General features: G+C 40.1%; 4 protein-coding genes across 11 annotated transcripts in view; 1 reads left to right on the top strand and 3 right to left on the bottom strand.

The window, feature by feature from the left end:
* ss18 (SS18 subunit of BAF chromatin remodeling complex) overlaps positions 1-9,879 on the bottom strand; it is an 11,475-nt gene extending 1,596 nt beyond the window's left edge. Inside the window, exons 1-10 of one of the 4 annotated variants that reach the window (XM_044218927.1) lie at positions 9,690-9,879; positions 9,131-9,207; positions 8,952-9,036; positions 7,735-7,891; positions 6,216-6,446; positions 5,414-5,584; positions 5,032-5,109; positions 3,292-3,414; positions 1,246-1,376; positions 738-800 (exon numbers count right to left, since the gene is read on the bottom strand). In XM_044218927.1, coding sequence (XP_044074862.1) covers positions 783-800; positions 1,246-1,376; positions 3,292-3,414; positions 5,032-5,109; positions 5,414-5,584; positions 6,216-6,446; positions 7,735-7,891; positions 8,952-9,036; positions 9,131-9,207; positions 9,690-9,758 — 1,140 coding nt within the window. In that variant the 5' untranslated portion in view covers positions 9,759-9,879 and the 3' untranslated portion in view covers positions 738-782. Of the gene's footprint in view, positions 1-737; positions 801-1,245; positions 1,377-3,291; positions 3,415-5,031; positions 5,110-5,413; positions 5,585-6,215; positions 6,447-7,734; positions 7,892-8,951; positions 9,037-9,130; positions 9,208-9,513; positions 9,536-9,689 lie in introns of those variants that run through there. The other 3 variants (XM_044218926.1, XM_044218928.1, XM_044218929.1) reach the window with 3 other exon arrangements.
* A 596-nt stretch (positions 9,880-10,475) lies between these two features.
* Positions 10,476-13,870, top strand: psma8 (proteasome 20S subunit alpha 8). Its single transcript, XM_044218930.1, has 7 exons — positions 10,476-10,688; positions 11,798-11,924; positions 12,104-12,228; positions 12,450-12,572; positions 12,687-12,806; positions 13,225-13,287; positions 13,396-13,870. Exons 1-7 carry the CDS (start codon positions 10,587-10,589, stop codon positions 13,489-13,491), a joined length of 756 nt encoding a protein of 251 aa, XP_044074865.1. The 5' UTR covers positions 10,476-10,586; the 3' UTR covers positions 13,492-13,870.
* Positions 13,871-36,047: 22,177 nt separating this feature from the next.
* LOC122887082 (BTB/POZ domain-containing protein KCTD1) lies at positions 36,048-49,287 on the bottom strand. 4 transcript variants are annotated; one of them, XM_044219944.1, is made up of 6 exons: positions 49,269-49,287; positions 48,598-48,673; positions 42,542-42,720; positions 41,424-41,568; positions 39,663-39,968; positions 36,048-37,271 (listed from the first exon to the last, which is right to left on the bottom strand). In XM_044219944.1, exons 2-6 carry the CDS (start codon positions 48,604-48,606, stop codon positions 37,110-37,112), a joined length of 801 nt encoding a protein of 266 aa, XP_044075879.1. In that variant the 5' UTR covers positions 48,607-48,673; positions 49,269-49,287; the 3' UTR covers positions 36,048-37,109. The 4 variants fall into 4 exon arrangements, with proteins under 4 accessions (XP_044075879.1, XP_044075880.1, XP_044075877.1 ...); XM_044219945.1 differs by lacking the exon at positions 49,269-49,287 and adding an exon at positions 44,924-45,063 and having other exon boundaries at positions 48,598-48,948; XM_044219942.1 differs by lacking the exon at positions 49,269-49,287 and having other exon boundaries at positions 48,598-48,947.
* A 6,203-nt stretch (positions 49,288-55,490) lies between these two features.
* On the bottom strand, positions 55,491-66,928 carry aqp4 (aquaporin 4). 2 transcript variants are annotated; one of them, XM_044220647.1, is made up of 8 exons: positions 66,637-66,928; positions 65,794-65,871; positions 63,924-64,034; positions 59,732-62,909; positions 58,704-59,121; positions 58,441-58,605; positions 57,641-57,721; positions 55,491-56,677 (listed from the first exon to the last, which is right to left on the bottom strand). In XM_044220647.1, the coding sequence occupies exons 4-8, from the start codon at positions 59,821-59,823 to the stop codon at positions 56,426-56,428; spliced, it is 1,008 nt and encodes a 335-aa protein (XP_044076582.1). In that variant the 5' UTR covers positions 59,824-62,909; positions 63,924-64,034; positions 65,794-65,871; positions 66,637-66,928; the 3' UTR covers positions 55,491-56,425. The 2 variants fall into 2 exon arrangements, with proteins under 2 accessions (XP_044076582.1, XP_044076583.1); XM_044220648.1 differs by lacking the exons at positions 65,794-65,871; positions 66,637-66,928 and having other exon boundaries at positions 59,582-62,909; positions 63,924-64,080.
* Between the last annotated feature and the right edge of the window lie 4,508 nt (positions 66,929-71,436).

Raw genomic sequence — 71,436 nt, 5'->3', positions numbered from 1 at the left:
GTGACAGACTCATGTTACTGACCTTCTCAAAAAACAGAGTAAAAGCTTATTTTCACAAATCTCAATAGGGTGCAAACAAACATCTGTGGGTTCAACCATAGCATACTGCAAACCATGATTTATGGCTGCATTTGCTGGTATTGACCAGCGGGTGGCAGCATGGCCTCACAACTTGTGAGCTCTAAATTCTAACTTGATACCTCAGGTTTCAGCAGCAGCATGGCTGAGGACGATATTCCTTATTGAATAGTGGACACTAGTTTCAAGTGAGACAAATTCAGTGTAAGAACAGTAGTAGTTGATGCATTTCTAAACAGGGGTCGAAGTATGTGTTTGGCATTAATGGAAAAAACAATGGAAACAAATTTGGAAACAAACTATGATTTGACAGTCTGATATACATAACATTTCAATTCAAATATACTGTATGAGTTTTATCATATGCACAATAGTCATCAAAACCAGTGTTGTAAATTGCAGCGATAAAGGACACAGCCAAAGAACTAAGCTTTTGGCTGTCTCAATGCAGACTAAGCATGCTGTGTTTCTGGACCTCATGACTTACAATTCGACCCCTGGTTAATAACAAAATAAAAGAGAAAAAAAAAGTTTAAGAAAGAGAAAGATGGAAGGAAAATAAAGACAAAAGATAGACAGAAGAAACATAACAAATGCAAATTAAGGCTAGGTGGTCAAACGTCTAGATTGGACGTTGAGGTCTTCACAGCAACCATTACCTTTGCTTCTTACAGAGCTAGTCAGGGGTTCAAATCCCCGGGTCTTTATTTCCTCATGTGCCCCTGAATATTCAAAGATAAAGATATCAAAGTGTAGCTGTGGTCCCCACATAAGACCACAGGAAATACAGGGCAACAAATAGATCTCCCTTTAAACACTAGAGCATTCTGCATCAAGTTTAAGGAAGAATCCTCTTAAAGCCCTCATATTTCACTGAATTGGCATACCATATTAGCCAGGATATATAACTAAGACTCAAATTAACAAGTGAAAGACAATAGTAGCACATACACTCTTTTGGGGAAGAACAGATTTAACTCCCAATATGATGACAGCATGCATAAAACACTACCTTTTAATGTTTACCTTCTAACTTCACTCACATTGGTCTCTGGTTTCACTACACAAACTATACAACTAAGTCTGGCAATAAACATAATAGGAGACAAACTAAGACAAATGTATAAATAAGTCTCTGTGACTGTCGAGTGTTGTGGGTATACTCACCTGGTCATAGCCGTAGGGGCGTTGCTGCTGGGTAGGTTGGGGTCCAGGTTGAGGAGGGCGATAGCCCCCATACTGCTGCCCCTGGCCCTGAGGATAGTTAGGATACTGTCCTGGGGCACTTTGGGAGGGACCTACGACAAACATTGAGAACTCAATTTAAAATTATATATGCTTGACAGAGTAAACTTGAAACAACTTGAAAATGCTGTTGGGCACGGTCAACACAAACTCTCTAAAATCAGCTACTTCTAACCTGTCATCATCAGCATGTTTTGTTTCTGGCACCACATGAGCACTGTTCACACTGGGCAGTTTAGTTTGAATCTAGAAGTGGTTTGTCTACAAACTTGGTAAGGCAGACAAAAAAAAAAAAGAAAAGAAAGAAAAAAAATTACCTTAGCCCACCCAAATAACACAAGGCAATTTGTACTCTAGCAGGAAGTGTATTCTTGTGTGCATGTTATACCAACATTAATGGCTTTCAAAAAAATGGGAGATATAGAGTACCTCACTGATGTATGAGCAGTGAATAACATTCACGCCTAGCTTGATGACACACAATTTAAAGATTAGCCTTTTGCACATTTTTTTTCTTTTAACACAGTGCAATTTTTGGTCTTATCACCTGCTCAGAAAGAGATGCAACTTTGGATTCAAACAAAGGAACTCAGAGTGAAAACAGCCCAAGTTTAGCTCATTAACCGTTTCCGCTTCCTACTTGTTACTCTGAGAACTCTAGGGAATCCCTGTTAGTTTACTATCACTAATGGGCTGCAATAAAAAAAGCTGATGGATGACAAAGAGAAGATGGTGGATAGACCCATTTGTTTAGGCTGCCTCCACAATGCCTGACTCAGTAATGAATGAGAATGAGGGAGTCAGGTTGGAGCCAGGCGGTTGGCTCCCTAATGCAAGGAGACATCAAGGAGATTGTGTTGGTCTTCATTAGAGGAGCAGGCTTCATTAAAAAAAATAAAAAAATAAAATCACTTCATCAGCCCCCGTATACTGTAGATATCTATGCAGGTGCTGTGAAGGCCCGAGCAAAGCTTGACTGGGGCTGAAGTCAAATGAGGCCCACGCAGCATCGTTAGGCGCTCATAATGCCTTATGCTGTTGAGCATAACCTTGTGGGGGCCTGCAAGAAGAAGCATGTGTGTGCCAGATGGATCTCACCTCACAGCCACTGCCTCTCCACTAGCTCATTACTAACATGAGCTCTGGCTCAGACAGAGGGTGAGTGATGGAAAGTTCCAGTGAAAAATGGGATGAGGAAGAAAAAGACCAAAGAGCTGCGGGACCCTAAATACTTACATTGCATGTGGAATTTTTTTTACTTTATTAATTTTGGTTAAATCACAAAGCCACACACTCATTGTGAATACCCTTATGTTAGAAAATATCAGTACGCAATAGGTATAAGTCAATTAAGTATTTAACTTAAGTCTCCCAGACTTTTTTCAATGTGTTTATTTGTATATTAGCTTTCCTTTTCTGTCATGAGCTGAGTGTCTTGAAATGTTTTGAACAAGATTTTCAGCAAAAAAGTTACTATCTTCTATCACTTTACTTACACCCATGCTTTAATATGTATGTTTGCTAAGTTTAGGATATTTACAATTAACACTTTGCTTAACTATTTATCCAAAATGCAAGGAGTTTGAAATGTTTGGCTGGCAGTCAACACACACTTTGCCCAGTGTCTGTACCCATCAGCCAAAGCTCCTCTCCCACTCCCTCAGAACAGTGTGTTAAATCAAACTGAAGCACCAGGAGAAATGCTAATGTGGTGCCAGCCACCACTACTGATTAAATTTCTCTTCCACCAAGCTCCAATTCCCTAACCATTCATTAAGGCGGTCCTTTAATTCCTTGCTCTTGATGATGTCTTGACATGTATTTGGCACAGTTACATTTCCAAGGGGCAGTAACCACCAACTCACTCAGGGGGAATTATAATTCAACAGTTAAAAAGGTAGCCAAAGAGAGCTGATAGTGCCTCCTACAGGACAAATATGTGCCCCTATTCGAGAGAAGGTAACTCACCGTAACCCTGCTGCTGTGGTGGGTAGGCCTGTTGACCCGGGTACTGCTGTTGAGGAGGGTAGCCCTGCTGCTGGGGAGGGCCTTGCTGGTATGCTTCCTGCTGTTGGCCATACTGGGCATTACCTTCAGGGGGGTAACAGCAGGCAATGTGAGCAAAATGTTGACAACTACACAATAGCAAAGCAGACAGGGAGACATTGAATAAGGATTTTTTTTCCCTCTATGGTATTACTGAAGAAATCAATTTTCCATCAATTTTGGATTGTGCTGTTAAGATGCACATGTAATTCCAACACAACATTAGCTGGCATATACGGCGATTAAAAACAAATACAACAGCATTATGTAATAAGATACTTTTAGCAAAAGTAAAGTTTACTATTAGATAGATACTATCGAAAAGTAAATAATATACACAGTAGCAGTGAAGACATTCAAGTAAAAGTAAAGAAAGGATCAAGTAATGTATAAAGTCTAAGATGGATAAGATATTGAGCATTTTGATATAAAATTTTTAGGCACTAATCTTTTTTTTTGTAACAAATGGTATTTTAAAAGGCCTAATATATATATATAAAAAAAAAAAAAACTAAACAAACCCATGTCAACATTGTCATGAGCACACACATATTAGAGGAAGGTATAAAGATCCCTTCCATGATAGCAATGTTGTAGTGGAGGCAAACATCAGCTCAACACGGAGACATGAAGCTTACTGAAGCTAAATACCTTCAATTTATTCAGGTAATACCTGGCATTTAAAAACATTAAGATAATCTCAGTGGCATAAGATGAAAAGGATCACGTTATTGAGGGGTTCAGGGATGCACAACATTGCACCAGCCATGCTTTAGAAACTCAGTTTTTTGCGTATTTTTGTTTTTTTCCCCCCTTCTTCAAACTGGCTTCAAAACATCAGAACTTCTGTTTGAAAGGTAAAAAGGAAAATAGTGTATTCAGTACAGAAATCAAAACAAAAACAAACAACAAATAAGTAAATGTTAATTGGACAAAGAAAGAGAAGGAGTTGTTTATTATGAATCTGTAATATTTCAGTGTGGCTGCTAATATAATAATATCGCCCCTTAAAACACCAACATGGAGAAAATCTGCTATATGTCAAGTGTTATATTTAGAGAATAATGCAATGGTTGCATATTTATCAAAACGAGTGGTTTATAAGTCACTAGTGCTGCTCTTCTGCAAATCACAAGGATTATTTACTATGTGTGCACAAAATCTGTTTATTTACAAAGAATGTCAGTCCGCTTCACGTCAGTGGAATTGTCACCTTGAGAAGCACTTACAGAATATGAATACTCTGGCTACTACTCCAAACATGCAAACGAGTAGCATGCCATATAGTTATAAAAGTATCACGTGTGGTATGAGAATCTGAAGGATTAACATTTTACTTTAATACAGCTTTGACCATTGATACTCACACAAGACTCTGTCCCTGACTTTTGGGGATGTCATTAAAAAACTGGGTAGGTGCTAACTTATCCATGGATTGCACCACCTTTTGAAATAAGGTGCACTCTAGCATGTGGATGTTTCCTCAAAATTAGATGCCATATTTTTTCTGATAGAGCCCGAAGTCACTTTGATTTCCCAGAAAATAATGAAGAAACTGAAATATTGGTTTTGTCACAGTCTCTTTGCATCATTTGTGTTTTAACACAACTCCTGGGCTCATTTTTTGTTGGTTTTCTCCAAGTGACTGGAGGGTTCGCCTACCTTCTGAAGCTCCCTGTCCTGCGTGACTGTACTGGTCCCCATAGTAGTCTTCCTGCCCTGGGTACTGCTGAGGGGGTCCTACATACACATACACACAACATACACACAAGTAGATTCAAGGTGTTGTTGGATCGGTTGTGTGAGGGGAAGAGTAGAGAGGATGGATTCCTTGCCGCTAGCTCTTGTTAGAAAGCTTTCTTTTGGTCACTTGACTAATTTTATGATTGGAGGCTTTAGGTTACATATTTAGTCATCAGGATGTCTGTGAGCTACAGAAGTGGAAATAGAAGAAATTGAAAGGAACAAGAGTAGGAAGGTTAGGGAGAAGAAAGACCAACACTCACAACTTGCACACTTAACAGACACACTCTGAGGGGTATACCTTGCTGTGGAGGTCTGTAAGGCGGCATTGGCCTCTGCCCCATGACATGGTTCCCTTGGCTGACCTGGCCCATCATGCCCATTGGGTTCTGTTGTCCTTGGTAGTGCTGTCCGCCACCACCAGGAGGCATGTTATACTGCTGGGAGGGAGGCTGCTGGTGCATCATGGGGCCTGTGGTACACCGACAATGAGTTAACTCTCAAACTGTACTAGGTAGAAAACCGATACAAGCAGTGGCTTATCAAATGCAGGTGAATGATATGCAGCAAACACCAGTGGGGTATAAATTCATAGTAGATACATTATGTTGCCAAGTTCATAATATCGCAATAATATAACATTTGTTGATGTGAAATGATATTCTAAATCATGCCTCTCAATAACCTGTGTGATACAGCATATTGATGACCGGACACCTCGACCCCAGAACAGGGATGTCCAGAGTCTTGTTTGAAGACATAAATAGCCAGCGCTTGTGCTCTCAATTTGGACATAAATAGAGAATGCAGGCCACGCCATGATAACCAATAAATGAGGAGGATCATAAGGTGTACGCTCAGAGTCTGCTGTAATTGGTGCGTGGGGTTTCAGTCCCTATGACATTGTGTTTAAATCTACTGTATGCCTGTATGAATTCAGTTACTTTGCAAACCAACTCAAGTCTTTTTGATTTCAATAAAGATCTTTATTACTGTGATGACTTTGCCTCCGAACGTTTGATTTCTACCACACCAGTAAGACAGGTGATAAGGCAATGGAAACCAATACAATCAAGTGGAAACTAACAAATATTTTTTTTTACCTTGATTGGGCTGCATGTTCATGTTTGGCCGAGGCCCATAGTTTCCCATGGGCTGGCCCTGGGTCATGTTCATTTGGCTCTGAGCTGGTATGCCCTGGGAAGAAGGGACGGTGTGATTGTAACCACCCATCGAGCCATGGCTGCTGGGGGGCATATTCATAGAGCCACTGGGCATGTTTGGGGGCTGGTTGGGGCCTGGACCGGGACCTTGCATGGGCATGTGATTAGGCCCTGGAAAACAACAGCAGAGATGATTCATGACTCTCTTTGAAAAACAACATAAATATTTAGCACACATATTTATGTGTAACGTTGCGATATGTGCACTGTGCTGCTCCTGTGAACAACTGGAATCTGAGGCTGTGTTTCCATACAACAGGAATGGTTTAAATCAATTACCTTGATGACATGTTGGGAGGTTCGGGGTTCACCCAAAGTGTAACTGTAATTAATCACCTGCACCTCTGACTCACCAATTCATTTGAGTTTGCATCTTCTTTTCATTCATTTATTCATTTCTTGTAATATTTAAAGCTGATCTATCCACAAAAAGCAACTGAATCTTTCAAATTTAAATGTAGATGTCTATCAAGTAAAGAATTACCAGTTATCTTTCGTCACCTAGCACTAGTGACCAAGTCAATACTATGTGTGTAACACATTATATTAACACTGCAACTGACTACAGTTCCAATAACATGGCAAAAAAGAGCAGATCAGAGAACACAGAGATTCCCATCTGTTAAATTAAGAATAAGAAGTTACAAGGGAAAAGGAACTCAAATGGACGGCAACTCTTCCATTGTGCAGGAGCTACAAAAGTAAGCCAAACTGGCCACAAACTTATAGATGGTGCCTACTCTCTAGTCACCTAAATGACCAGACAGAGTCTTTCAGATCTGAGCATCATGGTGAGGCCTAGCTTACAAGTAATACCATAGGTCAGAATGTATATTCCCTGTTGTGAGGTTTCAATGGAAATCCAGAGGACAGAATTGCACGGCATCGTACAACTTAAGAGAACACTACCATGCCAGTGGAAAAGTGACCCTACAGTTGCAACATTTTCTGGTTTTTAATATGGTGCCCTCGACTTTTACCCTTTAGAATTTACAATCATTGTGTGGTACAGCAATCAGTGCCTTTAAAAAAAAACAACAAACAAACAAAAAAACACTATCTCAAGCTATCTCTATGGTTGTTTTTTTTTTTTTTTTTTAGAACATAATGAAATACAGTGTATACATTTGCAAACAAAAACCAAAACAAACCAAGCACTCAGAGAAACCATCATACTTAAGGAGGAGAGGATAAACATAATCAAACTGAGTACAAGTCCAAGACCACCATAGCTGGCAAATGGGTGACATCATCCTTCAGCAGAGCGACCTCCCTCACAGTTCTGTGGTGTTGCTAGGCAACCCAAGTGAGACAGGGACTGAGGGAAAAGAAGGGGAAAGAAAAGAGAAAAAGAGAGAGAAAGACAAGGCAGGGAAGTTGGGAGGGGGGGTCCACTTACCAGGCATCTGTCCATTCATCTGGTTCTGCATGTGTGGGGCTGGAGGGCCACCGCTGACCATACCCTCAGAGGCCATGTTGTGACCGTGAGGAGGCTGAGGGGGGGGTCCACTTTGGTTCATCCCACCAGGGCCCATGGGCATGTTTTGAGTGGGCGGCTGCAGGCGCACAACACGGACACAAAAACACACATCAGCTGGCTAGAAATATATCTGAGCCTGAGCCACTCAAAAGAAAAAACTCAAGAAAAAAGCAGATAAAAGCCCAGATCTCTGTACAAAATATTATAATCAAGTACAACTGTGATGTACCTTAATCAATCAAGGATTACACGTTTTAAAAGATTCTGTATACTTAAAAAAAGGGAAAATAAATAGTCATACAGTACAATACATAGTCACATAACCACTGAATAAACTGTTCTCAAAGTCACAGCCAGTCACTAAAAAAATGTGTTGAAGAGAATGCATTGGGAGCCCTTAAGCACAAAGATGATAACAAATCGAACACATATCACTATTACTTAGTTAATTAGTAACTTTAATCTGATCTATTTCAGCTTTACATATGATATGATGTGGTGATACTTCTAAAAACAATCGACTTTTAAGCAAACCCAAATATGTACAAGCTTAAGTGCACAGAACAAGTTCGTACCGGTGGAAGTCCCCTTTAATACAAGAGTGGGTTTTGACTGAATTTGACATATAAAAATAAAAAATCAGGACATTATACATTTGCAATTAAACTGTTTAGACTTTATATATTATTTTGTGTGGGAAATTATACATTTGAAATAACACGTCAGACAGTCTATTGGTGTAACATGACAGTTTCATGGTGGGATTTGTTGGGTCTCTGTAATTAATATTATAAAGAGTACAGTCTAGACCTGCTCATTAGGAAAAGCGCAATGAGATAACTTCTGTTATGAATTGGCACTATATAAATAAAATTTAATTGAATTTCTTAGTTAATGTAATGTTGCATTGATCTCTTTGTTCAGAATCCTTACTTTAAAAAAAAACCCAACAAGTTTCTTTAGTATTGTTTCAGATGACTTACCTGAACCAATACTCAAGTGACTTGTACTGGACATGAGCTAATACAAGAGCTCAACAGTAACAGGTGAGCTCAACATTACCTTATGACGAAGAGCAGTCATACTGTTATATGCAGTTCACTCACTGAAAACAATCAGCAAGGACCAATACTCACAGCAGGGAGAAGAGACTGCATGTTCTGATTGGAGTCTGCTATCGTGGCCAGGTAGACTAAATTTCTGTGCAGCATCTGTTGATACCTGGGCAGGTGGAGAGTTATCAACACATGTTTTGAGTTCATGTGAACTTAAAATTACTGTAACGCGCAGGAAAGAGAGGATTTTAATAACTTACTGTGAACATTCTGCTGTTTTGCCTTTACTCTGGAAGTCCATTATACACTGGATCAGCTGGTTGTTTTCGTCAAGTAACTGCAAAAGTAAATGCAGAGATTTATATCACGTGTTTGTTATGTGTGATAATACAAAATTTAAAATTAGTGATACTGAGTAATTTGCTATGGTTAGTCCTTTGCTTGCAGATGGTTATTCTGCCATAATTTGAAAACAACGAGCAGGATTGGGGGGGGGGTGTGAAATGCGAGTGTGCGTTTCTAGCTAACAAAAGACGCGTCTTGCTAGCTAGCTGTCCTTGGCTAACAAAACGGCAGGCCTCCACTTATATGAAATACAATTATACGTTAGTCCGGTAAATCGACCTAAGACTCATCGTCTAACCATGGCGTCCTGACTCCAGAGAGAGGTTCATATTCACCGCGCTTTGACCCTGCAAAATTGTTCCCGATCTATTCACAGTTGGACTTGGATGGGCACTAGTACATTGATTAGCTCAACGGCTAGCAGAGTCTGATACCATAGCCTCCATTCTGAGACGCGCTAAAAAGATGAATTACCTTTTGTATTCCAGCGGGTGTTATATCACCCTTCCCACGCTGTCTATGAGGTGCAAACGCCACCGACATGGTGATACTCTATAAGATGAAAGTGAACTAGAGCATAAAAGTCAAAAGTAGCTAACACACTTAACAAATCGGTAGAACTCAGATCACACAGTTCAGAATAGGATGCAATTTCGTAATGCAGTGGTCCGTTTTAGGGTGGATACAACACATTTGGAAACATAGTTGATGATTATTGTTTATTTCGATTATACGGGAATACACAATGTTCAAATTCATTTGAAATAAATTGTAATATTTCAGCACATTTAATTATATAGTTGAAAGCACCCATATTTTGGCTTAATTGAATTACAATTTCACCTATTTTTCACATAGTGGAACAGTCTAGATCTAGTCCAAAAGGCCACGGGAAATGGACTGCTCAACAAAAAGGGGAAACAGTCGGAATCATTAGTAATACTTATGCATGCAGTTTTAGGCAATAATAGCTGATAACAATATTTATTAGTCCTAGTTTTATGTTTTAATTTCACCCACATTGCACTCTCATTCCACATTGCCTAACCATCACTAAATTAAATGAAATTAGTAAATTAAATTTAGTATTTGAATATTGAACTTGAGTCTTTTGTTTCTTGTAACTTTCAAATAAATATTTGTTTCGCAGAGCACTTACGCAAATCAAATAATGAGTATTCTACTACATTTTTAATTACAACCTTCCTTTGGCGGACCCTAGTTTTGGTATCACCCCAGTTCAGAGGTCATGCGCAGGCGCTGTTTTCAACACAGGGCAACTTCACAGACTTAGCGTGTTGTCAGTTAACTAGCTGAATCATTTGGTTGAAGTCTCCCCTTTTCTTGTGATTGTACGTGTATTGCAGTGCAATGGCGGCAAGATATGACAGAGCTATTACTGTCTTTTCTCCCGATGGCCATCTCTTTCAAGTGGAGTATGCACAAGAGGCTGTAAAGAAAGGTTCCACGGCGGTAAGTCCTAAAATGGAACTAATGCTTAAGCTAATGTTAGCAAACGTCAGTTAGCCAACCAGCTAAGCTAGCGACTAGGTCATGTATGTTGCTATTTTTTTGTTGTTTATCACAATCTGTTACACTCAAGTGCTGTGATTTTTTTTATGGCATTGTTGGACTACTAACCTGCAACTCCAGCATGTAACGCAATACGTATTAACAGTTAACGTTACTGAAAGAGAGATTCACTAGCACACATTTTGTCGCTGTGTCACTCTCATAGTAGTTTCAGTTTCAATGTGATAATGCCAACTAACGCTAGTTCATAGAAACAATATTTGATTTTTACGCGGTTAGCAAAGTTGCATTTGCTCCGTCAATTGAGCAAACGTTAAAATGGTAACGTTAGTAAAGACGTAGGGTTATATCTGCATTATAATCCCCACGTACTAGGCGGCATCACAGTTGCACTAAATTCGACGGTAGGGCTGTTAACTAACTTTAGGTTAACCTTAGCCTTGTACATCCATCGAAACCTGGATTATTTACCGTTACCCTTTCAAACCCCTAAAAATGTAAGGGACGGCTTGTAACTTTAAGACTAATTGTTTGGGAGTAATCTGATTAATGGCAGACCAATTTTGCTCAATAAACGTAGATATAAGGCTCTGACCCGAGTGTAGTAAGTGTATTGGATGTGCACCTAAACCATCAAAATAGCTTATTTTTAACTTCAAGCCTTAACTGCCTTTTGTGTGGCATAATTGCACGTAATAAATTGATTAACCTAACAAAATAAGGAAATCATTTCCACACACTGCAGTCCAGAATACTGTGGTCCTTTACTGCTCAACTGTTCAATTTGGTGTTGAAATTGCTTGAAAGTGAAGAACCTAGAACCCTCTCAGATACAAAAGATGAACTAAAGTAAAAAGACTTGTACTGAACTTCACTCAAAGCAAAGTTATCCTCCTTGTTGAAGCCCTCAGTCAGTTGATTTGAAATTCTGGACATGTGCTCTTTACAACTCAATACATCATGCCAACAAATGCCAGCCCCTGGGATTGAAGTGTTCTGTGTTGCCAATGTTCAGAAATGAATTTATATTATTTATTTTTTGTGTACAGGTTGGAATCAGAGGTAAAGACATTGTTGTCCTTGGTGTTGAGAAGAAATCTGTAGCAAAGTTGCAGGAGGAAAGGACTGTCCGCAAGATATGTGCCCTGGATGAGCATGTCTGCATGGCATTTGCAGGTACCTCAAACAACATCTTTTTCAGTAACTGAATAATACATTCATTATGTTACATGGCATAGTACACTAAGATAAGTTGTCACAAACACGACGTCATTGCAGATATCTATACCATATATTAGCTGTTCTGTTTTACCTGTATGTTGCATAGCCATTTAACCTCTTTCAATGTTTTTAAGGTCTGACGGCAGATGCCCGTATTGTGATTAATAGAGCTCGGGTTGAGTGCCAGAGCCACAGGCTAACTGTTGAGGACCCAGTCACAGTGGAATACATCACACGCTACATAGCAACACTGAAACAGGTACTTAACCTTCTTACCATTAATTTATTGATTACTATTACTATTTACTAAAAGGCATCTTTAAGATTTCACATTCATTGGGCAAGAACATAAGATAGCATATACTTTCAGTTTTTGTGCTCTAATAATAGTTCACAAAAACTGAAACTATACACTATTTTATTTTTCTTAAAGATTTATAAGAATGACCAGTCACAGCAGTCCGTATGTCGTATTTTTAGCGCTACACTCAAAGCAATGGCCGCAGGCCATTTGGGATCTCTGCGTTAATTGTTGGCTTTGACTACGATGGGACTCCCAGGCTGTATCAGACAGATCCATCAGGAACCTACCATGCCTGGAAGGTCAGTGAGTTTGCTCTGTGAACATGACTTTGTTTTCTTGTCACAGTTGTGTAAGTATCCTGCCAGTTTGAAATTGATTAATAATTGAATTTTGTGTTATACAAAAAAAATCAGGCAAATGCAATCGGCCGTAGTGCAAAAACTGTGAGGGAGTTCCTGGAGAAGAATTACACAGATGAAGCCATTGCTGGGGACAATGAGGCAATCAAGTTGGCTATCAAAGCTTTGCTTGAGGTAAGGTCAAATTAAGTCTTTTGCATTGAACTATTTGAATTTACACACTTTGTCATTAGCTACATAAATTGAATAATTTACTAAACTGCTTCACAATAGGATTACCTCACTGCCATACAAATATTTTTTGCATAGAGCATGTCACAAATGGTAAATGCAAAACTTTGCTGGAAAATGTGTCATGTCAAACATGACACATGTTTGACATGTTAATCAATAAATGTTAATCAACTGTTGAAACAAATTATTGCTGAATTAGTCACAGTAGTCGAAGACTCTTGCTATATTTAATTGGATTTAAATACCCCCAAAACTTTTTCTCTCAGCCTCTCAACATGAACCTGAGTCCGAGGCTACGGTACTTAATATATGCTGATATGCTGGGATTTGCCATCTTAAAGTATTTGTTTCGTCACAGGTTGTCCAGTCAGGAGGGAAAAATATTGAACTTGCTGTTATCAGACGGAATCAGCCACTGAAGGTGATTTGCTGCAAATTATATTTGGGTTATATTATGTTTTTTTTTATTTTTATTTTTTTTACCTTTTTTATTTAAAGGCTAATAATTACCTTTCTTGGCCATTTGCAGATTTTGGAATCCAAGGAAATTGAGACCCTGGTGGCTGAGATTGAGAAGGAAAAAGAGGAAGAGGCAGAGAAGAAGAAGCAGAAAAAGTCCACTTGAGTTTCTTTATTGCACTTGGATAACAATAGCATATTTGGGTTGCAAATATTAAGGTTTAGAGGGTTTACTTCCCTCAGTTATTTCATTGTAAAGAGCTAAATCATAACTTGAGATCCCGTTCATGTTCAAAAATTTTTGAACACGTTTCTGAATGATACTGTACCATTTGCAAAGAATGTCAAGTTCCTCTACTTCCAGCTATTGAGTTGACTGATGTTGAAAAGCACATACATAGATCTCAAGTTAGGGTTTAGATCTTGAACTACGCTTACAAGATGTTTTTATATCATTCACCAAACAGCTGTGATGGTGATGACCGTTTGCAATGTTCAGAAACATAATGAAACAAAATAGTCAATAAAAGCTGACTTGTTTGTAACATGTTACGTTACTTATAAAACTAGTCTGTTATGCCAAATGACTTTACTAGATAGTGTCTATGTATAATGTAATATTGTCTTTACTAGTAGTGGTCTCTTGAAGGTGAGAGTAGAGGGACTTAAAAAAAAAAAGCAGCAGCGGAATGGTGTCGTCGCCTCCCACCCCCAAAAAAAAACAAAACACCACCACCCTTCATTGATTATCCTACTGCAAAGCAAGTACTGTGATAAAGATAACTACAGTTTAAAACATGACTTGCGGCAGTATAGTGTGGCTAAAAGGTGCAATGGTTTTCATTTATCAGCATTCTGTCTCACAGACCTGGAAATGGAGAGAGAAAAAAAGGTATCTCTGATTGCTTTATAAAGTGCTCACCTTTCCCTCAGTCATTTAAAACAAATTAGCGATGAGCGAATGAAATGTCTAATGTTGGCCCAGTGAGACCCCTTTTTGCCTCTTCTTTTTTATTTCACCCTAAATTCGCTTATCAAGCAACCGCTGCTCTGAATTCTCAACGACACAATTATGGCTGGCGGTGTGGTAGGGCTGCTTAATGGGATCCTGGCCTCAGACCCCAGTGGGAACTTTCAGTGACTTTAATCTGGAGCCCTTTGAAAAGTTGTGCCGTGCTGTGCTGAAGAGCCCCGGGGGTTCCCTCTGACTCTCACCAAAGACATAATGGTGAATGGTAAAGTCCTTCATTTAGAGTCATCTCCCCAAGCCAGGATTTCCTGAGTGGATGCCCTGGCTGCCTTGACTAGAGCAATTGCACTTTGTCTGCAATTTGTCTTGTTTGTGAGTCTTGTAGGTTGGTGTTTGGGCGATGTCAGTGGATCAATTAAGTGTCTGATATTACTTTCCATACATAATGTCATTAAATCCTAGGAGGGCAATAAAAATGGGGTTTGTATGACTCTCAGCCACTTCATCCATACGCTAATTGCCACACTAATGTATTTCAGAATTTGATAAGATTACTATTCTTTCACAGCCACTGGTTTGTTGACCTCAGGACAGAGGTGCTGAATCCACTGGATGACAAAACAAGCTATAGGTAAACTTTAATAAAGTTTATTCAGGGTAATCTTCTAGCTACAGAGGTTATCTGATCCATCTTGTCAATAGAGCTAGAGCAGCTTATTTGGTGCTGCTGCTAAGACTCCTAGTCTTTTGAACTGCTTGTGGGAAGAGTTTTCTTTGTCTTTTTTTTTGCCGGCATTGTTGTTGCCCATAATCAGCGCTACTGTGCCTCAGGACAAAGTCCATCTCTCTCATCGCTGGCTGCTGCTCATCATTAATGCAGAAAATAATGGCTTCACCAGAGGTCATCGACGGAGGAACGAGGCCCGAGGACATGTACTCTCTAAGCAAGAATTCACACTGCTGCGGGCAGTCGACTGAGTGCATTGTTTGTATGCGCACACACAGCTCACAGGCCAATTGCACATACACCCAACAAACTGTATTAATATAAACACACAACAGATTTTTTTTTTTTTAAAACAGTGCCCACATCTCTTTTTCTCTTGATCTGTCATGCACATACACTTTACACACAACTCATGTTGTAGTTAATATAGAACAAACACTGGGGAAAAAAAACATTGCATGTGTTCACATCTGCTTTTAGTATTTGGTTGTATCTAACACCAATAGTCTGACCCTCACAATATCCATTACTCTTCTCTCTAGCTGATTTGCAAGTCATAGGCAGATTTCACTTTGAGGATCTACATTTTTGTCATTCTAATGTGCCACCCTGTGGCCATATTTCAAAGTATGCCTCTCCTGGGATCTTTAGAATTTGTCAGTGCAGAATGTCCTTAGGTCCAAATAAGGCAACTGCTTCAAGGGTAAAAGCATACAGACATTTGAATCTCTGGGGTACTAAGGTTACATTAGTCTTCTGTTAAAACTGTCTCACTACTGCTGCTGAATTACTCAAGGTGTTATCACCTTCTACCAGCAGAGCGCAGTGTTGCATAAAAGCAGTGTTCCCATAATATCACTTACACTTTCATCTCACTTTTTGTCCTACAGATTGACAGTATGACTCCTCTAGCTAACAGTGAGAAGAATCTACAGGCCACTGACATGTTTTTGTCTCTGTGCTTTAACACACAGCCACAAAGGCTCTCTGAACAATTGAATCCATCGAGGGAGGGTTGTTTTGCTTAAAATTGTCAGATGAAAAAGCAACATTGCTTGTGTCCTCAAGCGATGGCCAAGCTGTCAAAGTGTGTTGGGTCATAAAAGGCTACGTTCTCAACACTGTCCCTTTTCTGCTTGTCACATGTCGACAGTTACACACACACACACACACTATTTGTGTATAGTGGATTGGCCCGCCTCCACTTATGCCCTTTAGGGCTGCGCAGCAGTATGAAGTAAAGTTTGGGCATATTGGTGTGCTGGCTTACATATCCATAAGCGATCAAACTATGTTCTCTTTTAATGTTCTCTTTTAACTTCTAGCTCCAGGGATACATTTTGAATATCATTCTATTATCTCATATCACACATCTCATCTTCTCTGTCCTTAAATCTCTTTCCTCCCTCTCTCTCCCTCACACACATGCACAACACACAGCGCATTCTGATTTTCAACAGTTTTTTTAACACACCCTCCACTCTTATCATCATCACACAGAGCAACATATACAGTTGAGTAACAGATACCACCGACAGTTTGGTTGTTTTTCTTTTACCTTTGTGTCCCGTGTAAGGTGCTGGAATACTAACAGTTTGTGTGAAGAAACTAAAGGCGTGGTTTTTAGTTACCCCTCAAGAGTCACCTGTCAGGGGTTTTGTCTCACAGAAGAATGCAAGTGTATCCTCTTCTAATTGAAAGTAGACACCATTGGAGAGAGAAAGAGAAACAGGGAGAACAGGAGAGATGAGGAAGGAGAAAGCAAAATGAGAGGGAGAGGCAAAAAGGAGCAGACAGAGCTAAAATAAACAATTCCCAGAATGCTGCAGGCCAAAAGCAAATGGCCCCGGGGCTCTGTGGCCTCTCAGGGCCGTGGCAGAAGCCAGTCACACACATCACATAGCATTACTCAGGATGGGGTTACAGGAAAATGTCAGCCGACGCATAAGGAGGAACCATCAGCCCATAGGATAATTCGATTGCCTGAGGGAGGTGCAATCTTGCATTCCCACGATTCCTCTCTTTCCACCCACACCCTCTTTTCATTGTATTTTTGAATCCATTTTTCTTTCTCAGTTATTTAATGTTTTCAATTCTGTTGTTTGCTCTGCTAGCCATGTATATTTATGAATGTACTGTATTATTGTAAATGGAGGCTACTGGGTTGTTGCACTGGGTTAGCAACACTACATTTTCTGTGCAGCCTCCTCTTCTATCCCCATGGGAATTTTATGGGCCATTGTTTTGTAGCGTTGCCTCTGATGTCTTGATTTACAACCTGATCTTTGTCAAATATTTCTCCCCATTTGTCGTCTTGCACCCTCACAGTGTTTTGGGTTACGTGTTGTATCACTTGTTGTGGAACAAATCTTGTGGCAGATGTGGTCAAGATGCAATAATCTAGAAATATGAAATGAGTCATTTGCATGTCTGCATGTTATATATCTAAAGCAGATGTTTGCGGTTTCAAAAGTACCGTTTTACATTACCTCTATTATACAAATGTTGGTCTACCTTGTTACTGTATGCTACTTAGAGCACTGAATTGTTGCGTGTGCTAGTGCATGAGCATGCAGCTGCAAATATGCGCGTGCATTAGGTAAAGACAGAGAGAAAGATGGAGAGAGCAAAAGAAAAAGAGACAGCGAGAGAGTTCAGCGCAGATATCTGAGTGCGTCTGACAGAGAGGACAGCCCTGAAGGCAGGTCCCAGCCCTTCAGCACCGAAAATGACACATGACTGCTTTGACTTTTGTCATCCCCTGTCTCCCTCCACCCCCAAACCCAAGCCTCCAACAAACACTGAGGCTAGCATAGATATACACACACACATACACTCAAAGACACACAGTCACACACTGTATACTGCTTAGATTACATTATCTTTATCCCCAGGACATGAGACCTCCTTGTTGGATGACATTTGGGCTTGTGCAGCACTAAGGTTACCTTTCTTTGCCCCTGAGTTAAAGATGTCTGTCTGCAGCATGCATTTGAAATGAAGGGCAGGAAAAAAATCAGATGAGAAAGATTTCCAAAAGCACTTTGATCAGAGGCATCAACAGTCACGCACAAACTTGTTAAGCAGTATGTAAATTTGGGCTGATACTGAATAAAGTTGCCAGAATGGCATGAATCCATTGTGCTGCGATGATCAAAATAAAAGAGGGCTTCATACGCTGCAGGGCAAGAAAGTCACAGACATGAAGGTTTTTTTCCTTCCTCTTTTTTTCTACAAAGGGGCTGATGGGATGCAAGGAGGAGAGAAGGAGGGGAGGGAAATGAAAGATAGGGGAAAGCCTGGAAGGATCTCAATCTAAATTAGCAGAGTAGAAGGAGGACTGTGCTGAGTGAGACATATAATTAAAACCAAAGTGATGAAAACATCAGTACTCATTCAGTCACTCGCCAAATGAATTTCTGAAATTGCTACCACAATGATCTGAAGATGTTTCAAAGCTAAAGGTAAATCTAACCTATTGTTAAAGCACACCAATCTCCCATTTACTCTTTACTGGGCTTTCTCTCACGATCTCTCTTCATCCGCCTCCTCTCTTTCTTTATCCCTCCCTCGTTCCCTCTTTTTCTCTGCCTGACAACCTGAGATGAATAGATGCTGTCACTGAGACTCTTGTAACCTGTCAGCTTTTAAACAAACAGTTAGCAAAAGGATCACTTTCACAGGAAACCTCCCAGTCTGAGGTGAGGTTATCAGTGTTAGCTTGTTGTGTCCTGTCCGTACGGGAAGACCCACCCTGGGATTGAAGTAAGGAATATGACCTCACGCATGTACCGGTCTCACGCCTCATCACACAGTATACATTCAAAATAAGTGCTGCTTGAATCATTGAATCCATAAGAGTGTTTTGATAGCAGTGATAGCACTGTCTTGCATTTTGTCCTCAATGCTAAAAATGTTATTTATTCTGGCAGCCTGCTTCTGTAACCAAATGTCTCTGGCAGTTAGAGAGGAAGCATTCTAACTGAGGGCCCTTTCCCTCCCTCCAGTATAATGTACCTCCAGTAAATCTGTCCTGCCGACAACAAATGTCCCTGCACCTAAAAGGCCCCTCAAAAAACAAGCCTGACTTTTGTGAGAAAAAAAAAATCAACCCCCTCAGGTGTGTTCCCTCTCACTCTTCCTCTCTGCACCTGCACTGAGTCTCTCAAGTCCTCCATGTGTCTCTCCACACAATGGAGACAGTGCATAGCCTCTGGCGCCTCTCTCCAGCTGAGAGCCACCTCTCTCCAGAGGACAGGAGAGGAAAACTGCCAGCACTAACAACTGATCCTGGCAGATAAAGGTGCAGATAGGCGAGGAGAGAGTGCCTTGGACAATACTTGCCTCTGCCTGGTCTTCAGTGTGATTTTTCTTTAGCTCCGAGACAATGACGATAACAACTGTTAGAGAAAAATACTGCTGAGGAAGTTGAGCGTACAGTAAGAAAGCTGACAAATGACCAATCATTTTGTAGTCACACTTGTTTTTGAATCATCTTTTGTTTTGTTTTTTTTAAAAAAAAGCTACATATTTAATACCATTTGTAAATGCTATCACTTCACATAGAGATGTTTTACACTGTATAGTATTTGGAAAATCCCCTCATATTGATTCAATTTGTGACCTAAGCTGCATCCATCACCATCAATCGTGTCAGCTTGACCACAAACACTGGGCTGTTTAGGCCTTTTTAAAATGTGCTGTAATGTAGTAGTGCCAGGCCGGATGACCCAGCACCAGATCAGTGTACCACTCACACTCCTGAGGGCAGCTGACTGGAACAGCAGTTAGGCGAGACGACGGTCGCAGGTCGCCCAGGCCACAGCTGGGAAGCCCCAGGCCAAAATGTTGACCTGATGTGATTAAGTGTACATCCAGCTGCACAGAGGGAGAATACGCAGAAATAGTGTTACACCTGGAGAATGATTTTTTTTTTTACTAATGTAAACCGTGTTTTGTGTCAGAATCCACAAAGAAAATTTTAGTGTTTTATGAGAGCTGGCTTGAATGGATTTGCATACCCCTTCCTCTCTTAATTTCTCTTACTGATCCAGTCCAGTGTGTGTGGTCTGTAAGAGCCAAGCTCCTGGTATTTGTCCCGAGAAAGACCTTGAGAGGAATGGGGTCTGAGTGAGAGTACTTATTTTATTCTCTTCCATGCTGCTGCAGGCTATGGCTGTATTAATGCAATGGCAGGGATCTTTGAAGTTGTGACTTTATGAGACAAAAGCTAATTTCCTTTCCTTTGTTCATTATCGAGAGAGACTTCCAGCCGGGCGGAAAGCATGCTGTGCTAATTATTCCATTCATGAGTTGTCTCTAAAGTATGTAATGGATTTATCTGGGCTTTTCACAGGTAAGCAGGGTGACATGGCATGCACACTTCTGTCAACACACTGGTGTATAGCAATTATACATTTTAAATTATTTAATCCTCACAGGATAAAGATGAACAAATGATCATATCTTCAAATACAACATCTACTGTAAGCAGAATTAAATGGCATAGAACAGAATAGTAACTTAAGATTTCCAGGTTGATAGTTACAAAGTTAACTTAAAATCAGGACTGATACATAGCTGCACGTTCACTTATGTCTCAACAAATATATCCTCTGCAGACTTACAAGACCAAAACCACATTGCAACTCATTAAGACCTGAACCCAATTTCACAAATGAGTTTCAGAGTTTGTAGGGCCAAGTTAGGCATGTGACATAATGGGATTTCCATCTTTCCCTGAAACACAACTTGGCAGAGCATGAAGGGAAATGCAACATTTCACATTCCATCTTCGCAGAGTACCAGGATGCCACCCACAACACCTGAGCACTCCCAATCAGAGCCATGGATGTACGGTGTGTATCCTGCCACTCAGAGTCAGATCAGACAACAACAAAAAGGGGTGTAGCGGTGGTACAAGTAAAGCCATATACCTCCTCCAGTGCTGCTCGTCACCCCTCCTCCTCCTCCTCCTCCTCCTCCTCCTCCTCCTCCTCCTCCTCCTCCTCCTCCTCTCTCCCCTGCTTTGTTTGTGCTCATTTCATTCCGTGTGCAGCCTCCTGGCAGGCAGGTCAAGGTTTACCCTCGCACCACACACCATTTCCCTCGCACGCCGCCTGGGGGAGGAACACTAGAGGCCTGAGGCAAGGGCAAGCCCAAACAGCTCACACAACACTGCCGCCATCACCACCTCTAACCATACTGATAGGAGGACAGAAATACTGAGCTCAGAATCACACAGTTGGATCTTTGTCTTTCTTTTTTCCTTTCTTTCACCAATTATACCTTTCTTGTTTTTTTCTTCTTTCTTCCCTACCCTTTATCTTATTGTACATTATTGATTTCTGTCAGTAGTAAGGTATATGTCTATTAACCGACAGATTTAATAGAGCGACAATAGAAAGCTACTCATTTGTTCCCCCTGTAGTGTAAGTGTTCATTTAGAGAGCCTGATACTAACCCTGGCTAGGAGCTAGTGCTGGATTTTTAGCTGTAAATGGAAAACGCCTGTGGGCTTTTCATTTTCTAGGCCCAGACGTTCCCTTCATGGTGTCGGAGCCCTTGTGTTCACAGAGTTCATGTTTTGCTGCGGGGCTTTTTTTTATTTTGTTTTATCTCATAGCTTAGACTAGCAGGGCTTTAACTCCCAGAGGACTCCTGCGTAGCAACAGCAGAGATCAACAAAGTAAGTTTGTTTATGTTGGCTGTGTCCGCATGTTGTCGACTTATACATTTCTCAGTCTCCATTTCCTGCCTCTCCTTGCCCCAGGGGAAAGGAGCCCTCTAATTGGATCTTGTTCTAATTGAGCCTAATACTGGAGCTAACCGGAGTTGGGCCCTGTGGCTAATGAAGAGCTGAATCAAAACTAAGCACTAAAACTTTGACTGTGCATGTGTGTATGGTGTGCGTATGTGTATGCCTGCGTTTGCTCTACATTCTATCATGAATGCATCATTACACATTTCGGTTTAGTCTTTGCTTTTTACTTTATATTTTGTACAGCAAATAGCAAATACGTATTTTTAGACAGGGAATCATTGTTTGTGAGAACCATAGGCTCAGCAACAATAGTTTGTCAGGTCATTATTTGTTTTTTGTTGGAGGGGGGGTGAATCACACAATTAAAATGGCAGGTAACTCACTCACAAACTCACATTTAGCATGCTGCATATTCTCTACAAGAGAGAGCTGTTAAGTCAGTCAGTCGCTTTTACACAGGCCATCCTGTGCCACCAGCAGCGAGTTAGATCTACATGTAGGCACATTGAGGTCGCCACCTACAGGCAAAGAAAATTATACAGTTTTAACACTTGCACCACCTACAGTCAATGAGTGTTACAGCTTGTTTCTTTTTTTCTCTATAGCTGCTATTTGTTTTTCCACGTGTTAGCTAAAATAGAATAATTGATCAAAATGTAACATTGTGTCACACAAAACTCCAATGGATGTCAAATGCTGAAAATATATCTAAATAGTAACACAATTCAGTTTGTGGCTATAAAACACCAAATGCTAGCTTTTGAAGATTTAGTCACTTTGTCATTTATTTACCCTTCTATAATTTGGACTTAATATGAATCTTTTCCCAAGTGTTAACCTCAAATACACACATATACTCACACACAAACACCAGATATATAAAAAAATGTAGCAATCATTGTCTGTAGATGGCATTAATGTCAAAATTGCAGAAGGCATTACTTTCTTTGCAGGTAGGCCTTTTTCATGAACGTCATTTTGACATGTCACAGTAGTAAAAGCACAGGTGTAAATAATAAAATTAATCATGGCTAAATTCCATTGAGCTGCTTCAGTTTTAGGGTCCTGGTATTGTGCATGCTGACACTGTGACACTGTCACACTGTCACGGTTCACTGGGACACTTGAATAGAACAGAGCCATCGTTAATGTTATTAGTAACACCTGTGCTTTTCATACTATATCAAGTCAAAATGTCTGCTGGGAAAATTGGGCCTATTGTGCATATCATCTACATCTGCAGGTCAAATATTGCTGTTAGTTTTCTTGCTGATAGGTGGCACAGGTTGGGCTGGCACTGCAGGTCTGAAACTGTTGTCACTGCAGCTGTGTAGTTGGATTATATTGTCTGGTCCTAGTTTTGCATCAATGCCACTGTGTGCCCTTGTTCTCAAACTTACCACAACATCAGCCACTGCAGCCCTGATGAAAACCCATTTTCAAAGGATTGATTTTTTTCACTTATTGTCTTTTCCTCTGTCACACTAAATACCAATCCATTGGATATAAAATGAAACAAGCCAAGCACATGCTGCAGTTTCAACAGTCGCGTAGGCAATAGAGAAATGGAAATGAATGATGCCAGGTTTGCTGCTAGAGGGCTAGAAAAGAAATGACTTCTCTCTTGCCTCCGGCTAAGAGACTTTTTTATATTTTTACTTGCTTATTCTGCAAATCATCTTCCCTCTTTACATAAGAACAGACACATGTATAAACTGTGTGTAAATATGCCAAATAGGCATCATACATCTGTGTCCACCATATGTTATTTACATTCTTCAACATAGGAACATTCATATCTATATTCCCAGAGGTTTTGATTTAGTTTGTATCCATATGTCACAATTCAAGTCTTACCTAAGGACAAGATGGTTGATCGGCTTTTCTAGTGGCTCACTGCCTTGAAAGCACAACAGATTCTAAAGAGGCTCTATATGGGTAGTTTTGTTTTATCAGGGTCAGACACAAAGTAAATCACACACATAAAGCACAAGTCATTACATATTTATTGGACACACTGATAGATAAAAGAGGGGTATATAACCCAATTCGTGATTTTTTTTTTTTTAAATAGTGGAAAGTGCGTATCTTAGCAGAAGTAAAAAACGATTTCGATTTTACAGTTTTTCTGGTACCACATAAATAGTTTTTAGCCTGTGCAGAATTTGGCACTTATAGGCAGCCTAACCACATATGGCTCAACTTTTTAATTAGGAATCTACTTAGCTGCCTTAGTTATTATGATTACAAGTCCATTTTACACCTTCTTTGCATGGATCTTGAAGGTTATTTTTAGGAATATTAGCTGGCAAGAGGTGTTAGCTCCAGGTGTTGCTGCCATGAAACTGTTAGCTAGTTGGTACCAGAAATAAACATGGGAGTAGTACAGTGTGCACTGTGAGTTTATAGTTCAACTTTCTTTTTTACCCAGCATCTCATCTCTGCTTTTAAAAATCTGGCTTGTAAATGGTAATGGGCGCTACCATAACATAGCTGTGGTCAAGCTTTCAATTGTCCACATATGCTTCTAATCCATTCCCTCAGCTTTGTACCATAGAAGGTGGTGTTTGGAAGCTGGCAGTATTCAATCTTGATTTCCAGATTGTGATGTCTTTCCAAGTAGTTGCTGTAGTTGGAGGCCTGCGAGGCACAAATCAGTGCTGCACAGTGTTGGTGACTACCACCAGAGGGGGGTTGGGTGGAGACACAGCACTCCAGGTGGGCCGAGTTGCAACCCCCTTCGGTGCTCTGCAATGTTTCAAGAAGGAGGAGGGCACAGTAAATGGTTCCAGAGCAAATATAGCCTTCCAAACCTCCTGCCTCAAGGATGTAGCCCAAAGGCCAATAAGAAGATTGGAAACAGATGAAAGAAAGAAACTTTAGTGGGTCTCTTGGTTGCTCTTATGAAACTCTGCTGAATGAAAGTGTTGTCTTTAGCAAGAAATATTTTCGTTCAAAGACTCAACAGGGCAAAAGTTTCCTTTTTGGGGTGTGAACACTTAGACATGTATAGACCTGAGAGTATACGTGTATGTGTGTGTATTTCATGTGCTTATACTCATTCACGAGTGGGATTGCATTGCCTGAGTAGCCCTCCAGCTCTTGTCTTGTTTGTTGATAGTATTAAACAAATGGTCAGAAAGCCCATTGATTGGGGGTGAAGTGAAACCGTGTGTGCATGTGTGTGGATATGTGTGTGCTCTTATGTGCTTGGCCCCTCCCTAGCCCTGCAGGTTTCTCTGGGGTTTCTTGTCACCCTGTGTCTTGGAGGTGAGAGGGCGGGTGATAATTGAACACTCCCTGGCACTTTTAACAAATGTATTGAAAGGAGGAATCGAAAAACCTGTTAATGAGATTTCCCTCTCCAGGCAGTGCTCAGGGATATTATTCTTATAATTTTCTTAATCTAATGAGTTACTCAAAGTTTATTTTCAAATGTATTTTTTCTCCCACTCGCCCTATAGGGCTCCTGTTTTATTAGCCTCTGTTCCTCAGCAGCACACAAACTTTATAAATAAATCAATTTACAATGCTTTGGAGGAGGCACCTATTGAGACTCAAGCAGTCAAGATCTTTCAAACCAAACAAATGGTAAGACAAGGACTCATAGAGCACAGTGTGAATGATGGAACAGCACTGGCTCTGTACCAAGGTGCACATCTTTGTACTTGGGTTTGTTTACCTCACAAGATGGCTCCTGGCTTAGGGAATGGACCATGAAAATGGCTGCTCTCTTGTGCCTACAGCACTCTATATAGATTGGAGTTTATCATGTGGCTGTTAGGCTGCTGGGATATACACCCCAGGGTATGTGCTCTCATTAAGGACAGTAGCTCTGGGCACTTTTGCACTGCTTCCTGTGGCCACTGACCTCCTTTTCACCCGTGGGCTTGCAGCTACACCGCAGCTCTGCTTCTTGGTCTCCCTGTCACTCCCAACAACACCCTGGGGTTGTCACATGACTCGAGTGACTCCTGACCTGCCTGGCCTCTTGAGACCCCTCCCCTCCTGACGGCGAGTCGGTTAGAATGATCACAGACAGCGTAAGGGTCACATTTGCCCCCCCAAAATGGCGGTTATGTCCTTGGGCTTTTGAAGAAAGAATTTTCCGAGTTGACATTGTCAAAACATCATGTCAGAAATGGCCAACCTCATGTGTCATCTTAAAGCAGTACAGCCGCAATATTATTCATGTGGAAGAAGTATAAGCACTACAGTAAAACTAAGCAAGCCATCTATCATTTCTACTATAGTCACAGAGCTAATTAGTGATAGAAGGCACCTGTCTTATTGGACCTTTACCTTGAGCTCAAGCAAATACTTGAGTTGTGCTGCTTAAATTGACACAAGCAGGATAATAACATTGCTTTGTCACCGTCCTCCCTAAGCCATTTCTGCAGCCATTTCCTCCATGTTGTGGTTCATTTTAGCCACAAGACAAACTAGCTTGTGAGGAGCACCTAAAGGTGATCTAAGATCCCGACTAAAGTAGTTAATCATTGATCAAAAAAACATTACTATAGACTTGGGGCATTACAGTTCTGTGCCTGAAGTGTGCAGAGAAATATCAATAAAAATCCCCTTGATCTTTTATTAATTAAAGGCTAAAAGCCTGATGCTCTCTGTTGCTTTTGTACTTGAACACAGACTTTAAACCATCCTAATTTTCATTGTCCATTTTAGGAACAAAAAAAAAGGACAACGGACACCCACATTTAGAAACAAAAAATGTTATGCTCACATACACAGCATTAGTACATGAAAGACGTTATTTTAAGAGGCAGGCTGTGGGGTGGCCCTGCATAGCTGATTGGTGGATTGAGATATCAGACCAGTTCTCATCAGCACCACCCATACTTATACCTGCAGGCAAAACAATTTTGTCCTCCACTAGTAAGCAATTAGATTATATTCAAACACACACACACACACACAGAGAGACTCCACAAACTGTATTCCCCCTATGCAGCACTCAATATGACACTTGCCTCCTCCATATGTGTTTGTGTTAACACAAGGATGCGAGCAGACACACACACACCCTGTAGGTATAAGGTTCCAGTTGGTACATCTCTGTCTCTAAGCCCCAGTTTGATGCCCTAGTCTCATGGTATCCAACCCCCACTCTTTCTGCATCCCCTCAGGCTTCTGTGTGTGTGTAAGATGGCTACTGAACCAAGAGGGCATTGTTTCTCTCCAGCGGGGTTTCATAATTGAACGTTCACATTTATGCACTCATTTATACACATTCAAATGGATGCTAAAAGTAGAAGTGAAGCACGTAACCATGTTCTACACTTGAATTATTCATGTCTAAAGTGAAACTCAAGATTAAACTCAGGATTGTTGTTGTGAGGTATCATGCACAACTCCTACATGCTGGACACATTTTGGTGGATGCACATGCAGAAAATCATCATCAGAACACATCAGAAAATTACACATGTACTGATTGGAGGCTTTCCACAGGAGGTGCAAACTCCAGTCAACCTGCATCAGGTTGTGTGTTTCTTAGGCACATGTGTGAGTGAAGCAGGGAAGAGAAAAGACAGCGGGCAGCAGGGACAAACCCGTCAGCCACTCAGATCACATCAGGTCTGTCGGGACACATTGGAACACAGCAAGCCTGATGGGATATGCCCCCCAGGGGTGCGAAGCAGGCCAGATGACATACAGACACAGGGGCAGGCAAAGAAGGAAGGAAGAATAGAGGATGGTACATCTTGCCTTTAATGCACAATATGTTCCAATAACATGCATGCAATTGGAATGAATGTTGAATGGTAACCCTGACTACATTATGTACCAATTATACAGTAATACCATACCATCACATACTCCTACCCCCAACACACACTCACAAACACACCTACATGCATGCATGCATGCCACAAACATGTGGCCTGGATCTCACACCAGATAACCTACATCTTAAACAACATGGCACATATGCTAATGTGAAACATGAAGGCATGATGTTTATGAGCTGCACACGATGCATATGCTTCTGCGTGTGGGTAAATGCACAGACACGCTTGGGTACATATGTCCGCAGGGGCAAAATGGGAAATAGACACTTCTCTTCATGCCTGTTCTTTAATTGGGGCATTTATTGTTTTGTGGTGGTTTTTACTTCATTAAATTAAGGCACATTTCAAAAATGCAGCATCTTTCAAGGTTTATATAAGCAAAATTATGCTTTCAGCCATTAAGTTGCAAATTAACATATCTTTATGACTGTGGGATATGCCAGTTGAAGATGCTTTTACATTTTCACACTAATCAACTTGACTTTAACATGTTGGATTTCAGTTTGATTTGCTTTCATCGCAAATATTGTTTTCCCCCTTGGCTGTGTGCGTCTGCACGTGTATTTGAGTGGAGCTGTGTTAGTGCTTGTGTGCATGTGAGTGTTTGTACGCTTGTGTGCTTCTGTTAGTTGTCCATGGCACCTTCATGTCATCCCAACTGTTCTCTTTCTTAGAAAATCACAAGATATGTATGTATGTATGTATGTATGTATGTATGTATGTATGTGTGTGTCTCTGTGTGTGTCTGTGTAAGGAGGAGGGTGTTACAAGGACAAAATGAACTAATGTTGAATATTCCGTATTGGTTTTACTGTAATTCTTTTCTAATTCTTAGTTTATTCAATTTCATCTCCTTGAGGCTGGTAGGTATGGAAATGAGGTCTTTTCTTTTTTTTTTCTTTTTTTGCCTGTGTAAATTGCAGCTATCACCTCAAGCGTTTTGAACAAGATTACCCAGATGGCCTTGCGTGGTGTGCCTGAAGTTTTATTTTCCTCCTTTGCCTGCTTTTCCTTCTTGGCTGCAGGGGAAAGGAGAGGGAGCTGGGAAGCCTCCTGAAGGCTCTGGGCAAAGCCAGGAGGCAGCAGCTGTGGCAAAGAGAGATCTGGGGGAAGAAGAAGAAGAAGAGTGAGTTGGGGAGGGAGCGCTGGGGGGTGGATGAGACTGGTACAGGGGGCATTGTTGTGTGCATGTGTGTGTGTGAAGGGAGGGGGCACTAAAATCTAAAGCTGAGAACACCAGCCATTATGAAAACGACCCCCTACCTGGCTTGGCTGTCAAGGGGACCGGAATAACCCTTGGAGTACTCAAAGAGGGTATGGTGGAGTGGGTATGCTCTGGATGGGAACAGGAAGAACTTGAGCGGTGGGCACGTGAACATGTATTTGGAGTAAGGTGTTGTTTGCAGATACAGCGAAGTGTGTCCCACTTGTAAACATGGCATTAAAACATCAGCAGTCACATTAGCAATACTTACAATTCAAACGGATAGAATCACACCGTTAAATGCCAGGATTTGGTGAAAAGCATGATAAATAGCAACCTCCTCATTGTTGTGTGAGTGGTGAGATTTGTCATTGGGTTTCCACTCACCATGCCCTGGACATAATCTGCTGCTGGTTTTCTGCCCCGAGGAAGAATATGATTTTAATACATTAAGGTTGCTCAGAGATAGAGAATTATGCAGAGTTAAAGTGTTCACCTGTTTATTATTCTAACATGCAACAGCCTCCATCCACACTAATCTCCAAAAGAACACACCCAACTCCCAGATTGCTGATCTTGGCTTTGAGGCAACAGTGAAAGGAGATTCTCACCTGAGATAAGGTGAGAAGAGGAGCAGCAGGAGGAGAAGCTGCATATATCACTTAAAATATACTTAAAAATATTGGAGGAAAAGCTGATGGGAAACAGTGATCTTCCACTTCCACCCATCCAAAAGACATGTCTTTTATTTAGTGCACACATTTGCAGGTGTAGAGTTGTTTGTGAGAATCGTGCACATAGTTGTTCATAGCAGTGATATAACAAAATAAATCAGTGTGTAACCCGTATGGTCAGCCTTTTCCTTATATTGAAGTCTGTTGTTGGATCACAATCCCCCCGTGTTATTTCAGCAACAGCTTTTCAGATGCTGCTGCCAAAGAGTCAATTGTAGGCTATCACTGTTTGTTTTCACTCCCTCCATTTGTTTGTTTTGTTAAGATTTTACTCTCCATCATAATGAATCACTTTTTTCATCTTGTTCTTATTTATTCTCATGGCTGGAGGTAGAATGTGGTGGTTGATGAGGGGCTGAAATGAACTGAGCCTTAGCCTTAGCCCGGGGGCTGGCGCATATCTTAGCATAAGTGATGGCCAACCGGAGGGCTAGAGCCTAGCTGAGAGCACCCTCAGGACAGCAACTCTGACAGATCATGTATTTATAGGTCTGTTGAAAGACCTCTATTGTGTCCCACATAGCCTCAGAGCATGTCTGTCCTCTGTATTATAATAAAGCTGCTGGCCTTACCGCTATGATGGATGGGTGGCCCTCGAATGGCAAACTCCAGAATCATTAGAGCACTCCTAACATGCAGGTCTACCCATGTGAAAGCCTGGTGCAGGGAGGGTGCTACCGGTGAGCAATACAGTACAGTTGAGACCTTTTAATCAAGGATAGGTAGCCCTTATTAATTCTCAACCAAGAGAGGGAGGGAGTGAGAGAAAAGAGAAATAGAGTGAGGGAGGGGGCAAGTTTGCTGATGTTTTTGCCAAAGGATACATTTGCAATTATCACAGTGGCTTAAAATGCCCTCCAGGCTTTTTCAATACAGGTTAGACTGTGGCATCTATAGCATTCACAGGCAGCTTCACTGGTCAGATTTCATTGCTGCTGAAAATGTCACCAAAGCCAGCATTCCATCACACCTCCACTGAGCTATATGGCGTCAGAGTAAAATGTGTGAGCATGAAGGTATAACTGAGCACAGCATATATATTAGAAGATTTTTGGAGAAACTATTTAAAAAAATAGAAAAGAAAAACAGAACTTGCTTGAATATGTTCTGCAGCCCCAAAAAAAAAAAAAAACAGCTTCTCTTTTCTGCGCCTTAAGCATCACAAGCAGAGTGGTGTTTGAGCTGTTTCCCAATCTCATGTTCTTCTGTTACCTCTGGAGTAGAATATAAATGATTCCCTCTCAGTGTACAGTGTATGCCAAGGGGCCTGCAGCGACCATAGTCCGGTCAAAATTCCTCACTGCAAGCGCACCATAACTCAAGGCCTGACTGATAAATAAACAATGGAAAGTGCAGCATGTTATGGAGCACTACCTCAAATCTTCCACTTGGAGCACTGTCACATATTACAACACAATCACCATGAGGTGAGTAGAGGGTCTGATGAAGGTTCGTGTATAAAATCTTTTGACAAAGGAGGCAAGCCAAGAGCAGTCCTTTAGGGTGCAGGATACATGTGTACCGGTAACACTGCAAAATCAGTGGAAACTCATGATTAAGAGTAAAGATTTACATTTAATAATAGAGAGTTAAAGTGACAACAGACAACTTTTCAACCCCCCCCCTAGTGTTTCCAAGTGGTATTATTGTTGGCACCGCTGTCACAAAGATAACTGGAACGCTTTCTGTTTTCCTCAGAGCCTAGCGACTACCAACAAAACACAGTACACGCTACATTTGTTTCCAAATTTCCGTGAAGAAACTAACAACCCCACTTTGGAAAAAAGAGAGAAGAAAAAAGCATGTTCATTGAAAAGGTAACATGAAATTGTCATAATTTTATATTGAGTAATAACATAGTAGCAACATGGCAAGTAACAACCGTAAGAATCCCAATTTGAACTAGAAACCCCGATCTCAGTGCTATTATAAAGGCAGAGTAAAGCACCCAGTAGTATTAATAAGTAGGCAGGTTTTTTTACTTACTGATCTAGTAAGAAAGAATGCCAACTGAATGTCTCAAGTCCCGGGGGTCTCTCCATTGAGTGAATGCCCGTCTGAGGTTCACTATTGTTTTACCTCGGTGGCAGACAGAATTGCATAGTGAAAGCAAGGCTTATAGGAAATCAATCTAAACGCTGTTGGTGTCATTATTCTATAGCCATTACATTGTGCAATCAACAGTACTTCATAATGATAAGGTAAAGCAAAAAACGTTTGTCTTTTGTCACTTTAACAGAGTGTATTATTTTAAGCAACCTTCTCTTTCACTTTGTTTTTTATTCAAGAGCCTCTCCATCGATTTTACATGTCTAAGTCAATTTAGTAGTCTCAGAGAGTACTACATAGCCTAACAGAACAGTTGAATAATGTCTACTGTGTCTCTAGAGAAGCTTTGTCAAGTCTGACAAAATTACTCGAGCGACATTACTTGAGTAAACGCAGCTTGGGCTTGGGGACTACAAATGTTTAGCCATGCTAGCAGCATGGCTCTAATGACGGCAATGTCGGTCAATCAGTTGGTCCACCACTTTTGTCCAGACTGAAATATCTCAGCAACAATCGGGTGGATTGCAATAAAAGTTTGTAAAGACATTCATCGTCCACGGAGAATGAATCATAATGACTTTTGTGATCCCTGGACTTTTCCTCTAGTGCTGCCAGCAGATTGACATTTTTGGTTTTTAGTGAAATATCTAGACAATTATTGGATAGACTGCCATCAAAGAGTTTCCCCTCAGGGATCAATAAAATATTTCTGATCAAATTTGGTACAGATATCCATGGTGCCCAGAGGATGATTCCCCTGTATTTTTATCTAATGCCACCAGCAGGTCAAAGTTTTCACTTATCCTGTGAAATATCTCAACATCTAGTAGCTGGATTGGCACAACATTTTTATACAGACATTCATGGTTTCCAGAAAATGTATCTTAATGATGTTTGTGATCCTTCAAGAAGGTTGACATTTATGGTTGAGTGAAATGTCTTGACAGCTATTGGATGGATTGCCCTGAAATTTTGTACAGACATTCATGTCCCCCTCAGGATGAATTAGAATAACTTTGGTGATCCTGATTTTACATCTAGTTCCATCATCTGGTCAAAATGTCACTTTGTCCAGCATTTTGGTTTATGAAGAAATACCTGCAAAATTAACATTCCCATCAGTCTCAGCTGTACTTTGTGTTTAGTGTTAATTAACAAATGTTAGCATACTAACATGCTAAACTAAAATGAACATGGTAAACATTATACATACTAAACATCAGCATGTTAGCATTATGTACAATCTCACAGAGCTGCTAGTGTAGATTCTGTAGATTCTTAGTCTTGTTAACATTATGGGAAGTGTAAGATCCAGTGTTTTTGGAGATTGACCCTTACAGGGGAATAAAACGTCAGGATATCTCAGGTTCTGCTGCATCAATTTTGACAGCAACCTTCTTTCTCACAAATCCCCCAATTTTATGGAAGTGCAATACTAAATCACTGGAGTACTCTTCTAAAATTACATTATTAATAAGCAATTTTTGAAGAGTCACAGAAACTATGTTAGAAAATTTGAAAACATAGCTCTTGTGAATGAAAAAAGGTTATTGTTGGCTTTTGTCACTAGCCATTCACCTCCATTGTTGCTTCACTATCCAGGAAACAGAGCTGCTGCCAAAATGTCTTGTATGGCTGAGCTGACAAAACCACCATGGAGGTTATCAAAGCTTACTGGGTTAAAATCTGTTATACATTAAAAGTGGATTACTACAAGTTGCCTTGGGCTCCTACAAAATAGAAAACTTGGGGGATGTTAAGGATTATGTCTTAATATGGTACTGCAGAAATATAAGTAACAAGGGTTTCTCTTTTGCATGCAGCCTTATCAAACAAGTTCAAGCCCAAGAACCAATCAGTGCAGGTGCTGAGCTCCACTTTTGTATTCAGACTGGCTCCATTTTACACTAAGACTTGAATTTCTATAACTCAGGCAAAGCCACTGTGACACATTATTCTACTAGTGAGTGTCCATTTGAGATATTATCCTACTAGCGATTGTCCATCTAAGAACATTTAAAGCCCCAAAGACTGTGCAAGCATTCATCACAAAGATGAACTAATTTTTCCTCTAGAAATAATTGCTAGAAATATGTGGCCATTATATTATAATAAAGGTATTTATGAGCCTTCAATCTCACAGCCTCACTATGAGATATCTTTGAAAATTTGAAATCAGCTCCTGAGGCTTAAGGAGGGTGAGAGAGAAAGAGAGAGAGAGAAATGGCAAGGGAGAGATGTGGGAGTTGTGTTTTGCTTTTTTGCCACAGGTAACATTTATAATTATCTTACTGGCATAAAATGGCCAAAAGGCTTTTTCAATAAAGGTAGGAGGCACCTACAGTACAGAATATTACCTACAGATCAACACAGAACAAGAGAGAGGACTGCAAATAGAATAAGACTAAATCCAGAGTACAAAGTATATCATCTAATAAGTGTATTTAGTTAGGACTTTCATTAGGAACAGTAGCCACTGCTTGCACGGTGCTGTAGCTGAGCATTGTGAGGGCTGAAGATTTGAAGATGAGGTGAATGAGTCCATCCACTGACCTTCACTAGTGGTGAGTAAGCAGAGCCTGGGGAGCGAGGGAAAGATGGCCACAGCCACTTTCTCCAGGCCCTACTCTGCCTTTTGATGACTGGAAATAATCACTAGAGAGAAAGTGAGTGAGAGACATGATCACAGACACACTATAGAAGAGGAGGATCTCAAATTACTTTATTCTCCTCAAAACCCCTGTCCTCTAAAGGACTGGAAGTCAGTTTCTTAATACCATTCATCTTTTCTCCAACAGGCTGTGTCCGGAGAGGAGGATATCTCTAATTCCTTTTCATGTTAGTCTGAATCCAGGAAGTGAGAAGAGACAGGGCTGGACAGGGTCTCATTATACTCAGGCTGCCCCACAGGTAACAAACTTAGAAATCACGTAGGGTGCAAAAAAGTACTGCTGAATTTTAAACTAAACACATGTTCATTCTCTCTCTTACACCACCCTTAACAATAGCCTATTTTATTTTCGGAAAACACTGACTATTTTTAATGGCCATCCATTGGGGTTCATGTAGCTAAACAAACAAACTTGCTACCCAGATATATGTCAATCATTTCCATTCTAAAAATCTTTACTGATATGTATTATAGGAATAGACATTTGGGAAATACCTTTATTTGCTTTCTTGCCGAGAGTTGATGAAATGGGAAGATCAGTATCACTTTCATGACTGTACAATAAATATAAAGCTACCGCCAGCAGCTGGTTAGCTTAGTTTAGCTCAAAGATTGAAAACAGGGAGAAACAGCTAGCCTGGCTCTATTCAAAGGTAACTGCCTACCAGCGCCTCTAAAGCTCACTATTTAACATGTTACATCTTCTTTGTTTAATCTGTACAAAAATCAAAGTGTAAAAATGACTGGTTGAGTGAATGAGTGGTTTTACAGTTTTTGCATTAAGCTAAGCCAACTGGCTGCTGGTTCTAGCTTTATTTTTATTGTATAGACATGAGTGATATTGATCTTCTCATTTAACTCTCGGCAAGAAAGCAAATAAGCATATTATCAAATGTCAAACTATTCCTGTAAAATCTTTGCAAATTAATAAAAATTACATGTTTTAAATATTTATGAGGTAGTATATTTTGCTCATTTGAAATGGTCACTACTGAGAATTTGTGGAAAATTAGAAAAAATTGTAGGCGATGTAGGTTGAATATTGGAATGATTATATTTTGATTTGCCTCCAACACTTGAATGCTGAGTTTAACTTATTTTAAGTCTGCAAAAACTTCTCAGTTTTAGCTGAGTGTTGATGTGTTTGATGCTTGCTCAATGAATACTTGTTAATCACACAGGCACTGAAAATTTGATTTTATGATTGAGAGCAAAGCATGGCTGTGTACCACTCACAGTTGCACCTCTATCCTATGAGCATAACAGTCAGTCAAAAGGGAATCTAGGGCAAAAAGGCCTGAAAGGGAGACATATAGCATAAACCGTAGATATCCAAAGAAAGTGGAGATTCTGCCAAAAGGGATGAAGACAAGACGACAGGGCTCCGTGTGGGATTTCACTTTGGATTTTGGCCCTGCAGGGATATGTGGAAGCACAACTGACAGGACTTGCGTGGAGAAGCCGGCTCTATTCAATATAACTAAGTAAAGAATGCCCCATGTAGTCACTGATGCACCAGCATAAATCCTCCAAGGTACAATATTGCCATGGTAAAGTTAGCTTTACCTCTCTGGTTGTAGAGAGCTAAAACACAACATAATGTAAAAGATTGTGTTTCTTGTTTGCCACTGAACACAATCAGGATGAAAGAAAGAATCTTAAGGGGTAGTATAGATGCAGTAAATTCAAATTTAAGGAATCACTATCAAACCACTGTGCTTGAAATGCAACACTGGGCGGACATGTGAAAGCAGTCCCTACAGCAATGTAAAAATAGCGAACAGACACCATGACAACTTTTGTTGAGATTTATTTCACATTTTTTGCTACATTCCTCTTTACTCAAATCTAGGGAGCGTAGGTGGGTCAGTCATCTTAGAAATACTTTATATCCAACTTCATATCAATATGTGCTACAAGTAAAAGTGATCTTGGAGTGGGTAGTACAATACGCTTTAATCTGTTCAGTCACATCTGAGGCAACAAATTTGCTTTAAAAAGATTCAATGTAAAAAACACAAACACATATACAATGAAAAAATTTACAGGTCACGACTCCTAGGAATATTATGATCCAATTAAATGATTCCCAAGGTAGCACATGGGGGTTAGTAGTTCATACTCCCCAATGAGGCAAATAGTGTGACATAATAATTTACTAAATTATTTTCTTTACTGCGTATAGAATGGTCTTTGATGTTTAATTTTTATGATACTAATGTCAACTATATTTTATGGCATAATCAAATAAAATAACTTTCATTAAAGTAAAAAAAAACACTTCATTGGTATCACAATATCCAACATCATTTTAATTGTGAAAAAAGATGCTTTGTTGAAACTAACTGTTTATGACAACTGAGACATTCTGTACTGTAAGCAACACATTAGTGACGTTTTTACAGCGAGGGATAAAAACAGACTTCGCCAATTTGCCAGTGAGACAACAAAATCAAGTCACTGGTGACAAGCTATGCAACATACTACATCAGCAATAAAAGCCTTTTTAATTTATATGGGTATAATAGAAATCATATTCAACCTAATGTAGGCTCTAAGTTTTAAAACAAACTTTGTTTGGGGATCCAGCATATATAAATCCTTTTTAAATTGGTTTATGGGGACTAGACAATCACAAATGTCCTTGCAATCTCAAACTTATCAAATGTCTTGTATCTTCTTATGGCAAAAAAATCTCCTGTTGCACCTCATTTTTATTCTCTAGATGGTTCTCAAGTTTAAGAAAACAAAAACATCAACAAGGAAATGAAGAAAAACAGAGTCCACAGAGCTCTGCAGCATTGGGCGTTTGGCTGCCACAGAAAAGTCTAGCACCTCCTACTGTTCAGGAGGTTTCTAGTCCAGCTGCTCCTGCTTTATCCTGTTTGAATTGGATCCTCGCTGACTCGTCCTCCTCAGTTCCCTCCTCAGGACGTACTCGCTGAATTGGGATGAGTCCACGCCTCCACCACAGGAGCCAGCGATCTCGAAGCCACGTTGTTGGAGACGCTCTAGAACCTGGAAGAGGTGGAATGGGATAGAAGGACGATGATGTCAGTGGCAATACAGGACATCAATCACAGAGGGAAAAGCATCATTAGCATCCTTTATTAGCGCTACGGTGACAGGCAGTGCTACTCATATATCTTTGATAGTCAGTGTCAACCTGGATGCCCGATAAATCATTCGTGGAGGTCTACCATTCCCCACATTCCCTGATGCTAAAACATTAATGTAACCTCTAACCTTTTGTTTACTACTGCAAAACTGGAAAGCACAGAATCATCTGAAACTCTTCTAGTTATATGCTGCCGAGTGCTAAGTCTAGCATTGGAAACAGCTTTGGGAGTAAGCTGCAGCAACATACGGCCTGTGACGGGAATTTGGATGAGACTTTCACAAGACCTTCACAAAACACAGAGCCTCTCATTTTGCCTCATGCCTCATTTTCATTGTTTTCTGGTTTATATATATATATATATATTTGTGTATATATATATATATATATATATATATATGTGTGTGTGTGTGTGTGTGTGTGTGTGTGTGTGTAGCTGTTCCTGATCTCGTAGCCTTGCAGACATCTACAGACGTGTCCAGGGGGCTGTAGGATCACATTCCATCGAAGAGGCCCCAGGGAGCAGTGAGGCTTTCTCTCTGCCACTTGGCTCAGTGTGGGCTGCTCAGCAAAAGCCCCTCTCCCCATTTCTCCCCCAGCCCCCAGGCCCAAGCCTCCGCCAAAACTACAAAGGTCCCCCTACTGCTGGCAGCTCTCTCTGCCCCCCTTCCTTCTCTCAAAACCCCCGCCCTGCCTCCATTAGCCGCAGATACAGCATCCACCGCCGGCATGCTTTAATAACCAAACAGGATTATGGGCCCTGCCTGGGGACAACCTGCCAGGGAGCATGCTCACTCTCTTGCTTGCTCTCCACAACTCACACACTTCAGAGACGGGTTTGTTTGTGTGTTTTTTGGGAGGGAGATGGAGATTTGATGGAGACACAGTCCAAATCATTGTGAAATCTTTTCAAATATGCCTCTCCTCCGTCATTTATTGATGCATATCTGAGGATTTTACCATCAATGAATTAGTGGAATATCAATATATAATCAGGGAAATACAATATTGCCAAATACATGCAGAGTATAAAAGATGAATGTAACACATTATGTCTGAATGTAGAAGCTTTCTTTTTAAAGTCTTGTTTTAGTGCTACAAGTACAAGTAAGGTTTTGCCTAGAACCCATTATGCCTAAGAAAGGATCATATTAAATCATTTCTATACAGTATAAATGTAACAGCAGGTGTCAAGAGTGCACTGGCATTCAGTTCTTATTTATAGATCCATCTTTGAATAATAAAAGGCTTCATATCATAGTTCTGCACCCAAGAAATCACAACTTTGCCAACCTTAAACATGTTAATCAACACAACAGTAAAGAAGTCTTTTATCAACAAAAATAAGTTCATATAGCAAGACTACTTTTCTAATGTTATGTTGGTGTAGAACTATCACTAGCCTGCTCAGCCTCATAGAATTGCTGGTATTCATATACTTATGCATCTGGAGTCTTGTTGATCAGTGTTCTACTAATTTGTTGCTTGGATGTTACAAACAAAAATATGTGGAGTTGCTTGGTTTTATTTCGATTTTAAATTGAGCATTGATCAAACAACCCTCTAAGACACTCAGGAGAATCATCTTATGTCTATATAAGTATTTCACTGCATCCTGAATTGCCCACTTCCTCTTGCTGTCAGCCAGTTTCCCCTCAGTTTGCACATTCCTGTGACTCTCCACCATGATTCAAGGTGTCAGCCATTCCCTCACTTAATGGGTTAAAATCCACCATCAACCCATTTACTGTCCCTTTCATGCAGGTTGGCACTGGTGCCCACCATCAAAATGACTTATGGATTAAATTGTAAAGGTTTTTCATCCGCATGGAACACAGCAGGCTTGAAATGTGAGGATTATGATATCAAAGCTGACCATCCACCAGCTCCGGAGCCAAAGTTGAAATCATTATTCCGGTCAGATCACAGAAAAGTAAAGATGGTGGTAGACTTGTGTAATGATGGCTTGCTAAATTGATGCTTTCATGAACTCATCAAAGAACTCATTTTTCTGCAAGGCTGTTTTTGTGATTCGATTAGATTAAAAGAGATAAGATTCTGCAATCAGACATCAGTAAAATTCTGAAAGTCTACAGTATAACAGCAGATGAAAAGAAGATGAATGAACAGATCATCACCTCAGTCAATTCCTTGGGCATACAATTGAATGGAAAAATATAGAAAAACATTACTTTATCTAACCTTTGAGTGTTTAAACTTCTTGAGGAATGCTGAATAAAATGCTCAGTATAAATGACAATACACACACAGCAGACAACTGTTCCCATTACCTGGACAGAGTTGAGGTGGCAGTACCCATTAAGTGGGAAGCGGATGACGTGCGTGGAGTCATGGTTCCAGCCAGCATTGACAGAGTTGCACATGACGTCACCGATTTCCGGAAACACGTCTTCAATCAGGGCCTTGTCACCGCTGAGCGTGATCCTCTCGCCCAGGTCAGGGGCAACGCGCACTACCAAGCACTCGCAAGGGCGCGACACCCGGCCCAGCTCCTGGTCCTGGCGCCAGCGCTCCAGCTCAGCAAGCATGGGCTGCAGCTGGAAGTATCGCGCCTCCTCATACAGCAGACTATAGTCCTGTAGGAGAAGTGCATAGGATACAGCAAAAATAAATGTGTGATTATCTGCCTTAACAATTTAAAGTTAGAATTTTTCAAAACATTGCAAATGCTGTATATTATTTTGCATCCTGGTGGCCTAAAGGTTTAGGACACTGACAATGTAATCCCCCATCCCTCATTTCCTGTCAGCTCATTATTGTCTCCCATCTAGTAAAGGCAAAGATGTCCGAAAAATACTTTAAAAAGTGTTATTTTTAAATTCTATTTCAATGTAGTTTAATATTTATAGTGATACTTCACCAAGTTTGTGAAGCAAATATCAACACTGTGAATAACTAGGTTTATTTACCACGCAAAAACCAAAGAGGTTTAAAGGTTTACAGGCTGTCAAAATGTTGCATACTGTATAAAATTACAAAATAACAGTGAGAACAGTGTGTGACTCATGCTGGTTATGAGGTCAACACTGGAAAGATTATGCTTAGCAGAAAACTGTGCAACATATATTTATATAGTACAAAGAAACTTCCCTTGACTTTTAAGGTAGACTAAACTGAATTGGAAGAAGCTGTAGCCTAAATGCAGAATACAGTACATCTAGCAAAATAACAAAAAACAGAATAAGTTAATCAGTTTAAGGTTGTGATTTTCTTCCATACCAAAAATGAAACAACAAAGAAGCTTGAAAACCACTGTTCTACATGAATGAGCAATAAACCCTAGCAAAGACACCATTCAGCAAAAATTACAAAAGATCCAGAGTGGAGGAGATGTAGTGCGACATGTAACACAGGGTTGCGTGGGGTAGAGGAGCAGATCCTTTACCCGCAGGACTGCAGGGCGTAAATCGCACCACATTCAAGTTTTCTCATGCTCCTCTAAAAATCTACTCAATGTGAATGTGGCCTTAGCCTGAACTTGAGCCTGTCTTTTGTCTTTGCTTATTTTAGCTGACATACTTTCCACTGATTGAGTCAAACTGTGGACAGTCCATCAGATAATGTGGTTATTTGTTTTCTCCCAGGGCAAGTTAAGTAATTACTGACTAAATGATACATAAGAGTAAAAAAGAAGGAATGCTAATGTGTCACATACAGTGAGACACACTGGATGGACACTTGGCACGAGAACATAGAGCACTAACAAAATCTAGCACATGCAATGTCGTCATGGGCATCACAGCATTTATTTATTTGTCTTGATGCAAGCTTATTGTTTTCCTTACATATCTCCAAAGAATATTTGGCCACTAATAGCTAGAGGGGACTAAATTGCAGCTTATGATGAATAAATGCATTATGATTGTTTGCCGTGATATTTATTCTCCAGCATGGGAACCGTTTCGAGCAATTCAAGGGGGACAAGTGACCAAAGGCATTCCACAGCCTTAGCATTCATTGTGTGTGCTAAGTTGTAGGACTGCTGACTGGCTGATGGGACTTTACAGTTTCTAGTATGGACATCCACTCACTTTGAAGTCGTCTGGGATGAGGAGCTTGGACGTCCTGAGGAAGTTGAGGATGTAGCGGAACATGTGTCCATCCCTGTCAATGAAGTAGTGCTGCTTCAGGCTGTCCAGGACTATAGGCTCTGTGCCATCAAAGAGACGACCAATTCTACCCACAGAGAAGGGAAGGGTGGTGGGTTAGGCAGAACGGGAGGGAAGGAGGGAGGCAGGGGCACAACATGTCAACATTAACAATCTTATATTTCTTGATTTTTGCATGAAAAAGTTCCTAACAGTAGTTATGAACTAATGCAGTGTCTATATACTACTCTTGAGTCTATGATTCTTGAACATTTTCATAGTGGGAGACAAGGGATAGAAAAAAGAAACAGAGAGAGGCAAAAACTATACAGTGAAGCAAGAGAATGTGCAAAAGGATGTGACTCACTCATTTTCTCAAGCTCTGAAATGTTTTTCACACCTTTGCACAGACATGCACACATTACCAAGTTCAATACACACATCAACCATAAAGAAAGAAAGAAAGATATTAAAAACAGAGGTGGTCTGAAAAGGTCAGGGCCAGCTGGTAGTTGGTTGCCTGAAGCAGGGTGCCAGTCACCCTCCAGCCTGGGCTCTGAGCGACAGTGCGGCCTCCCAGCCTCCAGATGGCCCCATGCCCTTTGGCCCTTTACTGCTGCTGTGACATCTGTCAGAATAACCAAGTTGCTTTTGTCTCTGCACTGCATTCTGCACTTGAAGCGCCTACAAATTGTTAATCGCTCAAAATAACTGTGGGCTTTACTTCACAAGGAAACATTTTGTGATACTACCTGATAAATCCAAAAGCTACTGAAACTGCAAATTTGTTGGATAGGAGTAGTAAGTATTTCATATATACTCAGTTTCTCCACCAAGTGCATCCATGAGATATTTCTGTGATTTGAAGAGATGTGACATTTGACTGTTAATGTCACAGGATGACACATTTGGCTCTCTATAAGACACTGAATCTTCCACAATCTCCTTCCCTATTTAAAGCAAAAATACTAGACACAAATATTCACTACTGACCCAAAAAAAAGGCAAACTTTATCTCCATCACACACTTAAAATACAGATGCAAGGTAAAGCAGACTCACCGGGATTCTGGGAATTTTGTTAAGGTGGCAAGACTGCTGGTGTACATGTGTCCGCCCACATCAATGTGCACAGGGGCATTGGACTTGGTGAGCTGTGCAGGTGTTGGGATGCCCTGGTTACTCAAGGGAGACACCGGTGACCGTGTGATCATAGGCCTGGACATGCTGGAGCGATTATCCTGTTAAAACACAACACAATTGTGGGAGAACATATTATAACACAGGTAGGTAAGACAGATAGGTAGATGTATTCAATTTTATTTTTCTTCTGCAGATAACAAAATACATCATTACAACCACAGGAGACTTGATAATTAAGATTCAGAAAATTTGGAAAAAATTTGGATAATTAGACACAGAAATCTTAACATTTCTGTAACATAACACACTCCACAGTCAGGAGTGAAAGGGGAAGATTTTCTTCTTTGCAAGTTAGAGCAGCCTGACCTTGACCTGAATGTTGCCACAATCCACAAGCAACCACTCCTGTGGGCCATAATCTCCAAAACCAAATTAATTTGGAGCATCAATCTCTACAGTCTTGGAAATGAGCAATAATGACTCTTGATTTGAATACCGTAATAGGATTTGGAGAAATCGTCTCCTGTTAACCTACAAACACCATTAGCAGACAATTTCTGTTAAGCTGTCAGAAGAAAATGACTTTACCCCCAAAAGTTTCAGACCCCGAATGAAGATGGGAGAAAATACTAGCGTCTGTAACACCTCAATCAATGAGGATTGCATATATAATTACACACATTTTCTGAAAATGATTAAAACTGGCATAACAATAAATTAAAGCAGGATAGTGGCAAACAGAGGACTGTGCGTGCGTGATATTCAAATAACGTGACAATAGTGCGCACTCTACATTTAAGGACAGCAGGAAGAAAATCTATTCACACACTGCACTCAATAAAACGTAAGTGTCTGTCACTTCGCTCCTCCAGCAAAAGTGACAGTTCGACTCCAGTAGTACAGTAATCCCCCCACCCCCACCCCAGACAATATCGGACTTCACGCGTTTACCTGTGCCGGCATCACTGTGTTTGGAGAGGAAGACACCGAATGGTCATTTTGCTTGAGAGATGCTGCGGGAACAGGCTCTCCTCTGACAGCGAACATCAGTGAGGGCTCCCTGCTATCCGCTGCTCGGATCGGGAGCCGTTTGAGAGAAGCGTGCACGGACTCATCCACAGAACTGATTGGACGCGGTCGCTTTCTCGCCTTCTGATGCGTTAAGTCCATGATGTCCGTTTCGTCCATTACAACGCAGACTAAATAAGGTTAGCTGATAGGACGCGGTCGGCTTTTTCCAACACACCTGCCAAATGTGAAGAGGCGTGAAAAGCGGGATAGCGAACACCGGGGGAAGAGCGGCGCAGTGGCTGTCACACGGAGCAGCTTCTTTGCAATGGCTGGGAGAAGTCAAAGCCCCCGACAACATTAGCATTGTAGCGCCTGCGGCTCTTTTGGGCTGTCGCTGTTTCAGTGGCAGGTATGTGTATCGCATTTTCAGAATAAAACAAATCCTGCCTCACAAAAAAAAAAGATCGCCTGGTTATGCGAGTCGGGTGAACGCGCACATTTGGACCTGTCACAGCTGGCCTTTGCCCTTTTGGAGCAGTGTTTCTGCGCACGGTCACCCTCCTCTTGATGTTTCTGCCCATTGTTCAGCAGCAGTTTTGATCAGCAGGTCAGACCCTCCTTCAACACAACAGACCCACAAAGTCCAAAGTTCAGTGAAAGAACCCACTCAACCACCTGGACAGAAATGCCCTTATAACACCCTCCATCCACAACCATAAGCACCTGACTGATCATGATCTTTCCAATCACACAAAAGCATTTCCAGTTGCCCAGATACATTGTTAATAAGTGCATAAACGCTCTTTTCATAATTTGTACAGAAAATTAATAATAACTCAAGTGCCTTTTATGAGTGCAAAGAAACATCACAGCTCAAGCCCCACATCACACCCCTCCAAAACAGCCGTCTGTCCCTCAGAGAACCTTTGAAACATCTTGTTGATGAGTTTCTCCTTGGTTATATGCCTGACAAATATCAGAGTTACTGTATGATGACTGCAGTGTGTAAACACCACCTCTGATGACCACATCAGCATTGCAAAACCACCACACTAATGACTTCATGGAGTATAAAACCAGACCACAACATGTCCAATTGCTGTTAAAAGTACTGCCACAGCACTCTCCTGGGCTGTTTTTTCCATGGAAAATGAAGGGAATCCACAAATTTTAATAACGTTCAGATTAAAATTAATTAGTTCAACCACTGGCCTTAAAACATCCACATTCCTGCTTCGCATTGGCAGTGTGAGTTTCACACCTAGATACCCAATTAGCAATTAAGCTTGCCTTTGAGTGTAGGCCTCCAATGCGGTGTGTGATCCTGGTCTGATTTGCATGCCGCTTGTGCACGCGCTGATAAGCTTAGGCAGCAGCCATACATAGTTTTAAAATTCAACTCCAGAATCCCTCGCAGAAGGCAAAGGGGCCTGCAGGGCAAAAGAGAGAGAAATCACATGGCTGCTCTTCAAAAGGGGACCTGTGTAAGGCAGCCGGCAAAGTGCGTGGGATCACACTCAGAATGCAGGTAATTTGTTCCCTGACTAATTTGTGGAGATGGTGGTGTGTGTGTGTGTGTGTGTGTGTGTGTGTGTGTGTGTGTGTGTGTGAGTGTGAGAGCGACTGTGTGCCTGTGGAGAGTAAGTTCTGAAAACAGCTTGGTGGAATTGGATTTCCTCAAAGCCTTGTCATCGCAAAGGTGGATTGAGTGTAAAATCTGTAAGGCATTATGGAAAATTGCAGGGGAGAGAGAAGATAGAGTGAAAGAGAACGGGTGGCTGGGTGGGTGGGAGGTGGAAGGGGGTAGCGGATTGTGGGAATGAGCTCTTATATCACCAAATCATTCTGAGTTGTTGGAAGTAAAGATACATGTGGTGTGGATCTTTCCCGGACTGATGTCCACATCACATTTCTGTCTTTCATGCTTTTATCTCAAGGACAGTTCAAAGGTCACCACATCGTCACAATCCATCAGTAAGCATGTGACGGAGGACTGACCATTGGTGCTCATATATCAGCCATCATCTCCAGATGTGCACAGCAGATGTTAAACACCAGCACTATTCCTACCTGTTGCCATTTTGAATTTGGCACAGTGCTACAAGTCTCCCATGTGTGATGGTGTTTGTAGAAGTGTTCCAAAAGTTTCCAGCCTTTGTGAAACAAGTCAAAACGTATGTGTTTAGGGAATTTGCTCGTTTACCCAGCTTGTGTAATTTTGTTGCACCACAGTATGCACAAACAAATCTAAAACAGGCACAGTGCATCAAAGCCGGGAGTACTTGGGCTGCTCCAGTCACTCCTGTTGTTTTCCATCACTGGTCTGAAGTCTTTCAAGCCTTTTATGCAAAAGCATCATTTCAACATCTTCTTTACATCTCAAGGAACAAACATTATAGTTCTGTTTACATCTTTAGTAAGCTAATGCAGGGTATTACCCACAAATGCTCCTAGGAAGCAAGTACATGTCTGTTATTGCAATAATCAAAGAGCCTGTTGGGATCAGCAACAAAGTAGCTTTCAATTTTCCATCCCACAATGCAGCTCTTCAGTGTTGCGACATATCGCACAAGACACAATTAGCATTTCAGATCAGAGCATTAACATTCAGTTCGAGGCAGGCAGACTGGTATTTACATAATCTGGATGGGTTGTCTCTGCTTTGTTGCCCATGGCCATCTGTTTCAAATGTCCACACACAGACAACTACAGACTTTGGGTTAACTTCAGCCACTGCCGGCTGTAAAGGCAAAAAAATATAACAGGTAGTGAGACTGTCATAACAGAATGGCCTGGGTAAATATTATAGGCTGGTTGTCTGGTCAGGTGTGTGTCACTTTGGATTTTAGAAATGAACATTAGGCATTACAAGGTAACTACTCACAGTTCCCAAGCAACACCACATCTACAGTAGTTTGCTAATATAATTGTTAAAACATTTTAATACAACTTGTCATCAGTGTTTTCTTTTCTCTCTCTTTCATGACATAAGTCCTGAATTGTGGCAATAATTTCATTTTGTTTGTGTTTGTGTTATGAGTACAGAAATATGTATTACATTATCTGGGGTTTACATCATGTCAACCTCAAAGACACAACTTCATACAGAATGTATTTTTTAAAAGCATATTTCTCAGTAGCAGCACTAGATCTGTAAATTGGTGCTGACAAATGTAGAAATGTGTTCAGTGTAAAAAATACTTTGGCGTTTGGTGAAAGGATGAAGAAGTTGGCAGAAAAAAGTTACCAGAGGAAAGGGACCTTGCTGACTTTCTCCTCAGCTAAGAGAAATGTGATTTTCTGGATAAACCACTTTTTAACAAATAATGGGAAATAATCATTTGCAGTGCCTCTGGATCATGGTTATTCAATCTGCGTTTGAGAATCCACAGAATCAACAATGTCATAAAACTTGAGCCGCTCTGTTAACAACTAAAAAGCAATCTGAACCGATACAAAGTTTCAAATTCTACATCCAAGCCAGTTACATATTATAGCAGCACTCCAATATTTATCAAACAGAAACACATAATTATTCCCTGAGTTTTATTACAAGAAAGGCTACTTGTCTACTTGAACTCAGTCTTTTCTGGAGTTACTGTAGTAGTACATCAGCATGACATCACAGATAAGGAAGTGCGATCAGTGCTCTTTGCTGCGGGCTGTTGGAGACAGTGTTGCAGACCAAGCTGTCCCAGGGCACAGGAGTGGCAGAGCCATAATATGAAATATATAATAACAGTATTTCTCTCCAAGGAGTTCCAATTTAGCAAATAAACCACCTCTAACTTGGAACTGATGATATAGTCTAACAAATGTAATGTGGACAAACTTGCCTTTTAAATATCTGTCTTCAGATCAGAGTCAGATTGTTCAGAGTAATGTGACTGCTACAGATGTGCATGTGCTGTACATACAGTAAAGTAGTATGGTTTTGTTATTACAGCGCCATCAAGTGACCAGTCCTGATAACCCAACATCTCAATCTCATTCTGTTTATTCATGCGCCCTCTGAAACTGGTGAAACAGAGCATTGGCTTTCATTACAGGTGACCTAAACTTAGAGTTTTTTTTTATCATGTTGATGTAATTTAAAGTCTCGTCCTGCATGCAGTACAGTGAGAAATATTTAACTAACCAAATACACAATCTATTTGTTGTTTAGGATGTAATACACAATTTCAAAGTATAAACTTTATGAAGCTTAGTATATGTTTATTTATACAACACATGGTCCCAAAGGCGAAATCGGTCCAGATTATTACTTAGTAAACTATAATTTGCCGATTCGCATTCGGACCTTGGAGTTGATTACGCGCAGAGAGCAGAGAGCCAAGAGGGGAGACGAGAGGACAAAATTCGCTCCTATTTTTGTCTTCGTTTACATTAATATGATTCTCTTAACACGGCTACGGCTTGTATTAAAGGATGATTCACAGATTCTGCATTGACTTGTGTAAAAGGTACACCCTGTGTTACAGAATAAGAAAAACGCCTGCGGCGAAATTACTCCACAATGGCGTCTTTCATTAGAAGATCTGGGGCATCCAGGAAATAGAACTGTTTCACGACAAAACTGACTTCAAAAAACCTTCATGGAAACGACAAACGCAGGTTTGAGTAAGTTATGAGTAAGTTATACAGCAACAGCGACGGAGACGGTGATGTGTTCGGAGCTGAAACGCGCCAGGAGCGAATTCACACGGTGGACAAGAGTGTTTGCTCGACAAGATCGCAGTCTAGTCCGCTGTTCGTTTAGACCAGATGTACCAAAAACTCGTATATTGTTGTCACGCGCATACATTTGTACAATAACTAAGGAACAATAGCCAGGAAGTGGTTAAATATTTTTTAAGAACTGTACCGCTCGAATCGCTTGGCACATGCGTAAAAGCTGCTGCGCCTCAATGTCCCAGTCCACCCAGCCACGGAAATAATAGCAAACCAAATAAATCTCCACTTACCTGAAACATAGAGCGGCATAAAGTATCTTTTTATGCACCTTTTCCCTCCGATTTGGCCCACGATCTGCTTCTCTTCCTACACCAGTGAGAAATGCAATAGCTTGGCTAAGGTAGACAGAACAAAATACAGAGAATACTTGCTCCAGGGCTCCGAAACCCCTCAAGGCAAAGATCAGGATACAATTAGCTCATTGCTCTGCCCCAGTCTAAACCAATCTGCAGAATAAAACTCCGAGCAAAGGAAGAGATCACAGCAGCAGTGCCTTAGTCTTTGTTGAGTTTATGTTTTTATAAAATCAAATAAAGAAATCTTTTTTTTCTCCTGCGTTTAAAACACCCTCACTCCTCCTGCCTCCAACTTGCCTATTGCCTTCCTCTCGCAGAGAAGCTGATTTTAATCGTTATGATTAGTTTTGATGTAACGTTCCCCCCGGCGATTGCTACAAATGGTTGGAGTGTTTCTTTGCCAGGGAGGAAAAGCAGCAGATGATGATAATTATATAGATTGTTGGTGGAGTCCTTTGATTTTTTTCCCCCTACCTTTCAAACATCTAACATATCTAGTCTGCTTCTTTAACACATGCCATACACACTGCGTGCATCAGACAACTTGTTGATTAGCCTGGAATCAACTTATTAAATTAATGGAATGTGGTTAATGAAATTCTCACTCTGTAGCTTCTCCTTTGTAATCTTTTCAGTCTTTTTCCTCCCTTTGGACAACCTCCAAATGACGTAGTGGTATAAATAAGCACTTGCAGCTTGCCTTGCCCCAATCAAGTCTGAATCAGTGCCTGAGGGTGATGTGCGAGCTCATTTCAAATGTTCAACCATGCATGATTTCAGGAAGATTGAGGCACTTCTGAGGCTTTTAGAGTTACTTGGGGGATGCAGTCAGCAAAGGAATTACATGTTTAAAGGCATGTCTTTTGTAAAATTCCTTCATGTGAACATGCATAATTATTCTGTCTGAGTCAAGAGTGCTATTTTGTGCGCAGCTGGACATAGAATTTACACAGATATTTCTTTACACTCTCAACAGTTATCTCAAGCCATACACAGTGGAATAAGGCTGAAATGCCCGCTCTTGCGCCCCCTACTGTTGAGAGCATCAACTTTTTTTTAACAGCAGCTATGAAAGCACATCAGTGTGGCCATGTTACTGTAACACTACCCAACTTTAAAAGCTGAAAAAACATAAGAAAAGGACAGAACAAATATTTACAAACAGGCCGTATATTTTAATGTTCATCCAGGGAGAAAACTGAATCCAAGTTTGTTCTGAAGTTCAATCAACAGTGGAATAAGAATGCCACGTCAAGGGACCAGTGACTGATGGATGCAAGCATACAAACAAAAACATTTTCCATTCTCCAAGCTTCCCTCTCAGAGCATCTTTTGTAGATGATAAACAGAATTGCTTTTGAGGAAAGGCCAGCTATCCTTTGCCCTCCGATCCAGGGACCATTAAACTTTCCACTTTTTGACCAGCATGTCCCAAAGGAAAACAAACACAGGATTAAAGTGTTAGTATAAAGTTATTTGCCCCAAAGGTTACTGGCTGGCGCATGATACACCAAGCCTCAACTATTATCCTACACATTGGCACACACACATTTTTATGCCATTAGTCTGACAAACCATAGTGAACGAAGAACACCGCAGGCCTTAAAATCCCATACGTTATCCATTTTCCACACAAATGGAGCCCATTCATAATGGGATCCTCTCACTTCAGTATTCAAAATATGCATCAGATATTGTTGAGACTAACCAGTGCAGTTCTTTGAATACATGCGGTGTTTGATACCAAAAAACAAAGCCATTGCTCCAATGCCGCTGTGGAAGGGTGGTATTATCCTTGGATCTAGACCTAACTGCTACAGCAGCAACAACAGGCCAGCACTGGCTGGCTGCACCATATTTTGGTGGACAAATTATCCAGATTGGTTGCAGATGTGAGTTTGCCCCAAACAGAAACTGCCTAGCCTGAATGACATCATAGGGTTATAAATGCATACATGGGAGAAAGGAGAGAGGAATCCTGGGAAACTTATTCTGCTTGCTGGAATATTGGGAAACTGACTGCCATAATTTCACCAAAAAAAGAAGCTAATTAGTTTGGTTATCTATCCATTCTGTCATAACTTAAAGCACAACTATGTAACACGCTCTTCCTCTTACAAATGAAAAGTTAAATTTATAAACAATGAAACACACCCTTTCTCAACTCATTACACTCAGGGGTTTTCTAGCTACAGCCTAACTAGGTCTGGTATGACCAGTAGCTTATAGTGGCTAATGTTAGCAATGATATAATGGACATCACCAAATCTCTTTGGTGATGTTATGATCCTTCTTTACTTGTGCTACTGTTAGATAGCATTTTAGCATTTAGCATTATCCTGTACTCGTCACTTCTGGCCAAAGTGGCTGCTGTTTAGCAAAAATTACGGCTAATACTTTACTTGTACAGGTTATGGAGTATTCGTAAAATTTCAACTGTTTTGCTGTTGTCTGTAGATGTTTAACTGATTATCAATACATCATATGTGACAATTCATGAAATTTTTTGGCATCTGAATGTGTATTTTAATATCTAGGAGCAAGCAATGATACTGCTTTGCTCAAAACACATTTGTTTCTAGTGTCAGATATTCAAGTGGCTAAACCATGTAAACAAGCATTGCACTCATTGATTGACATTGGCCTTCCTGGTCCAAACCAGTCAGTGTGGACTAAGAGCGATATTGGTTTAGCCTCAGACCATGTTAATAATTGCTGCTATACTCGTCACACCCCTCTAATGGCCTGTGGTTATGTAAGGGAGTGGGATGGATAAGGGAAAGTGCTGAAGCTGCTCCAGAGCCTGACTCAGTCTGCCCTGCAGGGTTGCACAGTTTTAGGCCAGAATTGTTCAGCAAATATTATCTTTGGCACAATGAAATTTAGCTCTGGAGAATGACTGTTGCTACAATATAGTCCAAGTCATACCATAAGGTATGGCTCTGGAAGGCTAAACACTAACAATGGTAATTATAGTAATAGCAAACAGTAAAGACAACCAACAAGCACGTGCACTATAGTTGTGTCTTTGTTCATGCAGAAACTTTCAATATGCAAAATCTGTGGGGTTTGTCTCTGCCTCACTGTTACAATGGGGTTATTACAGCTTACAAAGCAAGCATGGCACACATGACAGAGTCCATTCTGCTCATGAAATGGTTTCAGTTTTCTATTTGACAAAAGTGATCAAAAACCAAGATTTTATATTGATGAGTCACTTTTTCTGTAACTTAAGAAAGGACGAGGGTCCCCATTGTATGTGATTACTTGCAGCCATATATGTTGGCTTCCCTTTCAGCCCCAAATCCACCCATCCCACCCACAGTGGACAGAGGAGTCAGTGACACTACTGTGAGGGGAAGAGAGACAAGAGGAGGGGGCTGCTTGGGTAATGCTGGGAGGCTCTAATAAAATGTAATCCTATTATATGGTTCCCACTAGAGGGCAACAATAATAAAGGTTTCCCTAATAACACGAGCAGACCAAACCCAAATGGAAAACAGCTCCTCCGGTCAAGTCCCACACTTGTACATATATCCTCTCATTAACCCAATTGCTGTTGGGCCACATTACACCGACAGGCCTTCGAGATTTAGCCGTGATGGCGAGGTAAGAGTTAAGTCAAACAAATGTGTTTCATCAAACTGCAGTTTGGGCTGCTCTGCATAAAGGAATTGAAGGAGGGAGGAGGAGTGAGGGAATGTGTGCGGGTGGGAAGTTGGAAGCAGAGCCCCGAGGAAACCAATCAGAACTTCTCCACCCTCCCTTCCTGTGTCAAAGCCACCGGGGTCTCAGGTGTATGTTACAGGAGCTAATACCTCCCAAACTTGATTGTTTGTGTTCGAGTAATCAGAGTTTTGTAAATTACCATTTTGGAAATGATAGTCCTATCATTGGTAAACAAAATCACAGTATAGCAGCGGAACACCACAGACTAGACATCACGAGATAAGACTTGATAGCTTAGTAAACTTCCAAATGATTATGAAGTTTAATTTTTTCCTCGTGGGCCAAATTAAATGAAACATGTCTTAGTATAAGTTACAAAAAGCTGGAATTTCATCAGATAAGCTTCTTTACAAACAAAGTCTTTGCACAGGGATGGTGGAAGTGACTTTCTTTGACTAATATTAACGAGAAATGGCAATCTCTCTACTGGAAAAAGACGTAAACACAAAGTCTCATATTTATATGATTTGATAATGTAACGAATAAGTTATTCCGCTTCCTAGCTATCTCACATAAATGCAGTAAAATATTTATCATAAGTGACAAGGTGAGTGAGAATATCAATCATATTCTCAAGACAGTTTGAGTTATTAAGTGAGGCAATGTAACAGTATTACAAAACCCAGAATAACAAAGTTATTTATCTCTCTCTCTGCATGTGTGTATGTGTGTGTACGTGGAGTTGTGTGTATATTTATGCGTCTGACAGCATCAGACAGAGAGAGAAAGTGTCGCATGCCTTCCTGTTCCTGTACCACCCTCCAACCCCAGAGCCGCAGACTCAAGGCAGTTTCCAGAATCAAACAATTTCACGCAGCTACTGGAGGAGGAAATGAACTGAGCCCAGAGCAATAATAAAATTATACAAATGTTATTACAGACTCGCCTGCTACTGTCCTACTTTAATTCAAATTTGGGCACTCCAGGCGGTGCTGGTGGCAGAGACCTTCCTGAATAAATCAACATTAGCTTACGTCTAAATTATTAAGGAAGTGGGAGACTTTCTTGTTTATAGTATGAATTATTAAACAAGTGTTTAACGCTGTTTTTCTTCATGAATCCCCAAATATTATTTGCTAATGATCTTTAAGGTGTGTGTTTTATCTTTTGCCCCTTCTGTTGTATGCTGGGAATTGAGAATCTGAATTTTCAAGTCGCAAGAAATCTGTCTGTTCTCAGTTAGATAAGCATGAGATGCGCTTTGAGATATACTTTGCTGGCATCTGTATGATGTGCAAATGAAGCTCTAGTTAGAACAATATCCCATCATATAGCTATTGTTATTTGCATTGAATGTAAATGTAACTTAATGAATTATGGAGGCAGCCACTGTGAAGGCTATCCATGTGTTATTAGTTTTCTGCTCAACATCTTGCTGATAAGCCGTGATGTTAACAAACAGACTGCTGAAAAAGTGTTGGTCTATTATTTGCTGTCGCTTTTTATTAGCCTTTTCCTAATTGAGGGGTTGACAGCAAGCCTTTGGAAGTTTGTCAGCACACAGAGAGAACATTTTTATAATGAAATCTTAGCATTTGTTTGGCACTTTACAGCATCTGCTCATTTATGTAAGAGCATGGAAATGTATCACAAGGAATTTCAACAATATCTTGCTCTGCATGCACACAGAATCCACATATGAATACTTTTACTCTCCCTCACCAATATGAGAGTCATAACAAAACCAAATTTCCAATCCAATAGGGACTGCTCTCCTCACCTGTCTCCCTTTATTTAATCTTCAGATGGGCAAAGGCCGATAAATCAAAACCGAGTGAGCCCATTCCCCATTGTCTGTCCCAAGAGGAAATAGTCAATGCATGAAACATCAGATTTATGTACTCATTTATTTAGGCTATAAAGATGATTAAGGAGGAGCTGAGAGGGTGCTGGCCTCAAGTCACTGAAGCCTTAAGGGATACAGGCAGCATGCCTGCAGGTAAAGGATAGTGCTGCTGAAAAATTCAGTGCTGTGCATTTTCAACTCCAGTAGGCCTTGAAGAACAGCATTTGTTAATATTAACAATATCACACTACTTTTCTACTTTCTACTTACAGGACTTTTAAGAGTTAAATCTGTGACAACTGTCTGCAACCTTTTAATACAGAAAAGTATTGAGAATGCAGTTCAGTTTAGGCAGCTTTGGGGAAAATAAAAATCCCCTCACAAAATTGTAGAAATGCTAAGAATACCAAGGCTGAAAAAAAGTACTTTAGAATTAACTCACTTAGGCTCCTATTCTAGTCCTGGGTTCCTGTTATAGGGCTATGCAATACTTAATCCTCCTGTGTAGTTCTGAATTAATGGCCTGGACCAATTTCAAATGAAAGGTGGTTCAGACTTATGAATAAAACTGACTTGTGTCTACCCACATTTGTAGTGTAACCTTACCTTCCAAGGCTCGTGGCTGCCCTCCCCTGGAGAAATACAAAAGGGAGCATTATTTCACAGTAGGTGAATCATGTTATGGCCAGTAGGTGATGCTGTTGTCACACATGAAAACTGCACTTATTTGGAGAGGAAGGTGAAATGGGGGTTAGACCATGTAGGAGTAAAAATGATTTTGATTTAGTATCTGAATTATAATGGCATTCTTGCCTTGCAAATGCAATATAGTTGCACCATGTAGACAACTTCAGTTGATGCAGCAGGATCAGTGGGGCTGATCATTTCCTCCACACTACAGTAAAAGATTTAAGTGCACCTGTTCTTTTAGCAAAGGAAATAAAGTGCAGACATAACAGATCGCCTCTATTTCGTATCACAAAGTGGTATCATTTCATGCGCTCTCTGCTGATGGAATGAGATTACATGCAGCTATTTTCAGACTATATTTGTGAGACTTAACTCACAAGGACCACACATCCATGAACATTTATCTGGCCATAGGGAGACATAATCTAAAGGTACATGAGCCAATCCATCATTGATCTGAACCTTTCCTCTCCCCAGTGAGCAGCTCCTACTACCAGAAACAAGTGACTCAAGTGAAAAGCCTTATGGTATGGTCACTAGATTTCTTATGAACGTGAGGAAGATTTGTGCAGCTATCCTGTTTGCATGTTTCAAATCATATTAATAAACCAAAGACAAATCATTAACAGTTACTTAAATAAAAATTACTTTATTATTACAACTTAATATCTTTTCCATTTTGTAGCACTTCCAGTTTGTGAGCATGGAACAAGAACTGAGAAATATCTGAACACGAAGACAGATCAGCAACAAATCATCAATAAGTTAAATACTTAAGTATGTAATACAGCAAATCACACAGAGAAACAAGACATGTGTTACAAGAACCAAATCTAGATTTATAAAATAAAAACAGCTAAGAATCACAATTTTATGAAATAGAAAAAATACACTCATTATGTAGTAATAAACATAATAAACACCAAAAAATGGAGATAGACTTTTACAGTACAGTGTTTCCATAAAGATGAACTGGTTGTTTCCCTGACTAATGCACTGAAAATAGAGCGCACTGTAATACAACTCTGATATAAAGCTTGTCAGAGCTGTCTTACATTGCTTGGGACCTGTAATGTGCTTAATGATCACAAGGAAAATCTCTCCTGTTATTACATATACAATACGTGGACTAAATGTGACACTAATCCAAAAATAAAAAGGCTGCATTTTCTTCTTCACTTCTCCAATTCAGAGTGATGACCTCACATAATTAGTTGACCCTACACATATTTCCTTAACACAATGTATTGCAGGCTGTCATTCCGCAACGTGCAATGTGCACCGCATGCCAACACTACTACTAAATCATTGAGGGAGGGCCTCAGGAGGGCCTCGGGAGGGCCTCGGGAGAAGTATTGAACAGGTTGTAGATGTTTGTAGGATTGAGCCATAACATCATGTTAGCTTTATGACAATGAGGGTAATTCAGCCTTGCTGTGAAGCCTCATGGACAGAAATTATATTCTGCTTTTAGGATAGAGGCTGAAGATGGACACTCACAAGTTTGACTGTCACTCTGGTCTACAGATTGGTCTCCATTTCCAGTGCACGTGATAGTCATACTGAAGACAACACTTCTCCTGTCGAGTCCTGGAAATCTTTTTTCTCAGCTTTCTCCAGATCAGAGATGGTGTGGATGGAGCCCGGCTTGATGGCAATGTCCTCTGTGTCCACCTCCCTGTATTTCCCTGACGTGTCCTTCTGAAAGACCTGCTTCAGCCTCTTCTTTATGTCAAGGTCAGGGCAGTACAGGTACTCATACAGACCAGCAGCCAGGATGCCCCCCAGAATGGGTCCCACCCAGTACACCTACCATAAACAGCAAGACAAACACCTTAATTAACCAGCTGGTTAATCAGTGCCCATGGGAGATGTTTTATTACTGTGAAGAAAATGCAGCACTGGCATCCCTTCCAAAACTGTCAAACTGTCCTGCTCTGTTGGGAAAAGAGGGTCAACCTTCATCAGGGGCAGGTAGATCAGCATCCGCGGCATCAAGCATTTGCCTCCAAGAGAAGACACTTCTGAATATGATACCAGCCACAGTGACAGTTACTGACAGTGTTATAAGCCAAGCACATCACCCAACACACACACACACACACACACACACACACACACACACACACACACACACACACACACGACACCAAGCTGTCTGCAAATAGCTCAGTAGAAATAATTGCCTGGACACAAAAAATTCAGAGCTAATGCTATTTAACACCTTGTTCAGTGACATCTCATTATGTAGCTAGAGGTGAAAATGCTGTAAATTTGTGATTCCTTCGCACATCTTTTGTTGGATGAAGTCATAAATTGAAGGGTAATATGTAAGGTTTTTAATTAGCATTTAAAGCACCTCATTTAGGTTCTCTCCCTGCATTTACTGATATAAGTGAAACTCTTCTTTGATTATATCTTTAGGTCACAGCTGTCTTTACTGTTCTTGCAGTGGTGCTGAAAATGTGACCTTACCAGGTTTCAACATGCCATACTAGCCTAGTGTAGTAGAGTGTGCCCTCTTCAGGACATTAAAATAAAATTTAAATATAATTTGCTACTGCTAATTATTTCAGAGCACTTTGACATATTATCATGACATAGCATTTGAACCAGGGAGCTAATTTATTATACTAGAGTGCAAATATCTTAGTGATACAGAAATGACACATCAATCAAACTGACCCAGCCACTATCAGGAGTAACTGGGTAATATTTTGGCCACGGAAACTCTTAGAAGAAAGATTAACCTCTAAGGGAAGTATCTCTTACCCAGTGATTCTCGAAGTTAAGTGTGACCATCGCAGGCCCAAAGGATCGCGCAGGGTTCATGCTTGCTCCTGTATAAGGGATCTAGAAGACACATAACAGCATTGTTTTCAGTCTAAATGACAAAACATCATAGTTTTGAACAAGATTATCATCAGATGATATGTTTTTAGGTATAATGCTGTCTTACTTTGACTTACATTTCTTATTCTGCAAAATATATCTAATGCAAGTTATAATGTATGTACATATGCATTCACTAAACAGACCGAGGGAGAAATCAGTTGAGCAGTGCGAGAGATAACATCTATTTCCCTGTGCATTCATTTGCTCTGCAGGGTTGAGGGAGCCCCCAGAGATTGGTTGCTATGCGATGGCAGCCTCCAATAAAGATGTGCACGTGGGTGTGAATCAGTGAGAAGCGTACAATATCACACATTTAAGAATAGATGCTTTAAAGCACCTGCTGTTTCTCCAAGAAGCATCAGTGCTCTAGCTTTCAGTGCATACTTAAGAGGCTTGCACTTAGAACTAGTCTTGTTCTACAATTCTTTAATGTAGTGTGTTGAATTTAATAAGATTTTGAGATAGATCTTTAAATCAGTGTTTCACTGTTGGGGTTGGGAGCACAGGAAGTGTTAGCTTATATGTGCATGGGGTTGCAGAAGATTTCTAAGGCTGATGTATTGTAGTTAGATTTTCATCTTGCTGGAGTCATGAGAATTTTGGAACATAACAACAGGGTGAGAGGGTCTCCTAGCCTTCATATCTATCTCTTATCTGACTTACAGGAAGGTACTTACTGCAAATAAGTGACCAATAGCTACAGCAAAGCCGATGGCAAGGCCAGCAGAGCCTCCTAGGTCTGTACGTTTGGGATCACAGGTGGCGAAGACGGTAAAGACCAGTTCAAATGTGATAAGGAGCTCCACAAGAAGGCCATGTCCTAATGAGATGCCAGAGTTCACCTTGGAAACAGAAGATTTTCCTAATGATCTTTAACTTACTTAAGTGTAAGAAAACTTATCATACACAAAAGTATAAATGTATATGGTCGGATTCTTACCGTGGTCACACCGAGGGACCCTCTAACAGCAGCAGGTGTGACTAGGTAGAGGATCCCAGCACCTGTAATGGCTCCCAGGCACTGAGCCACTACATAGAACAACGCCTTTGCCAGGCTCAGCTTTCTAGTCACCACCATAGCTGCAGTGACCGCCGGGTTAATGTGTCCACCACTGATGTGGCCAAAACATTGCACCATAGTGGCGATGCTCAGGCCAAAGCACAGGGAGATAAGGACTAGGTCAGCTGGGGGAGGCTTCTCCTCCCCTGCAGCCCAGTTGATGGTGGAGCCCAGACCGAGAAGGACAAAGATGAGAGTGGCAAGGTATTCTCCAGACACAGCTCTCCAGAAGTCCTTGGTCCAGATCCCTTTAAAAGCCACCATTATGCTCTGACAGTTACACCAGGACAGGAACCTCCTGGCAAAAAGAATAATGAGCAAAATGATTAGCCTACTTATGTATTCCTGGTGTGTGCATTTGGCTGGAAATGTACTGAACCCTATCAGGATGGCTACCTCTGGGCACAAAATTTATAACTCCACTAGGGATTTAAGCCAGTGACTTTCAATCACAAAATGCCATACAGAGCATTCTTTAAACATTGTGTATAGGGGCAAATTATCACAAAGCATACAATGTTTAATTGCTGTCACTCACTGAACTTTAACCAGGAAGGAAGAACATTTTAATTAATGCTATTAATTCTGAAGAGAACATGATTTATATGAATAAAACATCTGTAAGTCACTGTACATTTAGAAAAATGCTGCAAATTAAAATTTAATATCATTACATTTTGTTCAGCAAACCTCCAAGGCAACATAGCATTGATAACTTCAAGTCATTTCTTTCCTAAGGTCAAAAGGCTAAAACTTACCAAATGCAATAACATGTTCTCCCTCTCTCTGTCCCCGTTGTGTGTGATGTGTTTTCATTCATAAGTCCTGGTGAGTTATTCAACTAGCAGAGACATCTCTCCCTCACATCACATCTAAAAGTTGAAATGGCTGTGACCTGTAGTACTTACAGGAAAGCAGCAGGCTGTGTCAACGCAGGAGTGGAGCAGAGAGCAGGTCTGTCAGATGAACATGATCCACACATTGTGCCCCGGGATTGCATCCAGCAGCTTTATTAAGTTACTAACCAGGCATCACCACGGGAATTAAACAGCCTGCTCAGGGGGCGGAGTCATGGGATTTGCTTGCTGTGCAAACAGTAGCACTGTTGCACACAGTGCTACCGCACAGTGATTCAGTCAGCCTCAGCATCTTAGTCATATCAGAGCTTTGAAAACACGCTGGAGTAAGCACAATATTTACAAAAACACTTAGATTTGGAAGAGTGCAGAACTACACGGTAAAATGCCATTTTGTCAATTAAAAAAAAACTTACTGACCGTTTCAACTTACCCGATTTAAAAAAAATACCAAACTATGGTCATCATAAAGTAATTTTAGAATGACAATGTACAGATATTATAGCAATATTATTGTGATATCAAAATGTTTTTGTACTTTACTTGAATATTTCCATTTGATGCTGCTTTATCCTTCTACTCCACTACATTTCAGAGAGAAATATTGTACTTTTTTTACTCAATTACATTTATTTGACAGCTATAGTTACTTTACATTGTTATAGTATTAAAAAGTTGCTCCAACTCGACCAGCTGCAACATTAAAATGCTACATACATGTTAATCTCTCAATAATAACAATGCAATAATATATTATATATAACATAAATCTCTGGAAGGGACCATGCTAAGTACATTTTGTAGCTAATACTTTTATACTTTGAATTTTGAATGTGCGACTTTAACTTGCTTAAATTGTGGTATTGCTATTTTTACTTAAGTAAAGGATCGTCTTTCACCACTGGTAAAAATATACTCTAGTGCATAACTCCCACACACACCAAGTTCTGGTAAGAATACAATATTAGATTTGTTTTTATTCTTTAGGGCAGCTGTGATAAGGAGGGAAGATTAATAAAATACGGGAATAAAAAAAGTGCCTTTTGACTGAAGTTACCTCATTGTTGAAAAAAAGTAAAGAATCTAGTTATTGTGTAACAGGTAGGATATGAGGATTAATCTCAACAAAGGCCTGGTTTACCAATCTATTGGTAAAGACATCCAGCTTTAGAGGATGTGTAACAGCCCTGAAAACCATAAACCACAAGTTAACGTCTGTGTCATGAAAGAGGCAAGTAAAATTCCACATTTCCATTTAATCTGGATCAAGTGCTTAAGTGTTTGCACATTAACAAACACACGCACACACATTGCTTTTCTTCAAAAGTTCCATGATAAGCCTCCAGGAAGAAACACTGCTTATGAACACAAACATGTTATCTTTATGATGATCAGACAGTATCCTTGTAGGCTGAAGAGAGAGATCACTGTAAGAAAAGACCGTCCCTCCTTTTTTACATTTACCTGTTTTCATCAGAGACATTCCTTTTGGGTGTTACTGTGACCTCGACATAAGTACGTGGGTAAGTAAATAAATAAATACAATGAAAACACCATAACTTTGTATATTAAGAATGTTTTGAGACCTTTTACTATAATTGCTAACATTTCTTAACTACTTAAAAACTTAAATTAATCTGCACTCACAGAGGTTTTCCTGTTATTACTCCAACTCAATTCAGATGAATAAAAATAAAGTACAGTGCTCTTTTTATTTGTCAGTTCAAGTGCCAAAGGAATAAACTGTAGCGGCCTATTTTGCGTGTCCTTCTGATATTGATCTTCAGGAAGTAGGGATTGCAAACATGTGAAGAGCTATATGACCTTATATTGTAAGCAGCTCCCCAGTGCTTTCATTGGTCGACAGTGAGCATCTGAGGCCATGCTTCCCACAAATTCATAACACACTTACCTCCCACTTGTGTCTGAGGGGGAAAAAAATGTCTGCAGCTCCTTAAGAAAAAAATGTTAAAAGTGTGAGAGCTGCCAAACTGAAACTATTTTGGGCGTAAGCACATTTTTTTCTGTCTTCTTTTACACTTGCGTCTATTTCACATCACTAACTGGATCACGATTTTTGCTCTAAGCCAACAAAAGTCTATTCACTTTTAGAAGCCTATAGTTCAGTTTCACCTGGAAATCTTAAACCTCTACAAGAGTTGTGCATTGACTCTTAACAGTATAATGAACTATACTGGACAAGTGACTGGAAGTGACACAAGCTAAAGATGCTAATGCTTAATTTTATTACATGTAATTTTGGATTGGATCGTATATTAATTTTAGTGAATGCACACCTATAGCATTTTCACTTTTCAAAAGGTATACATGTCACCGTACCATGATAGATATGGACAATGTCTCCCTCAGTGGAAGTCATACATGAACATACAGTATATAGACATAATAAAACAGCAAAATACAAATTCTAACCAAAGCTATGTATGGTGGCTTATAACGTTTTTCTGAGAATTTTGCCTTTGTCCCCAGTCTGCCATTGCTGCTTCATTCTGACCCAATGAATTGAACAGTGTTTGTAAGAACTGATCTCCAGTATACCTAAAATCACATTCAGCTTTCAAATATTATTATTTTTAATGTCATCATTCACTTTCTAGCTATAATGCTACATTCCTTACACAGTTTTCTTTGAATGCAGATGTGTGTCGCTTTGATGAATACATGAACAACAAATAAGCAGCACAGAGGATATTTTATCTGGACAAATCACATTTGTTATATAACTTGTCAAATCTATTGTAGCATTGTGCTCTAGCTTCTTCTTAATATCAGCAATGAATAAAAACACATATTCTTTGAGTGATAACTGCAGGATCATTTTAAAAACATGTGTTACATTTTGTACTGCTGGGCATTGTGGTGGAAAACACACCACGTATCTGGTGAACTGATGTGGCCTTGTTATGCTGCTTTAAAAATACTTAATTCGGTGTTTTTATGTCAGATGGTCTGATGAAGAGATTCTTTGAAAGTATGAACAGTTGCATTTCATGTATTGATTCATGATGACTTGCATACACATACTAAACAAAATAGTGGAAAGTTAGTTTGGGGCGCCGCGGTGGCTCACCTGGTACAGCGCACACCCCATGTACAAGGCTGAGTCCTTTCTGCAGCAGCTGGGGTTCGAGTCCAGCCCAGACCCTTTGCTGCATGTCATCTCTCTCTCTCTCTCCCTCTGACATTTCCTGTCTCTCTTCAGCTGTTCCTATCAAATAAAGGCATAAAATAACAATACTTGAAATAATAAAAAAAACAGTACACATACTGAATGTTTATTGTTTTGATAAACGTCATCCATCTTGTCAGAGCCCCCTTTGTTAAGAATCTGCGAGAAAACTAAACATCATGTTTTCCCATAATTCTCTTTATAATAAAAATGGATGCATTTTATGCACATGCCCACCCATGTGACATTTCCAAATCATGGCAGTAGCCATACGTGGCTGATCTTCTCCAGTTTAAATACTGCAGGTATAATGAAACTGGTTATCTATAAAGCACCACATTAAACCTGCACATGTACAATGATTCATAAACACTATACTGTACATGTAACTTGTGGTAATTTTGTGTGACCAAAAATAATGATGCCTTAAAAGACCATGTAAGTGACCTTGCTCTGAAAGGACATTCCCTTCATGCGTTAATATGTTTCATGTGTTAATATTTGTCTCAAAGATCGTTCATGCTCCTTTAGGCTAACACAAACACAAAGTTCAACAACACTGGTTCAACAACACTGCTCACCATCAAGTAGCAAGAAAGTCAAGAGAAAGTGAAGGTGATTATAGATTTGAGATAATATGAGGCCCAAAGGATTGAAAAATTATAACAAAATATATATTTTACCAGCACATTGCATCATACAAAGTAATATAAATGGGGTTTTCGTTAAGTAGACACACTTTTCTTAAAATAGAAAATAAATAAAATGGATTGTACATAGATTGTACGTTATTTGTCTTTCTTTCTTTCCTTCGCTCTTATCTGTGTTAATTTGAGATTGAGTGCTCAGTCAGAGGTTGAATACAATGACGTAAATAAAATACAGTGACCTACGTTTGTCCTCCATGTGAGCACAAAAATATTCCACCCACACCCACACTCACACATGTATGCAATAGCAAGTATAAAACCCCAATTACATATATTTTTTTTTATAAATGGATGACTGATTTGTTGTGTTGCAAAAGTTACCAAAAGTTGGCTGAAACTTCACCTTTGCTCTGGATACTTCACTTGCTCTCCTTGGGATGGGCATGAAGGTGGTAGACGTTAACTTCTAGAATTTCACCACGTAGAGGTGCTGCGAGCATGTCATGAATGCATACTGCAAACAAGTGCACATCCATGTTACAGTAATATGATCCATCCTTTGATATATTGTGAAAGGTGAAATATTTTTGTCATTAAAAGAGGAAATTTTGCAGTCTCAATTTGGATGTAAAGGGATACTACTCGTGAAGAGGAGTAAGAGATATTGTCGTCACTCGTCACTCTTCACCAATGCCAACTTATATCCTCTTGCACCTCTAGTCAAAAACAAGAGCATAGAGGGGCACATTTTTCATGGAAGGGGGTTCTCCGATTTGCTACTTCTTTTTGCTTACGTCTCATCCACTTTAGGGGGGCACAATATAAAACAAACATAAAAGTCAACACCATGGATAAGACAGCAAACAGTAGCACCTTGTATTCACCATACAATTAGAGACAAAATGCATCACATGCATAATATGACAATTATGCATGTGATACAGTTTTATTTACAATGGTAAATATGGCCACTAGGCTTGCTCATTTTACATTGAAATTTAAATCTGCACACTATACAAACTTGAATATTAATGAGCTACATAAATTGTTATAAAACAGTTTCTCAGTATCATGTGGAGGATCCTGTTTCTATAGTTCCTCCAGGCATGACACATCTGAGGAGGCCCTTCTTTACTAATTAAAAGCTTGCCATAATTCTTCAGATTTGCATGTGTTTAAATTACACTTGAGTCAATTAATGTTTGTTGATACAGTATTAGTTCTGTTTGATTAGAGAGATGTCCTCCAGATCATTTTGTTTGGTTTCAAGTGAAGCAGTTTGTTAAAAGGGAGGTCTTAATGTGTAATGAAGAGTAATTTGTTAACCTTTTTAGAGTCATTTTGGGAACGTATCAAGATAATGGATTTACAGTGTGTTATTGAAAACACTGGAAACTAAAGATAGCAGCAACTGGTGCATAACACATTTTGAATTGTTTATCTTTACAACACATATACCATTTAAGTAAAGTGGAGGTCAACACTTTTTTTTAAATAAATCAATTTTGGCTGTAACCTTGGGATTTACCAAAGGCAGCATAAGCAGACTGTTACTGTTAACAAACATGTTTTCCTTGCTGAGTAATACTGCCATGCTTCATTAGACACAAGCTACCGCCTTTGTTAGCGTTGCACCATGCCAAGTTTTCAACATGCCTTAGTGAAGAGAATCCCAACACTGTTATATAATCTATAGGCTTGACAGGGAGCCAAATCAGTGGCCTCTTCTTGAAAGACAGGGCTTGTTAAAGGGTTGATTCTTATTGAAGTAAATGAAGCAGATGGGAACAATCTGCCCATGAAAGCTCATTTAACCTTTGACACAGAGAGAAAAACAAGCTGCTAACCGTCAGATCTGGCAATCATGCAATCATGCAAGAAGATGGCACAGCTAGCATGTGCATGCATCCAACATGCATGCAACGGAACTGGTTTTCCAGAGATGATTTTTTCCTACAAGGCACGAGGAGAAAACTTCTAGTGATAAAACTGCTCTATCCAGTTAACAATGGCTGCATTTTCTCTTGCCTCCCCTGGATTATGTAAAACGGATCCAGCTGCAAAAAAAAAAGCATATCATATCAGTTTTTTTTATATTATGGTATCATGGTCAATGCCAGCCCAGTTTATCAGATTTTAAAGCTGGATTTGAATGGGTCCCTCTCCAGGAGCCATGCAACATGCCAGCTGTGATTTACAACATGAGATCATTCCAAAACAAACGTCATAATTGGAATCCATGCACAAGCACACGAGAGCCTTGTAGAACTCACAAATATATCTGCAATTTCCAAGCGACAGCCATTTGTGAAACGTGACACAAACTCCAGGTTTGTAGTGGCACAACAGACCTGTAAATGAATGCAGTAGTTACATGTTGTAACTCTAGTTCTATGATCACCAATATAGTTTTTTAATGAGTTACTCTACCATCACATAACAGTCACTCCAGATTTAATGGATGTGAAGTAGGGCTGAATGGGATCATGATACATGCACATGCAATGTAAAACTACATGATTTCACAGCATATACAGCCCCATTACAGGCCTTCAACTCTGATCATAAACTAGAGTTATGGTATTTATCAATCTGTTGTGCCCTGATCCAACATTACACAATAATTGAACTTGGTGGAAAATTTGTTTTTGACTTCTGATTCAGGGCTTCTGACTGCAAATGTATGTTAAGTTTTCAGTGCATTACAACTAATTTCAAGTTGCATGTAAAAGTAAAAGCATGGGGACAGCTTCTTCAGGGCTACTTGGTCCAGTTTAATGACAGACACAAAAGTTGGACAACAGAACTCTGACAGCAGATGTAATACATCACTCTCTTGTCTCTTGTGGTATATCACTCCGCCAAATATCCATCATTACATCATGTCCATCATTACAATACACATCAGCAAAGGCAGTTAAACAACAAAACAAAATCTCAATAATAAATCAATACATTTAACCTTGCAGGGAGAGGCAGCAGATCATTAACTTTAACAGATCAAAAAACTGTAATGTAATTTGTGACCTTTTGTTTGAGTGTGATTGACTCAACTCACTGCAACATATATTCAACGTACTCTTTAAAATAGGGTAAGCAAACAATGCTCTACTCACTCTTTTTCTCTGCCATTACACTTCACACTGCAAAAATTCCTGTGGGGGAAGATTTTGTTATAGTCATTCCCAATTTCCCTGTGTGCAGCCTGAAGTGTATGCTGCAGGGCATGATGACATCAGAGCCTAAATGCTAAACATTAACTGCATATACTCTGTTTTCACGTATCAATAAAACTTTTCCCTGTGAGTCAACTGACCAAAATGTAATTAGTTCCAATAGCTTGCAGTCTGTGCAAATCCTATGGACTGATAAACACACACACTTTCTCTTTTTTTCACTCTTCCTTTGTCTCTGTTTCTCCCTGCCTGTCTCTCAGAAGCACTCAAAAGACCTTGAGATTATAGTGATGTTGGACAAAAACAACTTGACAACATCCCACTGTTTTCTGCTGTGGGGAGAGGGCACATTCCACGTCAGCTTCATTACTCCTATTCAGTCATCCAGAGAGTATACTCAGATTTTCTACTTGGCCTAACTTGAGCAAAAAGCATCATTGCTATGGTAGAAATGTAGGGCTAAAAGCCAGTGTATCTTTCTTTTATTCAAGTCATGTTTTTTAACCTTAAAAAAGGAAAATGTGTATTGGTTTTTGAACATACACACTTAAAAAACTGTTGCTTCAAGGGTCAGCAACACACCATTGTGCCCTTTGATAGTGGCAGCCATCATGGGTTTGGGGAGGCTAAACCTAATTTGCGGAATATTAACATGCAATCTTTAAGTGCACAGATACAACTATGGATGGCTTAGGGGGCTCTGCCTATAATCACAGGACTACATAGAACAGATAACATTGTCCTCTGTCCAGTGTCTTTCTGGACTGTAGTCTTGCAGTCCCCATCGTGTTCCTGATATGCAGGACAGGAAATGTTTTAGCTTGATACAAAGTTAAAGAAAATATCCCTGGTGGAATTTATCTGAGGTGTAATATTAGGAACTGCAACATAAAGGGAAGCAGAACCAATTGCATCTAAGGAAAATTAACTTTAAAGTATCAAGTATCATTTGGATTCTCAGTCATGGTATTCACCTGATATATTACTCAGCCAGGATAGCACTCCATACTCCTGTCATGTGACCTCCATACCTCATGTCATGAGGGGCCTATATGGGAAAATCACATCATCTTCAGCACAAGTTATCATCACCTGCTGGGGATTTAATTTTAAGACATTTCTGTCTCTCTCTCTGTCTCACTCATTAATTTTGACTTCAAAGAGATTCAGTGGCTTGATAAGATTTTTCCATTGCTAATGCTGTTACAGGGCCAAAGAAAAATATAAAAATATGTAAATAAACATTAAGACAACACATGGAGGGCTTCAGATATATAAAAGCTGTCAGCAGAACTCCAACCACTCTGAACACAGCGACATTTCAGCGTGATCACTCAGTGGGAAAATGGCAAACAAGCAACTGGACTCACTTTCTAACACACACACACACACACACAGTGTGAGTTTCACCCTTGTGTTGCATATTTTACAAGATGTGACAAACATGCACAGTGGCAAGTTTTTAATATCCTGTCAGACAGACTTGCATTGCAGTCATTTTAAACTGAAAGATGACCTGTCTATCTCAGTATGTCATGTCTTCATTTCAGTCCACTGAGAGGGCAATTTGGCCCTTGCTCTTCCTGGAAAAATCATTCTCACCGACGTTGTCCCTGTTCTCAAGATCAGTTCGTGATCTATCGCCCAGCAAGCAAAGATCATAAATATCTTGCTTTCACAGCAACTAAGCACTGTTGAGTGAGTCGGTGTACATCTTTGCCTTTTTGATTTCAGCAGAGAGCAAGCACATTAGAGGGGAACAAATTGTTCTGTGTTGTGGGAGGACCAGTGTGAGTAAATACTGATACTGTAGTTTCCAGGGCTTTCAGACAGTATCCACAGGCAGTCTCATAGACAGTATCATAGAACATCTGGCTTCTTGTTACATCCCACCAAGGAATGTGAGCTTCTAACCTTCTAGTTTGACACATTCTGTGATTGATCTTTATTTCTAAAACTGTACATGTCACAACTGGTGACTGTAAGTCCATGTTTTTTCCTAAGAAACAAATACACATTTGGAGCAGTAGTGTGTGATGGGGAGGGACTGGCTTTCTTAAATTTAAATAAACATACCGCCTGATGAGAAGTGATGAAAGAAGTATTCAGATCCTTTACTTAAGTAAAAGTACCAGTACTACAATGTAAAAATACTCCAATAAGTTATACAAACAAATTTATATACACTTTGGTAGTTTAGTCCAGTGGTTCCCACCTGGGGGTCAGGGCCCTTCCAAAGAGTCACAAGATAAATCTGAGGGGTTGTGAGATGATTATGGGGTTGGAATGAAGAACAAACAACGTTCTGCTACATCCACTTTTCAGACTTTTCTCAGATCTTTTCTTTTTTGTGAAATATTAGAGAGTTTTACTTCTTTGGGCCTCAAACAGTTATTAAAATGATACCATGTGAGAAGTTTAGAGGGAGAATCTCTTTTTAGTGGAACTGCTAACAACTAATAGACATCTGAAACTTGACAAGGAGTCCCAAAGAGACACACTAGAACCACTAGTTTAATCTTTAACAACATACTGTATTTTATAAACTGATCATATCTTTTTTATGTAAAAGTTTAATCTGAAAAGTAACTACTAACTTAAGCTGTCAAATAAATGTAGTGGAGTGAAAAGGACAATATTTCCCTCTGAATTGTAGAGGAGAAAAGTAAAAGTAGAAGTAGAAAGCATAAAATGGAAATACATAAGTAAAGTACAAGTAAGTAAGTGTACGTTGGTACTTAGGTGTCCATAAACAATGCTAAGTGCATTAACTTGAGAATCTCTTCACTACCTTCCATCACAAATAGACATGGCTTAGAAGGAATGAAAGAAGAAAAGTATTGTGAGAGAACGCAAAATTTATTGCGAGGGAATGCAAAAATAGTCCTCAAAAAAATTCACGCCATGATCTTTAGGGGCTCCGTAACAATCTGAGAGTCTTGACTAATTAAAAGGCTTTCTGCCTGTTAGGTCAAAGAAGGACACAGAGCTGCCACTGAGTGAACACTGCCACACAATCTCAAGCCTTTATTGCAAGGCAGCCTCAAGGCCATGCACATTTTGAAATCCATGTTGAAGCACAGAGAAAATAAAAAGGCACTTTTCTAGCTTTTTTTGGTGGACTGTCATGTTTTAAATGATGCATTAATAATGGTTAGATGGGGGTTGATGTCAAATAAAAAACGTGAAAAAACATGAAGAAGGGCTTTCAATGTCTATGAATGCACAGTATCTTAGATTAGGTTGGATTTTCATCTGCCTCCGCCAAGTGGTCAAAAATCAATTAATGCAAGTTTAAATTAATACAATTGGCCTTTAAAATGTCTTGGTTCTCCAGTTGCAGAGCTCTGAAACTGCTATATTCAGCTTCACTATTATTGCTTCCATTACCTTTAACCTAGAACCAGTTTTGTAACCGCAAAACTGGGACTGTGAAAATAGAGCCCAAATACAGTAAATTGTTGCTTGGCATTTTTACTACACGTTTGTCACATGCGTGCCATAAGCCTACAGCAAAGACACTTTAGAAGCTGCCTATCATAACTTAAACAAATAGATGGTGTAGATAAATAGCTGAATTTTGTTTGGTTTGTGTTTGGTTGTCAAGCGATGCTTAAGGAAAACCACAGTGTACACAAGCTCCAAAAACACTTGTGTATGTGTCATTCTGACACATGTAGACAGAATGAACACAGTCTCTCATTACCAAGCCTTCATGAGACAAGCTGTCATGTTGAAACCCACAGGAGCCTACTGCAGATGCTGCAAACCATCAGCCTCAACTCCCAAAGCTAAAGAAATAGGATGTCTGCTAGCATCAGCATTAGAAGGAAAAGAAAATATTTACGGGGAAAGCATTCAAACTGAATTTTTGATTAGAAACCAACTCTTCCACAAGGTGTTAGTCCATTGGGTTCAGTTTGAGTTTACAATCTGCTGTCAGTGCTGCCAGTGGAGAGATTTAACTATCTCACTAATATGGCTGAACTCAAGATATCTGGATGTCTAAATAGCACAACCATCAGTTTGCATTGCCACTATTCATTGTTGAGGAGGAGAACACTGGTACTACACTTATTGTAGATTTACAGTGTGTGAGAGAGAGAGAAACCCACCAAGACTTCCACTGACAACTCCTTCACTGACCGATATGATCAATATGTTATTGTTATGAGCTATAGAGCTTGCCTCACTATGAATATTGATCCAGATGTCAAGATGCTCTTGTTTAGGCCTAGGTCACCCAATGAATTATGAACAAATCAGTGCGAATAATGTGCAAATGTGACAATACAGAAACAAGAGTTGTGTGGTTGAATCAAGATAATGATCATTCAGAAGCTTGAATCACAATAAATCACCACAAAATCAACATCTTTAATGTCAACTGACCATATTAACAATATTTATACTACAGAATATTCATGCCACATATCACAGGTAATTAATGTTTTACTTTACAGCACATTGTCCTTATCAGAGTGCAAGTTACATCTGAAAACTTTATATTTGTCATTGTACAACATATCTTTAAGGCATCAAAGCCAAGCAGGAACAGAGTCATTATTTACACTAGATGTGTTGAGAGGTAGCACTCCACCAAAGTCACTCCCTTTATTCCGCTGCCTTCACCAACTTTGAGTTTGAAATGTCACACTAGTTCTCAAATTACAAAGGCCAGCAGATAGAGGAAACACCAAACACCCTTTAGTGTCATCCTCACTCTCTGCTTCTTGTTTG

This window comes from Siniperca chuatsi, linkage group LG13 (assembly GCF_020085105.1).
Source record: "Siniperca chuatsi isolate FFG_IHB_CAS linkage group LG13, ASM2008510v1, whole genome shotgun sequence".
Taxonomy (NCBI): Eukaryota; Metazoa; Chordata; class Actinopteri; order Centrarchiformes; family Sinipercidae; genus Siniperca; species Siniperca chuatsi.
Note: the sequence above shows the minus strand (reverse complement) of the source record. Positions and strands in the feature narration are given on the sequence as shown.

What these genes read in the sequence shown, in the direction of transcription:
- aqp4 (XM_044220647.1), bottom strand. Translation starts at nt 59,823, where the DNA reads ATGCAATCCCGGGGCACAATGTGTGGATCATGTTCATCTGACAGACCT. An exon ending in ACACAGCCTGCTGCTTTCCT is followed by an intron (nt 59,122 to 59,731) that starts GTAAGTACTACA and finishes TCTTTTTGCCAG; the next exon opens with GAGGTTCCTGTCCTGGTGTA. An exon ending in TTAACTTCGAGAATCACTGG is followed by an intron (nt 56,678 to 57,640) that starts GTAAGAGATACT and finishes TGTTTATGGTAG; the next exon opens with GTGTACTGGGTGGGACCCAT.
- LOC122887082 (XM_044219941.1), bottom strand. Translation starts at nt 43,810, where the DNA reads ATGGACGAAACGGACATCATGGACTTAACGCATCAGAAGGCGAGAAAG. An exon ending in ACACAGTGATGCCGGCACAG is followed by an intron (nt 42,721 to 43,573) that starts GTAAACGCGTGA and finishes GTGTTTTAACAG; the next exon opens with GATAATCGCTCCAGCATGTC. An exon ending in GCCACCTCAACTCTGTCCAG is followed by an intron (nt 37,272 to 39,662) that starts GTAATGGGAACA and finishes CACCTCTTCCAG; the next exon opens with GTTCTAGAGCGTCTCCAACA.
- psma8 (XM_044218930.1), top strand. Translation starts at nt 10,587, where the DNA reads ATGGCGGCAAGATATGACAGAGCTATTACTGTCTTTTCTCCCGATGGC. An exon ending in TAAAGAAAGGTTCCACGGCG is followed by an intron (nt 10,689 to 11,797) that starts GTAAGTCCTAAA and finishes TTTTGTGTACAG; the next exon opens with GTTGGAATCAGAGGTAAAGA. An exon ending in TGTCTGCATGGCATTTGCAG is followed by an intron (nt 11,925 to 12,103) that starts GTACCTCAAACA and finishes AATGTTTTTAAG; the next exon opens with GTCTGACGGCAGATGCCCGT.